The 65,969-nt window shown below is 36.1% G+C and overlaps 2 protein-coding genes across 2 annotated transcripts; one reads left to right on the top strand and one right to left on the bottom strand.

Moving 5' to 3' along the window:
• LOC107606922 (coatomer subunit gamma-like) lies at positions 19,426–20,398 on the bottom strand. Its single transcript, XM_016308925.1, has 4 exons — positions 20,274–20,398; positions 19,921–20,005; positions 19,545–19,771; positions 19,426–19,456 (listed from the first exon to the last, which is right to left on the bottom strand). Exons 1-4 carry the CDS (start codon positions 20,396–20,398, stop codon positions 19,426–19,428), a joined length of 468 nt encoding a protein of 155 aa, XP_016164411.1.
• Positions 40,377–43,296, top strand: LOC107608078 (UNC93-like protein 1). Its single transcript, XM_016309965.2, has 4 exons — positions 40,377–40,951; positions 41,512–41,735; positions 41,867–42,402; positions 42,967–43,296. Exons 1-4 carry the CDS (start codon positions 40,546–40,548, stop codon positions 43,169–43,171), a joined length of 1,371 nt encoding a protein of 456 aa, XP_016165451.1. The 5' UTR covers positions 40,377–40,545; the 3' UTR covers positions 43,172–43,296.

Raw genomic sequence — 65,969 nt, 5'->3', positions numbered from 1 at the left:
TTAAAAAAATTTAATTTTTAAAAAATACTATTTACACACTAAAATTAATCACTATATATTTTTGTGTAAATATATGTAGTTTAACTAATTTTTAATATGTATTTTATACTTTTATGTATATTCTATTTTAATGACTAATTTTAGTGGTTGATTTTAATGTAAATCTAACATTAGTTATAAATTTTTGTATTAAAAAGTTATATACACCATTTTTCTTGCATTATCGTTTGTATATTTTTTTGTTTTGATATCAAAAATAATTAATAAAAAATATATACAAAAAGATTTTGTAAATTAATCCCATTCCTAATCTATTATTGCTTGTAATTTTCAAGTCATCATCTAGTGACACTAGAAGAAGCAAACAAGACAATTACCTACAACCAAAGACCATGTACACTTTTAAACTTTGGGAATATAATGGCCGGCTAACAATTAATTAAAAAATGAAAAAATGTAATTAAAAAAATAATAAAAAATGAAAGCAGTTGAATGAATTATGGAGCAAAGCACATGACATGTGCATAACAATGATGTTTATCCCCGGTCCAGTGTTGTAATACTTTGGTTTTCCCATCTATGTATTTATATTTATTTATATGATATAAAAGGTAAAAACTGATACCAAACATATAATAAAACGAATTTATGTCATATTACTTTTTGCATTTGTATCACATTAGTAATTTGAGTCTGCCTTGTGACGCGTGTGTGTCTCCCACGCGTACACGTGGGGTCGAAGAGGAGGGTGATGTGTAAGCATCCGTTACGCGTACGCGTGACGACTTTCGTGCTCCACGCACGATATTCGTATTGTTCCATCACAACTTTTTGATTTTGGTACCATGCAGCAGCAGCATTAAGATACGACGCGTAGGCGTTACCCACGCATATGCGTAGGAAGTAGAGAGGAGAAGGTACGCGTAAGTGTCAGCCACGCGTATGCGTGGATGCTTTTCGTGCCCTTGGCACAACACCTATTTGGTTCCATTACAACTCTCAGGTTTGGAATCATGCAGCAGCAGCAGTGATGATGACCAAAAGTATGAGTTTGGATTTTCACACTAAAAATAGGATTGCCATTGCAAGTATAGTCCTAACCCAACAATTGATCATCAATCAAATGTTATCACAATACAAAACAAATATAAACCGAGAGTATTTAGCTCTCGGGTCGTCTTCCCTAGGAGTTGCAATTAGGTGTACAATTATTGGCTATGAGAGAGAGAGAGCATGGGGAATGTAAATAGCAAGAGAGAAGTAAGAAATGTAAATAGCAAGAAAGTAAATGATCATGCAAGGAATGTAAATGAAAGCAATTAAAGGACTCTTAGTAAGGATTGGAGAGTTTAGGATTCCTATCCTAGTCATGGACCACAAGCATGGCAATTGTGTGGAATCAATCCAAATCAATCAATCCTCATTGAGAATTAGTCAAAAGCATAATTGATCTCAATCCATAAGTCCTAGTCAACTCACTAATTACTTAGTGAAAGACTAGCGTCAATGGAAACCAAATCAATTAATTATTCCCACACAATGCGGAATGGACATCCACAACTCAATTCCATCCAAACATCCAATTTCTCAACCAAGAGTGTAAAAACTAAAATGCAAGAAATTAAACATCAAAGCAAATAAAAGTCAAAGCAATTAAATGCAAGTAAAGGAAACTTCAAATGCAAGAAAACCTCTTGGCAAGTAATTGAGAACTAAGGTTACCTATCCTAACCATTGACCACAAACATATGATGATTATGAAGAGTTAATCCTACTTAGTCAACCTTACATCGAAGATAAGTCAAATAGGCATAGTTAATTTCAATCCATAAGTCCTATGTCAACACTAAGGGGTCACATAGAGTCAAGAAAAACCAAATCAACTAACTCACTCTAATATATAAAACAAGAATGGACATCAATGACTCAAGGATCGCCAAAGTCAACAATTTCAAGCCAAGAGTGGAGAAAAACTAAGTGAAAACTAAGCCAAACATTTTATCAAACACTTGGTGTGTATGAGAATAAAATAATATTAAATTGTAATAAAATAAATTCTAAAACTACCAAAGCAAGAAAGTGACAATAACAACTAGAGAAAGCAATAAATGACATGGAAACATAAATTTGCATTAATTAAAATTAAAGTAACAAAGAGTATCCATAAGCATAAAAATGACAAAATAAAGGAAATAACAAGAGAAATGAAGAAGAACAAGGTAGAAGAACATGGAAACATAAATAAAACTACACTAGAATAAGAATTAAAAGGTGAAATTAAAAGGAAATTAACTACTAAAATCCTAATTCTAGAGAGACGGGGGAGCTTCTCTCTCTAGAAACTAAGAGAAAACATAATAAAAACTAAACCTAATTGCCCCCCTTCATTCCTCTTCACTTTGGCCTTAAATAGCTTCAGAAAATGAGTTGGATTGGGTTTTGGAGGCCCAGGATTCGCCCCCAGCGATTTGCATTAATGAGCTCACGTGCAAGGACCTGTGCGGACGCACAGATGCGTGCGTCCGCACATATGCTGAAAATTGACCTGTGCAAACGCACAAGTAACTGTGCGTACGCACAGGTAGACTTATGTCCACTATAGCAAATTGTATATTATTTTGAAGCCCCCGATGTTAGCTTTCCAATGCCACTAGAACCGCCTCATTTGGACCACTATAGCTCAAGTTATGACCAATTTAGTACAGAGAGGTCAGGGCTGGCAGCTTTCCAAATCCTTCATTTCTTGAATTCTTCCACTTTGTATGCTTTCCTTCCACTTTCTCAAGCCATTCTTGCCTTCAAAACCTTAAATTACTCAAAAAAATATATCAAGGCATTGAATGGGAGAAAAGTGAATTAAAATTGGCAATTTAAGTATGAAAAGCATATTTTTCACAATTAAGCACAATTAGGAAAGAATTCAGAAAAGCATGCTATTTAGGCGAATAAATGTGGGTTTATGTGATGGAATCCACTCAAATCAAAGCAAAATATATCGTAAAATATGGATTCATCAATTCCCCCACACTTAAACTAAGCATGTCATCATGCTAAACCAACCAAAGGAGATGAATGAAGGGGTAATAATTAATGCAACTACCTACGTGCATGTAACTATACTAAATGCTATCTATGTATCTATACTATGATTCCTATGGATCTTTGATTAGTTCAAGTATCCCAGCTAATCCTATATCATCCCATATACATAACAAAGCAACCTAACTACCCATTTATTCTCTTTCTCACATTCACTCATGCATACTCTTTCCAATTCAACTACATATGCATCTCTTATTTACATTCTTGTTATTATTTCTCTTTCTTTTCTTTTTTCTCTTTTTCTTTTTTTCTTTTCTTTTCTTATTATCAACAAAAAGAGATGCATATGTTTTAACCAATAGATGCATGATTAGTTACCCATTTTATCATATTTTTCTCAATGAAAACCCAAAGTAAACTAAGTACCAATATTTTCCCACAAATTCCCCCCACACTTGATTAACACACACACACTCAAATCCAACCTAATCAAAGATACAATCAATGGACATAATAGTTTTTCACTTAGGGTGAATGATGTGCTTATAATGAGAACAAAGGAGAATTAAAGGCTCAAAAAGTGGTTTACAAAGATAGATGCAAGGGTTGGTCATATGGGTTAGTGAGCTATACAAAGATGGCCTCAATCATACTAAATACAATCCAAAACAACAAATATAGGACATATAGACTAAAGTAGATCTAAGATCACAATCATAAAAGGATTTTATCACATAAGAACAAAAAATTGTGGTTGAAAATGTGCAACCACACAATTAAAGCTCAAATCTCACTTTGTATTTGTTCAAGCTCTTTTCTATGTTCCGTAAAAAGATACTTCAAGCAAGTTCAAAAACAAGTTTCAAATCTAATCAATGGAATGCCCTAAAAAGGAATTTCTTGAAAATTCTTTGTTGTTTTACCAAAACTTATTTACTATACTAACATGAAACATGCAAGTATTTACTACCATATAACTATAAGCATTAAAGAGATATATACAAATAAAACAAACAAAACAAAATGAAAACAAGAACAAAATTTGCAAAAATTGAAGAAAAAAGGACAAAAAAGAAGAATGTTGCAAAGTGTCTGAGAAAAAAAATTTTACCCCCCTTGAAGTTAGCGATCCTCCCCCACACTTAAATAATGCACGGTCCTCCGTGCATGCACATGATCCGGGGGTGAAGGACTGTGAGGCTCCACCTTCAGCTGGCGGGCTCCGGGGGCTCCGGTTGCTTTGTAAACAAATAAACAACAATTGAGGCAAAGTAAGATGTATGTGGTATGATAAAATACAATGTGTGTATTCTAAATATGCGCACAATTCAGAACACAACACATTGATCGCGTAAAATAATAACCACAAAAGCAAAAGAAATAGCATGTTCCTCAATTAAGTGGTCTAGGTTACAAGTAATAAATAAGCAAGACTTAAGGCACAAACACCCTAGGTATCCACAACTAAAGTGAATTGAGTATATAAGACATTGGTTATTGAAATTGTGCAAGTGAAAGCACAAAATTAATAGAAAATGCCACAATTAACAATAACCAATTCAATGATGAAAAGAGACTACTAATTCATCCTTAGGAATAAGGAAATAATCACATGTACAAGGTGCTTGTAACAAAAAGTGACAAGTCTTGATAAGAATCAAGTCAAGTCAATTCAAAAAAATTCAAAGCATTAACAAGGAACAAATACCTTGTTATGTGATTATATTCACTTAAGAACCATGATGACTAAGTAGCTCAACTCAATTCACTAAAGTAAAAGTGCACAATTCATAATGCCAAACAAGGATAAAGTCTAATGCACATGGTAGCTACAACATATGAATCAAACTCACAATTCAATTAGGCAATTAAACAAAGACTTGATACATAGTGCACATATTCATCAAAAACTAAACCAAAATTTAAGCAAGAAGCAACCCAATCAATATCAATTAACACTTGTAATTTATTCAATTAACAACCAAGTAAACTAAATCTAATATAATTACCAAAATAAAAGTGATGCAATGAAAACTAAGTAGAAAAGCAAGGTAAAAACAAGGGAAGAGAGGGGTGGAGGGGAAGAGAAGAGAAGAAGTAGAGAGAAGAGAAGAAAAGAAGTAAAGTGGGTGAAAACAGGAGTGTGCGTACGCACAGGTACGTGTGCATATGCACACTAGGAAGAAAAACGAAGATGTGCGCTCGCACACTCTATGCGAGCGCTCTTGGTAGAAGAGGGAGTAAGAAGTGTGCGTGCGCACGCACAGAAGAAGTTTTTTTTTTTAAAGAAAGGATCATGTGCCGCGCGCACACAGGTCCGTGCGCGCGCACAAGAGTATGAGGGGCAGGGGTTCATGCGCACACACTGTGCCAACGCTCCCACCAGAGTGGTTGCAAGTTGGCGTGCAGACGCACACGTCTGTGCGGCCGCACAGAGGGTGCGAAAAAGGGTATGTGTGCGTACGCACGAGTGGGTGCGCACGCATAGGTCGCAGAAAGCAGGGGAACGCGTGCGCACAAGGCGTGCTGGCGCTGCGACCAGAGGGAAAAATCATGCGTGTGCGTGCGCACAGGTCGGTGCGCACGCACAGGAAGCAGAAAATGAACGTTTTGTGCGCACGCACAAGTACGTGCGTCCGCACAAATGCTCTGTTTTGCAAAAAATTTTTTCTTGAAAATTCTAAGGTACCAAGTCTTAGTTCAATCAAAACCAAACACCAAAACATGCAAGAACCCATAAATTCATTATCCAAATCAAAATTAACTTACAAATCTCAAAATTAAACTAATTCTAAGCTAACCAATCAAATACTTTTATTTAATGTTTTTAAGTTAGATAATTGGGAGAGCCCTTGCTATGGTGGCTTGTGCTTGACTTCCCCACTAATGCAAGAATATCCAATGTCCTCCGGGATCCCAATCCTAACCATAAACAAAGACAACCAATAAGCAAGCTATTTACATATTAACATATTTACAATAGCCAAAAACATATACCATTGCAATTCCCCGGCAACAGCGCTAAATTTGATGACGACCAAAAGCATTGGGTTGGATTTTCACACTAAAAATAAGATTGCCATTGCAAGTATAGTCCTAACCCAACAATTGATCATCAATCAAATGTTATCACAATACAAAATAAATATAAACTGAGAGTATTTAGCTCTCGAGTCGTCTTCCCTAGGAGTTGCAATTAGGTGTACAATTATTGGCTATGAGAGAGAGAGAGCATGGGGAATGTAAATAGCAAGAGAGAAGCAAGAAATGTAAATAGCAAGAAAGTAAATGATCATGTAAAGAATGTAAATGAAAGCAATTAAAGGACTCTTGGTAAGGATTGGGGAGTTTAGGATTCCTATCCTAGTCATGGATCACAAGCATGGAAATTGTGTGGAATCAATCCAAATCAATCAATCCTCCTTAAGAATTAGTCAAAAGCATAATTGATCTCAATCCATAAGTCCTAGTCAACTCACTAATTACTTAGTGAAAGACTAGCGTCAATGGAAACCAAATCAATTAATTATTCCCACACAATGCGGAATGGACATCCACAACTCAATTCCATCCAAACATCCAATTTCTCAACCAAGAGTGTGAAAACTAAACATGCAAGAAATTAAACATCAAAGCAAATAAAAGTCAAAGCAATTAAATGCAAGTAAAGGAAACTTCAAATGCAAGAAAATCTATTGGCAAGTAATTGAGAACTATGGTTACCTATCCTAGCCATTGACCACAAACATATGATGATTATGAAGAGTTAATCCTACTTAGTCAACCTTACATCGAAGATAAGTCAAATAGGCATAGTTAATTTCAATCCCTAAGTCCTATGTCAACACTAAGGGGTCACATAGAGTCAAGGGAAACCAAATCAACTAACTCACTCTAATATATAAAACAAGAATGGACATCAATGACTCAAGGATCGCCAAAGTCAACAATTTCAAGCCAATAGTGGAGAAAAACTAAGTGAAAACTAAGCCAAGCATTTTATCAAACACTTGGTGTGCATGAGAATAAAATAATATTAAATTGCAATAAAATAAATTCTAAAACTACCAAAGCAAGAAAATGACAATAAAAACTAGAGAAAGCAATAAATGACATGGAAAGAAAAATTTGCATTAATTAAAATTAAAGAAACAAAGAGTATCCATAAGCATAAAAATGATAAAATAAAGGAAATAACAAGAGAAATGAAGAAGAAAAAGGTAGAAGAACATGGAAACATAAATAAAACTACACTAGAATAAGAATTAAAAGGTGAAATTAAAAGAAAATTAACTAATAAAACCCTAATTCTAGAAAGAAGGGGGAGCTTCTCTCTCTAGAAACTAAGAGAAAACATAATAAAAACTAAACCTAATTGCCCCCTTCATTCCTCTTCACTTTGGCCTTAAATAGCTTCAGAAAATGAGTTGGATTGTGTTTTGGAGGCCCAGAATTCGCCCCCAGCGATTTACATTAATGAGCTCACGTGCAGGGACCTGTGCGGACGCATAGATGCATGCGTCCGCACATATGCTGAAAATTGACCTATGCGGACGCACAAATACCTATGAGTACGCACAGGTAGATTTATGTCTACTATAGCAAATTGCATATCATTTTGAAGCCCCTGATATTAGCTTTCCAATGCCGCTAGAACCGCTTCATTTGGACATATGTAGCTCAAGTTATGACCAATTTAGTACAGAGAGGTCAGGGCTGGCAGCTTTCCAAATCCTTCATTTCTTGAATTCTTCCACTTTGTATGCTTTCCTTCCACTTTCTCAAGCCATTCTTGCCTTCAAAACCTTAAATCACTCAAACAAATATATCAAGGCATCGAATGGGAGAAAAGTGAATTAAAATTGGCAATTTAAGCATGAAAAGCATATTTTTCACAATTAAGCACAATTAGGAAAGAATTCAGAAAAGCATGCTATTTAGGCGAATAAATGTGGGTTTATGTGATGGAATCCACTCAAATCAAAGCAAAATATATCGTAAAATATGGATTCATCAAGCAGCATTCATGAAACTGACGTGACGCGTAAGCATCGGCCACGCTCACGCGTGGAAAGGCAAAAACCAAGGTGACGTGCACGCGTCAGCTATGCGTACGTGTCGGGTGGTTTGTGCCCTTGGCACCCCACCCGCATGGTTACATTACAACTCTTGGGTTGTGGAACCATGCAGTAGCATTACTAGAATTGAGGCGTCGACGCGTACACGTCAGTTATGCGTACGCGTGACCTGATAGGTTTTTGAGTAAGGAACCAAGCGTCGTCGTTTAATTGTGCTGCACTCTAACTAGCCCTAACCAAATTCCATCATCCAGAATATGCCTCTGCCTTAGTGCCTCTCACACACTCGGTTCAGGTTTCCTCTCATCGATCTCCTGATCATCCGTCCAGCCATCGCCTGCTACCGCTGCCGTCGGAACTTCGAACAGCCACCGCCTGTTCCGTCATTTCCCCTCCATCGCGAAGCAGCCATCGCAACCTTCCTTCCCTTCAATCGTGCAGCCACCGTGCGAACGTGGAAGCCTCCGTCGCGTAGCCACGCCACCGCCGGTGCTAGCTCTGTTCCACCGCAGCCACTATCCCGTTCGAAGGTGCGCCTTGTCTCCGTGTCTCCCTATTGCGTGCTCTGTTGAAGGCTTCTTCTAGCTTCTAGGTAATTTTTTCTTTAACTATATATTTTACTCAAAATTTTGTTAATATTTAAAATAAAATGTGAGTATCTCAATGTCGCAATTGTATCGTCAATAAGAATTAAAAAAGTTTGAAAGTAACAAATAAATAAAGAAATGCAATGTGCCGGAGGCAAAGTAAATTACAGAAATTGAAACAAATGAGAAATTAAAGAGAAGATGAAGAAAGAAATATAAACATAAAAAGATGAACAAGTAAAAGTAGAGAAATTTTTTAATAAAAACGGGAAAGAAACAAATTACAAGTGTTTGAGTTCAGAGGAATTATTTAAAAGTGATTGATGGAGTTGGGAAGTTGAATCTAAGTTGAATCTATGAAGTTGGTGCGGGATTAGTGTACGGACGTTAATCACGTTTTAGCGCCAGTTTGTTTTGTAATTTTTTACATCAAGCCTGCCTTGTAGCTTCTGTTTTGCATAAGATTTATACCCTTGTATCTTTATGCCATATGAAAATTCTAGCATTTGAAACTGTATGTATCTATGTTGCGATCTTTTTGTTTTCCTTAAATGGATTTGAAAGTAAAGTGATATGAAGTCTCTTTCGTTTTATATCAATTTTCGACGACGAAAATTTTTATAAGGTGGGTAGGATATAAGACCCAGAAATTTAAGAAAATCTTATTAAGAGCTAATTTTGATTTATTTATTCATTAAGTACTTTAACCTCAGAAATTATTTTATTAAAGATAATTAAAGCAAATTTTGATTAATTGAGTTTAAAGTAATTTAAGGTTTTATCTGATTTTATAATTATCGAATTATTTTCTATATTTAAATAATAAAGTTTAGCAAATATAAAATAATAAAAATTTTATATGGTTTGGTTTAAGTAATTGAGATTTCGGAATTTAATACTAATATTTTTATAAATAAAGAAAATTAATTATATTACCTTAGAATTTCAATTAGAGTATTTGATTTCAAATCAATTAGTATTTTGATACAATAAATATTTTATAGTAATTTTAGATATTTAATTAGATTTCAGATTAACCCAAAATCCCCAAATTTTATACACAAATCCCTAATTCCCAAATCAAAATCCTAAATTCCCAAAACACAACCCTATCCTTAATTTCTCTAACCCTAGCCACCATTCCCCTTTCCCTTCTTCCTCACAAGACACACCCACATTAACGTTTAACACACACACACACCGGAGAAAAAGAGAGAATTAGAGGAGAAGATCGCGCCGGCCAGGGGAGGGCTGGTGCCTCGCCGCCACCGTGCTCTGCCCTGTCTCGTGTCGCCACCATGGTCTTTGTCGCATACATCGCCGTTTGTGCAGTGCCACCAAGCCGTCACCATCTCTGTTGGGTCGTCGTCGCCGTCAATTCCACCGAGAGGAGAGTTCGCGCGAGAGGGAGGTGACATTAAGAGAGAGAGCTGCGCAAAGAAGGGGAGTTCTATCCGGCCGTTGCCGCCACTGCCGCAGGTTGGGGGTTGTGCCGCCGAAGCTTCGTCGCCATCCATGGAGACGCAGGTGTGCATCGTCGTCGAGAGGGAGAGTGCCACGCTGAGGGAGAACTAGCCGGAGAGAGGGAGATGCGTAGCGTCTGCTACGAGCCTGCCATCGTCACCCTCATCACGAATTGTCACCGTCGCTGTGAGCCTCTTCTCCTGCCGTTCAAGGAGCTGTGCTCCGTCACCGTTTTGCCACTGTTGGAGCCGCCATCTTCTTGGTAAGCTTTAGCCTTGTTCTGGTTTTCCTCATTGTTGGTCAAAATCCTGGTTACTATAAGAGTTGTTGCTGAGGTTGTTTATGCCAGAGATTGTTTATCGCGAGTTGCTCTGTCGTACGCCGCCGTCAGAGCCACTATCCTGCTGCTTTCGCCTTTGCTCTAAGCTGTTGTTGCAGCGAGTGTTGTTGTCGTTGTGGCTGCTCGGTTTAGTCGCTCCTCTTTGGTACGGTAAGCTATTCTTTGATTCAGTTTCGAACTCTATCATTCGTTGTTCTATTATATGTTGTTAAGATTCTTGCGATGTTAATGCTTTAGGATCTAGATCTGGTTACTGCACGTTGGTGAATTTAAATTACTGCTGGAGCTATGGTTTCAGCTGTCACCGATGTCGGGCCGAGAGGAAAAGAGATCCGTTGACGTGTTTGGTTTATAGTTTTGACTTATTGAGGTAGGGTTTTCTTTCTAAAAACTCAATTTTATATTTAGAATTGTTATAATTAGATATTGATGAGAGAATTACACTTTTTAGTGATTGTATAAGTCTTATGCATCGACTGGCTAGTTTTGGATGATAATGATTGTTTGTTTGATTGAATTATTATTGGTTTTGTTAAACAGATGGTTGTTGAATCTGTTTCTTTAAAGTTTCAAAATGAGTTTAATTGTTGAAAACAATTTGATTTTGGGTTGGTTTGATTTGGAAATGATTTGGTTGGAACCCAAAAAGGGTGGCAAAGTCCAAGTTTTAGGGGAGGTGCTGCCGAAATTTCTATAAAATCTGAAACCTTTTTGAAATACTGTTTAGAAAATTATGAATTTAAGAACCATATCATTTTACTCGAATTATTCAAGAAAATAACGCATTATGTTTTGAATTGAATTGTTGAAAAGAGAATTATGATTGAGCTTTATTTCTTTTTAAGGAAAGTATTATATTGAGTGCAAGTATTTAGAAAAGAATTATGTTTCGATTTTGATTTAAACCGAGTGATTTTGTTTTAAGTAATTTGGTTTCGAGTTTTGATTTATTAAGAAAAGTTTTATGTTTTGAGTTTGTTTACAGAACTACATTTTAAGGAATTATGATTCAGGGAATGTAATAATTTTAAAGAAAGATATTGGTTGTCGTCCTCCCTAAAGTCTCGAGACTCTGCTGTGCGGTTTAGTTAATAAACGATTATCTTAGTCTCTTGAAAGAAGTTTAAATATGAAATGGTTTTGAAGTTAATTTGGAGGAAAATCTTAGCTAAGTAAGAACTGAGTTTTGTGTGAAAGGAGAACTTGTTTTAAGTAAAGTGGTTTTGGAAAAGGTGATATGTATATGATGAATCTGGCCTTAATAAATGATTTTGAATGATTATGATTGGAGATGAATGAATGATTTATAATGAATTTGAAAATGGAATTGTTTTGAGCTTGACCTGGCAAGGTTCGTGGTGGTTTACCGCTTGCCCAGTGTCGAGACATATGCAGGGTTCGTGGTGGTGTACCGCCCACATGCTTTTAAAGAGAATGTTGTGTGGGGTTCTTGGTGGTGTAGCACCCACATGTTTTTAAAAGTGAATATTTTGTGGGGTTCATGGTGGTTTACCGCCCACATGTATGTGTTGTTTTCCAATTGAAGATCTTGCGAGATTCGTGGTGGTGTACCACTCGCAATGGTGGGGTTCGTGATGGTGTACCACCCACCGGTTTTCAAGAGAACGATATCCGGGTTAGCTACCGGATGTGTCAGGTTCTGACAAAGTAACCGACACGTGAGCTCACGGCCAGTAGGAAAGACATGCATAATATGCATTTATGTGACATTGTTTGGGTGTGCATATTGTACTTGGTTTGCTTATGTGAATAATTTTGTGTACCTGCTATTTGCTATACCTGATGTAATTGTTCTTGAATGTGTATGAACCTTATTATTTGTGTTTGTGATTGTTGGTTCGGATTTTGATGAATTGGGTGTTGATTGATTTTGTGTTGGGCTAGAGGCCGTGATGTGATTGGATGAGTCAGTGTAAGTTTGATGAAATTACTTTTTGGTACTTGTCGTAATATGTTATGAGATAATGTGTTTAATTGGAGTTTTGACAAATTCAAATATGAATTTCAGATTTTGGGTAATTAACTAAAGGTTTTTGAAAATGTTTGGATTATTAATAGTGGGTTTTTAAAAGGATTCATAAGACGAACAACGATCACTGTATTATGAAAATAGTTTTATTTTACGTATCTTATTATAGCAGTTCTCTAACCCTATAGTGAGAACCAGTGAGGACGGTGTTCTTACTCCCCTACAGGTTTTTCTTTTCAGGATATGGACGACGAAGTTCGAAAGAGCTTATTTATTTTGTTTCTGTTTAAAAGATGCGTTGTGTTGTATTAGTTTCTTTGTCCCTCGCCTTTACCTTTACAAGTTCTTATAAGAGGGATAGGAGTTTGATTATGTAATGCTTGTAAATTAATAATATATATATATACACACACACACACACACACACACACACACACATATATATATATATATATATATATATATATATATATATATATATATATATATATATATATATATATATATATATATATATATATATATATATATATATATATATATATGTATGTCTTGAAAAATTCGATTTAAGTTTTTAAATAAGCTCATATTTTAGTATTAAATATTTTAAGAGTTGTCGTAATACTCGAGCTATTAGAGTGGCGCAGCCGAAAGCGTGATATTTTGATAGTTAGGGTGTTACACTTTTCACTTTCTTTCATTAATCCTCAATTTAGGAATTTTGGAATAGGCCCTTTTTGCTTGACCGAATGCATCAGAATAGCAAAGATAAAAGATGTTCAATAGTAAACCCAGATCTGAACCCTTGAGTTAGAACTTTGTCCCCAAGAAACAAATTTGGCCTTTGATTCATAGCAGTGATTATCAGAAATCACTTTCTCCATTTGTCCCAAATTGGAGTAGGACAGAGTTTGAGAAGAAGGGAAGAAAGTAAAATGCATGCAAAGGGAAATAAATCACATTTAACTTCTGACTTAGCCTAAGATGGTTGGATTTGGGTGATTAGACTTTTGCCTTTTTTATTAAGCTTTCTCTTTCTTTTTTCTTTGATGAAATGACCAAGAGGAACGAAGCTCTCTCTCTCTCTTTTCTGAGTCTGACCGAATGAAAGGTGAACGTTGGCTTTGGAGGATCAACTTGGAGGGATCTACTTGAGTGAGAAGTTTGGGCTTGGGTTAGATTTGATTAATTTGTCCCAGCTGAATTCTTTGTTTTGTTTTCTTTGGGCTTTCTTTGTTTAGACAACCTACTAGCAATGTTTTTTGTTTTCTTGCATTTGGACTGCTGTTTCTTTTTATTTTGGCCTACATCACTAATCAAATGCAATCAGACCTAATTGGGTAGTTAACCCAATAAAATAATTTTTGTCATTATCAAATTAAGTTAGTTAAATTCTCAAGTCAACAATTTCGATTAAGCATTTTGAATGATTAGTGATTATGTTTACCATATTTTTAATTGGTATATGCTCTTCCCAAACATGACGACTAGTAAAGGTATTGTGGATCAGTCTAGTGGTCATGGTCGTGGTTGTAGTAGAGAAAGGATTTCTGCTGGTACCGCTAAGAATTTTGGATCCTCTCTCTACTCCGACTACCCCGATAATATAACAGGTTTCTGGTGCATCGGACCAGTCGTTCATCATGGTCCCGAATCCCAACTATGTGCCTGCGTCTACAGCGATAACGTCGCCTCCATCTGGTCAGCAGCCACTATCTCAGCGTTGCCACCTCCAGCAACGGATGCCACGGTGCTGGAATCCTCTCACAGAAGCAAGCCAGCTGATGCCCCTCCATTATCTCCCATCGTACGGTTAATGATTTGACCTGATGACAAAATCTTGTGAGTACTACTTTAAGTCTTTTATATGCTGAAAGTGTTTGATAACTCGTGATTAGTGATTGTTGATTATTGATTCTAGTTTTAATAGTTGTACGGTTTTATGTTTGAACTGCTGAAGTGTATGATATATTGTGATTAGTAATTCTTGATAGTTGATACTAGTTTTAGTGAATTTAAGGTTGTAGGTTAGAATTGTTGAACGTGTTTGATATATCTTGTTAATTGATTCTTGATTATTGATTATAGTTTAGTGGATTTAGTGAATTTTGCTTCTTGATTATTGATTGGTGTTCATGGATTGATAACAATTGGTGTTGTTTAAGTTAATTGATGATGGATAGAGTTTGTGGCACATTCTAGTTATAGATGAAACTCTACTAAAATTTCTAAAAAATCTCTATATATTATGGTTATTTGCTTCTGAAGTTTTAATTCATATTGTCATATTGGTTTGTTTGTAAATTGTTGATAGGTTTGCGTCAAACAACAACATATGTACTCAAGAGATGACCAACGTCATCAAGTTGATGTACGACTATCCATGACCGAGCTACAAGAAGATCTCCTCTGAGACCAGAGAGCGGTGGTTTTAGAAGTGGGAGGTAAAAATTTAATATAGTCAAACCTTCTTAACTAGTTTATATCTTCTATTTAGTTTAATACGATATATTTTGATTAACTTTAAAGTTTCTTTGTGCAGCTGAACTTTATATGGGACAAGGAGCACGATCTCATCATCTTGAAGATATATGACCATCGTATGGGTAGGCGGCTGCAACAGATGCTGGAGGATGTACGTGAGAGGCACGGCCACCTCACTTCTTGGCTCTGCCCAGAAATCAAGAAAGCTCTGTACGTTCACTGGGAGGTTGTCCAAGTATACTGGTAGCTCAGCAACCTTCATGAAGACTAAGGCCAAGCAAGTATATAGCTTTTCTAATTTTATTATTAACTTAGTTATATTCTTTGACATGTCATTAGTAGGCATCCTAACATATTATTTTAATGCAACATGTGAAGTCAAAGTCGTTAGATCGCGATGCGACATTGGCAGAGACCTTCAAGTACACCTACACTTTGAAGGAGAACAAAGAGAGATTTGTTGGTCAGCGGTATGCGGATCATTATTATTTGAGTAAACATATGATCTTGTGATATAAAATTTTTAATTAACTGTACAATTGTCATTCTAATCATAATAACATGCGTTATACAGGAGTCCTACACGTAGAGACTGGAGGCCGCAACTTAACAATCTCAGCAAAGTGGGGAGGACGCCAGTGGCTCTGCTGCTTTAGTCATCGATCCCAATACAGTTTAGCCCAAGACCGTCTCAGCGCTGTACAAGAACCGTGTATACGGGTTGGGTTGTTCTTCACCAGCAGCCTCCAAACCTCCACGTCCGCCTCTGCCACCAGTAAAGCCGTCGATCTTGAGGAAGGCATTGATTTGAGGTTGCATGTGCAGGAGCTTACCCAAAGCCTTCACGATCAGGCTCAGAAGATGAAGGAGACTCAGGAGAGGTATCAGAAGATCCTCACACGCATGACGGACAAGGATGAACTCAGGCTGGAGTGGAGGGAGCAGTTGGAGCGACTTCAGCGGATGAAATAGCAAATGGCGATGTACTAGGCTCAGATGCACGCTAGTGGCAGCGGCGCTACTGGTGGGACACAGACATCACCGCCTTCTTTGCCGCCTCAGCAAAACCACGAGAATGATGACGACGACTACCAAAATCTTTAGGGTTTAGGGCTTTGTTTTACTGTTTCATTGTATTTGATTTATTTGATTTTTAATTTATTTGAACATTTGATATTTAATAATATTACATAATTGGTTTCTATTATTTATAATTTGACCACTAATTGTGTAAAAATAAATTTAAATAAAAAAATAAAAAAATTGTCACAATATTTTAAAAATATTAACATTACCGTCGGATTTACCGAGGGCATAATCCGACATAATAGTTCAGAAAATAGTATATTGTGGCGCCAACATTATCATCGGAAAAATTTACTGGTAACAAAAAAATTTTTCGGGTAGGTAATCTGCCGCAGAATCTGACAATAATTACTGTCGGACGAAAAATTCGATGGTAACTAGTTACCAGCGAGGTATATACCGTCGTATTACTTCCAATAGTAAATTCATCGATAATTAACTTACCATTGGATTTTATTCATTTTTTCTATAGTAATTCCAATGGTACTTAGCCTTTTTTGTAGTGATTGCTACTCTTAGATGGATTGATATTTTTATAAATGTTCTATTTCTTTTTCCTAGGTTTAAGAAACATAATTATAGCATTGTTCTTGACTTCTTGTTGTAGACAAAATTAGTATGATAGTATTTTTAAATGCATATCAAAATATTAAACATTTCGCACACATTGTTGAATTGTTTTCCAAACGTATTAATTATATGCTAACTTATGCTAGTTATTTAGGTGATCATATCTTGCAAGTTAAGAGTGATTTGGATATTTATTTGTTAGACATTGAGCTTTCTTATAATGAATGCAATTAATAACTCTAAATTTATGGATAATTTTTACTAGTTTGTATTTGATGCCTTTAACTTTGAGTGATGTTACTTTAGGTGGTGAAAGTAAGACTAAAACGACTAAATTTACATTAAAAAAAAACGCTCATAACATAATTAACAAGAAGGATGTGGCCACAATTCAATGAGTAAAGAAGAACCATCAAAATATGGTCTTTGAACTAGGAGATTGGATTTGGATTCATTGGAGAAAAGAATAATTTTTTGAAAAACTATACTTGGTGCTAAAGAAGATGATACATTCTAAGTATTGGAGTATATCAACAACAATACCAACAAGATAAATTTAATGGGTGAGTACTATGCTTTAGTCATGATTGATGTATTTAATTTTTTTTCTTTTGATATATATGCTAATTCGAGAATGAATTATTTTTAAGAGGTAGAAAATGATACGTGCTCAAGAGGACATTGTCATTCTAAAGTCAAAGGACAGAGTGGTAATCTTGTCATGTTCAAAAATTTGAATATTAAAAAAATTACACTATATCGGTCTTGGACATCAAGAAGACCAAAAATTCATCTAAAAAAGAGTTGTGTTGAAAATGGCGACACTCATAAGTCCCATTGGACTAAATAAGGACAGCAAGAAACCCAAAAATTCATTTAAAGTTCATTAGAAAGAATAAAATTTGAATTTATTTTATTAGAAATAAATTTTATTTATTGTTAGAATTTGTCAAAAGATTTTAGGTACTTAAAATTTAAATCAAACTTGATATATTCTAATAAGATCAAATATAATTTAAATTGATTATCTTATTTTTAAGATTTTATATTTAACTCAAATTTAGTTAGAGTTAATTTTGAAATCATACCTTTTATTTAATTTCAGATTTTATGTGTATTCAAGTGAGGTGAGTAAATTACTTTGGTTGTTACATGAAGAAATTGAAGAATCCAACCTAAGATACGGGCCTGCTACACATCCATGTAACCAAGTTGGCCCAAACCAAAAACAAATAACGCCCTTCCAATCTCATTAAATAAACATGACTTTCACGCGCCCCATATAAACGAAACGACTCTTCATTCGCGCTTCATTATGAAAAAACGTTCCTTCTTCTACAACACACACGAAACCGCTCTGTCTCTTCAAATCTCTCTCAAAATTACTCAAACTTCATTCACGTTCTCTGCGAAAATCACTACTTAAGGAACAACCAAAAAAAGAATGAAAACAGCATCACAGACTACAAAAGGTATGAAAAAAACTACTGTTCATCTGAAATCTTGCAATATCGTGCTTCTTCTAGTTGCATTTTAGGTTTACTGAATTTATTTTCTTCATTTAGTAGATCAAACTATTGTGCATGCATTTCTACAGTATAACTAGGGTTTGGAATGAAATTTATTGTTCTTTTCATTCAGTTCAGTAGACAGTGTAACTAGCACTTTGAAATTGGTTGTTACACTGTTCAGAACTTCTTTTGCATGGAGAAATACTATTCTTGATGATTAAAAGTTGAAAACGATTTATTCTTGATATGAACATTTTTGGGTTCGGTGGCATTCTTAAAATACTGTGATTGAATTTTTACAGTAGTATAACTAGGGCTTTGGAATAAATTTTGTGGATATTTTTAAATTTGGCCAAATAAATTTTATTCGGTTCGGTGGCTTCCTTTTGCTTTGTTCGGTTGCTTTTAATTGACTTAATTAAGATATACATGCTTGTGCTTATTGGTGTATTGAGTGAAGTATTGACCAAATATTTTCCTTACAGCAAAACAGAACAATACAATGGCAACAATGAAGCCGCACTATAACGTAAGCACATTAAATATATTTATCCGCTTTCATTCGAATAATATCTATTTGTATTATAAATATATCCTCACTGTTTCAAAACTTGCAAAAAACTCATTATTGCATATGCCAAACAAAAGTAATGGCAACAGTGTATATGGATATGACTCAAGAAAAGAAAGATATAGTGAAAGAAATGGGATTTGGTGCCCTGACAAATGTCCCAGAAATGAATGTCTCTCATGCGCTATTGAGAGAATTGATTGATCACTTTGATGAATTGAAAGGATGCTTGAAAACTCTCCAGGGCAGAATATACATAACTCCTCGGAAAGTAGCAGCTACCCTGGGCATAACCAACACTTACTGCTTATTTTCAGTTCATTGGTTTACAGAAAATTAAACTGAGCTTTTTTACTGATTTGTGCTACAAAAATATTGTAGGTAATCGTTTTGATGATAAGGTTGACTACAACAACCTGAATCCAGAAGACAAGGAATGTGCTAGATAAGGTTGTCAAACTCGCGAGTCTAGGTAAACTTGTGGAGCTGACCTAGACTCGACTCGTAGACTCGTACGAGTTTACCTGTTATACATTTTTTATAAAAATATATATATCATGTATAATATATATATATATATATATATATATATATATATATATATATTTACACAAATATAAATATTCAAACTTAACAATTTCAACATCAAAACATATAAATTAACATAATACTACAATTACAAGTTACAACAAGTACTCTAGATCACACATTTAAATCCTTCACAAGTATGTATCTAGTTCAACATAAAACACACAATCACACAATCAAAGCTTCATAAGACACAACCAAAACACAAAAGAAAACAATTTTTTAAAGGGAACTTTAAGCACAATGATCTCATTGCTTCTACAACAACAATTTTGAATTCATCAGCAATATCAGACATGAAATTTGTAATTTGCTTCATAAGACCTTCTACACTTGATTCATTTCCTGTCTTTAAAAGAGTGGTAATAGAAAGTGTAGCAATGCTTCTGTTCTGGTCAGAAATTAAACTTTCCATGTCGATGTTGCAGTTAGTTACAGCCATTGGATGTGTCATTGCAACCTGCAAAGTTCATAGCAATACTCATTAGGAATCAATGCTTAGGAATAATTCTGAGGCCAATATTTGATTCAAAATAAGCAAAGGTTAAATAAGCAAATACATTTCATTATTCCTCCCTCAATCTACTTTAATTCACTATAGTTTGATACCCTCATAATAATAACAACATGAATTCTAGGACATATTTTCATTCCATAGTCGACAAACAAACTACAATCTTCACTGGAATTTGTCCTTTAAGCTAAGAAAACAGAGCACTAAAGAAAAAATAACCAAGTAAAATTCAATAACAATATCAGATCTCATATACTTGTTGTTATAAAAACAAAATGAAGCAGCATCAGTTTAATTTTTTTTCAACATATCAAATCTCATTAACCAATTATGTGTAGGATTTAAACTAAACTAAAAAATTTTAAAAAGTTAACATCAGCAATTCAGAACTAACATTGCAGAATTGATACCAAGATTGTTAATATTTGAATTTGTTTAAAAAAATTACCTTGGAGAACAGGGTAGAATTGAAGCAGATCGGCAGTGAAGAACAATGGCGACGAACAGGGGAGGGGAGGCAAACGCAGTGAAGCAGAATAGGGAGGAGTGCGACGGCCGACGATGGTAGAACATGGGCGGTAAACCTTCACTGCGTGGTGGTGGGCTCTGCGACTCTGCGTGGCCTCTGCGTGGTGGTGGGTTGGTGTCGACGAGGAAGTGAGGAACCTTCACTGCGTGGTGGTGGCTGGTGGGCTCTGACTCTGCGACTCTGCGCTTGATGAGAGATGAAGGATGAGGCGAGGCGACAGGCGAGGGATGAGGATCCGTCCGACGTTTGGCCTCTGCGTGGCGGCACAGACGACGGTGCCGGTAGATGGTGGCGATTCACCGACGTTGGAGAAGAAGAAAAGAGTGAGGGTGAGGCAGTGAGCAGTGATGGGCTGATGGCTTGGTGCTGGTGGAGTGTGAGGGTTTCAAAATTAGGGTTACACACTTACACTCTTACTGGGTTTGGGTGGGTTAGTGGTTAGCTGTAGGGTTTTTTTTCCGGGCCTAAAACGACGCCGTTTTGGCGAAAATGGGCACCGAATTCAAACTCGCTGACTCGCTAGAAAACTCGCGAGTTTGAGCGATTCTGTCCGAGTCTAGCCGAGTCTTCCCAGAAACAAGTTTGTGTCCGAGTCAACTCAATTCCACTACCTAAACTCGTAAACTCGTACGAGTTTACGAGTTAACTCGCGAGTTTGACAACCATGGTGCTAGATGTGAGCATAGAAGGGGAGGAAAACCAGAAAAAGTTCAAGAGGACTTTTGTTGTCTTCATACAAAAGTGCTTCTTGCTGCCCACAACAGTAAGTGTGCCCTCTCCAATCCATAAGCCACCAATCTTTCATGTGGACAACATTCGAGAATGGGATTGGGCAAAACATGTTCTCAACTTCTTGATGAAAGGAGTTGAAAACAAAAGAAAGGGGAAGAAATAGTCTGTTGATGGCTGTGTTTTCGTGTTGATGCTGATATACTTTCACGAAACCAAGTTCCCTCGCCCATTTGCACCTGAGGCTCCCCCAGCACCTTGGGTGGCCCATTGGACAAAGAAAATGATGCTTGAACGGATTTCTGGAGAAGCAACAGAACCAGTGGTAAATACTCTACTAAAATTCTCCCTAAAATTTGGTTTCAAATGCTTTTAAATCTCTGCTAACTAAATAAACTTCTGTTTTAGGTTATAATTAATTTATTTGTCCTACTGGCAATTGTTCACCATATAAACCTTATTCGATTCGGTGGTCTTGCTCCCTTTGCTTCACCTGATTCTTACTATGTTCAATTGAGTCATTGTGCATGCAAAAATGTTTCTTTGATCATTAAATAATCATCATGTTTTATGACTTTTTATTCAGCACATTAGTATCATTTAGTAAAGTGGTTTGCTCATGTTGATTAAATGGTTGTTAATTTGTTATTGTATTTCTCATTAAATAATTGACTCCTTGCTTCTGTTTTAGGGACTTTTGTAAAAAAAAAGAATGTAAAAACAGAAACAAAGAAGTTGGATAAAAAACAAAAGGGAAAGAAAATTAAAAAAATGTCAATCTGGATTCTTCTTCGAAAGAAGAAAGATTTTCTGAATCTGAATCTCAATCTGAATCTAACAAAACACCACCGGAAAAGAGAGCAAGACAAACAAAGGTAGTTGATGAGAAGGATTCACAATCAGCAACTGAAACTGAAAGCATTCCGACGGATTCAACAAGCAAAAGTGAATCCAAAAACCAGTAAGTTTAATGTTTATATTGATTTCATTTAACTTGTATTTGCTTAAATTCGTTCTTATACACTTGTTCTTATGTATTGTAGAGAAGAAGAAATCAAAAAAACCAAAACAAAGAAAAGAAAACAACCACCGAAGGTGGTTAAAAAAAAAACCAAAAAAAGGAAGCCTGTGCCGACAGATTCACAGAGCACAAACAAATCTGAAAGCCAGTAAGTATTGTTCAACAACTGAATTTCTTTCAATTCAGTGTTCTTCTAATTTTCAGTTCTGCCTTTTAATTGTTTTTGGTTCGATGGTGTCTGTCAGTTTAGTTGAATTAATTGTTATTTTCTTAACTTGCTTGTATTTTTCTTGGTTATAAATTCGATGTGTTTGTCTGTCTTGCAGAGAAAAAGAAATTGAGAAAACACCTATAATAAAAAGAAAACAACCGCAAAGGGTGGCAAAAAAACAAACCCAATCTAACAGGGAGTAAGTTTCTCGAATCAGATTTTCTTTTATTGATACTTTCATTTTAAGTGTATTGATACTTATTTTATGAACTTTCAGAACTGAACAAAGAAAAGACAACACTGCAGAAAGAAGAAGGCAAGCGTTGGAGACGATAAGAGAAAAAAGATAAAAAAAAATGATGGAGCTCAGTCAACACACATTACTCCAGATCAGTTTGCCTCAACAGAGGAACGAAATGAATCCTCTCAGACGTAAGATTCAATTTCTTATGCCAATTTCTTTTCGTTTCTTTGCTTACTTGTGCTAAAACCTTTTGTTATTCCTCTAGATTCAATTAATAATATTTATTTATCTTGGTTAGACTGCCAACTATAAATCTGGGAAGAGAACCACTCTTGCAGACTCAGGAAAGCTGCGCACCGTCCGTAAATGCCCAAGACAATACCAGGTTCATTGCACTCTTTACTTTCGGTTTGGTGGTTTTTAAAAATGAATTTGATATGTTTCTAAACATCTGCTTTTAATCTTGGTTTCTAATTTTAATTTGTATCTTTTTTTTTTAGGAAAAATATCCCAGAATCCACGGTAAAATATTTTAGAAAAAAAAATTCATCAAAGAAAGACTTTAAAAAATCTACCAATGTAAGTTAAAAATATTTTTGTTACTCTATCAGATTTAGGTAATTAAATTTTGTTTAATTAATCTCACGAAAAATGTGTTTAAATGTCACTAGCGCTACACCTAATTCTGAGTTACAAATCATTCCAGTTCAATAAGAAACTCATTCTGAACATTTGAAAATGTGAGCTTTTCAATGAGCAGATTCCCGTTTCTTAGAACAAATTATAATTATTCAACATTAACTTCTTCCTTGTTTACATTCATTAGAAATCCTCTTATATTGTCTCTTCCTAGTTCTCTTCAAGAAGAGTTGATTAATGATGAATTTATCTATGTCCCTCCCAAAAGTCAAACACAACAAACCTCTGATAAAGAGTAAGTTTATAAATATTTATTCACCACATGAATCTTGTTCGATTCTGTGGGCTTGGTAATTTTAAATCATTACTGAAATATTTGCTGTTTAATGTAGCAGCCCTACAGAAGCAGCAGAAGAACCTGAATTGTAAGCTTTACCATTATTCACCACATTGCTTAATTAAGGTTCAGTGGATTTGGTTATTTTAAATCACTTGATAGATATTGGGTTCAGGATTTAGGGTTATTTTAAATCACTTCAACATCTATTAATGCAGCAGCCCTCTGGAACCACAATAACAGCCCAGCAAAGAAGCAACAGTGCAGCAATCGGAAGAAGTATATGTTAATGTATAAGTTTCACTGCTTATACAAATCCCAATAATTTCACTTCACTACATGTTTTAATTGTAAGTTTTATCTCTTCTGTTTTTTACAATTGCCCTCCGGAACCTAAAAAACAGGCTGTCGAGATATCTTCACCGAGGAAAAAAGAGCTAAAACCTGCGTTGTCTCTTACGAGTTCTGTTATTGAAGAATTATTGAAAGATGACTATTTCTATGAAATTTCTGATGATGAGTAAGTTAAACATAAAGTTCTTTTTATTAATTTAAATGAGTTATTTTTGAACTGTCATCTATTTAATGGAGCAGCCCTGTCGAAGAAGAACAGCAACCTAGCCAAAGGGAAGATGATATGCCTTCCTTTAACCTTGGGATAAGTCCACCAGCATCTCAACCAATTGATCCCTCTGAGCCGCTTGTTTCACAACTTGAAGTCCTGGCAGAGGTGGTGGTAGATGCTGGAGTGACGGTAGCATTAAAGTTTGCTGAAGCAACAACTTCCGAGCCACCCTTGCCAGCTGCTGCAGTTTTAAAAGTGTTATCATTGGATGACACATGTAAAAAAGACAAAAGATAGTAGCAACGAATATGATGCAATATTCGTCTTGAAACATGAGGCGCTTTATGAGGGGTTAAGAGAATATTTTATGTCTCTAATGCCTGGAGAACAAGTGCATGCCTCGGTAAATTCTTTCCCAATTGCTTTAACAATAATAATTTTGATAAACACTCTTATACAGTATATCACATAACTTTTCTTCGTGTAGGTTGTTAGTATACATAGCATGATTCTCAACCAAATCAAAGCTCGGCGGTATCAGGAACAAATATACATTGTATCGCTGGATATTGTGGTAAGATAAATTTCTTATTCACTGTTGATTCCTGTTCGGTTCAGTCATAATGTTAATATTGGTTCACCTGATTCTTATGTAGTCTGTTGAGTTCTTTTGCATGAAGAAAACTTTTTTTGTCATGATTGAATATTTTTCACGTCATATTCAGCATATGAATTATGTTCGGTTCGGTGGAAATTAGATTTAACTGATCTTCGTTTTGCAGAATTTTATGTTGGGAACACATGGCATGGAGTACATTGATAAAACGACAAACAAAGCATACCGGTTTGATATTGAGCAGTATGCCCACCACCGCTAGTTTCTTGACAAAAGAAAACTTGCTTCACATCCATTTGTAAGTTGTAATTTCTAAAAATTCTTCAATAATTCTCTCATTTGTTATTTGTTTCCACTGAAATATTCTATCATTTACCCACAATTCAGCTATTTATGCCAATTTGCAATGGAGCACATTGGTGGTTGTGGATTACTGATGTCAAGAAAAAAAAATTCTACGTGCTTTACCCTATCAATAAGCCGAAAAAATATATACCTGAATTAAGAGTGATGCTAAACAAATTTTGATGGTAATCAGTGACTAAGAGAAGGGGGGCTGAATCTTAGCCCCTTTTTGCTGAGTAACACTTTTTGCCTTTTAAGAATGCTTTAGGAGATATTTCTGCTTTTTTGTCTCGTCACTAGTCAGGAGACATTTTCTTTTTGTCTCGTGACCGGTGAGGAGATATTTTTCAATTTTTTCTCCTACGCAACAGAAACAGAAATGGAATAGAAGAGAAAGAGAGAATCACACCAAGAAGTATCCTGGTTCAGCTGCTAGGTGCAATACAGCCTACATCCAGTCTCCATCACAATAGTGACAGAATTTCACTATAATCAACTGATTACAACACCAATTCTTCCCTAGGAACTACCTATTCCTATCCGGGACAAGTCTATAATCTATCCCCAAAACTGAACTTGACTTGGTCACCTACCAAGCTTTCAACTGCTAAGTGCTAACCCAACTTGCAAGGGGATTTCTACAGAATCCTGATACACAACATATAGATGTACAAAGGACCTCTAAGACATCTATGGCTTTTTCTTTAATTTTATACGCTCTGCCTTTTATCTCTCACTGGCTTTTTCTTACAAACCTCACAATGTTTGCCTTTTTCACCATGAGACTCAGATAGACAAAACTAAAGAAAAGAATACAAAATAAAACCCATTGAATGAGAAGAACTTCTGTTAGCTTGGGTAGCTATGAGAACTCTGTGCTTACTTTTTCTTGCTTCAACCCTTAGCCGTTCACCCTTATTATAGAAGGGGAAGCTTCCAAGATTGAAAACTGGTTCAACCAAGCCATCTTCTTCTTCTTCAATACTAAATCCGGTTCGAATAGAGAGAAGAGAGAGGGAAAACCGAAAGCAAATCAACATGCAATTACCTCTCTCTCATCCCTTCTCATCAAGCTTCATCAATCTGAGCCTTCCATCTTGACTTTGTCCCCAAGAAAGAATTTTGACCCTTGATGAACTCTTGATCCTTGACAGCTCCATCTGTTCCATTTTTGCTTCTTCCTCCACGTAGCTACCTTCTGTCTTGGATGAACAAAAGTGGAAATGAGCTTCACCTCAGGGATCTTCTTCTCTGAACGAAATGGATTGCTTCTACTTTAGGCATGGAAATCTTGAAGCTTCTTCTCCATATCTTGCCTTTAGTGGCAAAAATCTCAGCCACACCATTCCTTGGATCTTCTTTTCTCAAAGGCCATCACCCTAGCCTTTTGCTTCTTCCTAGCTCCTTTGATGATTTTCCTGATAACTTTCACCTTCTTCTTTCCTGTTGACATGACCGAAGAAGAGAGAGAAGAGAGAAAAAAAACTTTCAATGGAAGTAATGAATGAAATTAAAATGAGTTAATTTCCACTTCTATTCCCCTATGCATAGTAACGTGTGAAGCAATAAAAGCAATCAAATCAATTTGAATTTTCTCTTTTCTGTTACCAATGTATGTAATTAAACCAATTTAATTTTGAGTTCCAATCCACAAGGGAGAGTAGGTAACCGAACTCATCATGTTCCATTTCCTTTCTTTTCCTTTTTAATTTCGGATCAACAAATTGTTGGATCCAAAGGAATTTGTTTTGGGCTCTCCACATCTTTCATGGCCCATTTAACATTTTTGATACAAAGAATAATTCAGCCCCAATTCTTGAAATATTTTTGTACAACAGCTGAATAGTTCTCATCATATTAGGCTTGTGTTAATTTTTGGCCCAATAACAAAATCTGCACACAAAACAGAAATTATTAAACAAATAATTTTGAAACCAAAATCAAATTAATAATTTTTAATTAATATTTTTAACAATGTTTGATCATCACAATAATTTAAAATTTTCCAAACTCATCAAATTTGTTGTAAGTTATTTTTCTTATAAATTATTCAAATAATTTAGTACATGAAATGAGTTCGATTCACTGTTGATATTTTTTTTAATTTTTGTATCCTTTTCAGGGATTAATAATTTCTTAGATGAGGGTTTACACTGGGGCGGAACCCTTATTGGATGATGGGTTGGGAAAAAAAGCAGAGTATATCCAACTGAATGGTCAACGTACAAAGTAAGAATCTTTCTCTCCTGTAGTGCTATATTTGATGTATTTTATTTTGTATACTATTAATCGTATTATACTCAATCCTTTCTTAGCTATGATTGTGGAATATATGTCATGAAATAGCTCGAAACAATCGATCCACAAAAGATCAAGAGCGGGAAGAGATATAAATATAGAGCTTGGACACAAGTAAGTACTTTCTAAATTAATAAACTTCTTTCTTTTCTTATTTCAGTTGGGTTCATTTGTTATGTAACTAATTCCTTTCAATTGAAATGTAGGAAGAGATTGATGACTTCAGGTACCAATATGGTCCGAATCTTCTGTTGCATGATATGAACAAAATTAGAGAGCAAATGATTTGGAAATCTGAAGTAATAAGACTGCTAAAGCCATCTGCTACCCTCTCCAGCCCTTATTGTCAATTCACATCTGGGGATTTAGATAGTAAATAGGATATACTGTGATTCACTGGTTGTATTTGACAATATTTTGTATAACTTGTTTAAAAAAGAAAACAATGATTCTTTCAATGTATATATGTGAATATTCAATGTATTTAATGTATCTAATCTATGTATCTAATCTTAATATCAATACTTTTTTCAATGTATTCAATGTACTCATCTGAGATGTTAATTTATAAATCTCTTGGAACTGTCTGGCTGCTGTTTTATTCCAGGTTCTCAGTGATTGCAATTAATGTATTTACCAATACATTAGTGACACCAAAAAATACAGTGAACCGAAATTAATATACTAGCCGAACCAAAAATTTCAAACACACTGAACCCTGAACCCTAAACCCCTAAACCTCTGAACCCCTAAAACCCTAAAACCCTAAAGCCTAACACTAAACCCTAAACCCTAAAACCATAAACCATAAACCCTGATCCCTAATCCCTAAACCCTATAACCCTAAAGCCTAACACTAAATCCTAAATGCCTAAACCGTGAATCCTGAACCGTAAACCCTAAACCCTAATCCCTTAACCCTAAACCCTAAGCCATAAACCCTAAACCCTAAACATCAAACCCTAAACACTGAAACCTGAACCCTGAACACTGAACCCTAAACCCTAAAATCCTAAACCCTGAATCCTGAACCCTAAACCCTAAACCCTGAACAATGAACCCTAATTCCTGTTTCTCAAAACAAATTCTAATTATTCAACTTAGAAATTAATACACTAGACGAATCAAAAAACTGCATATATCAATATAGAATTTCACAAAAAAAGTGACAATTCATTAAACACTAACAACAGTAAAAAATTACCCCTGCTATAACCATGGTGAACTGAAATTTGCTCATGGGTGAACAAAAATTTACATTAATAAAAACTAAAACTTGTACAATCCAATCTTGCATAATTCATATCTGGTGCTTTGTAAAGAGTGGAGCTTGACTGAATTGATGATGCGGAGTCTAAAAGGTTCAACTACAAAAAGACATAATTAATTCTATATTAGCAAGATGAATAATTGAATTTTTAACTAATCAAAAACAAGTTAATTTTACCTCACTTGGAGCTGTTTTTTTCTTTTTCTTCATGGCATTTGAGATCTTTCATGCTAGGTTTGATCCAAGTCTGTTCTTGGGCCGACCTCTTGTTTTGACACGTGGTGGGATTTGAAGGTCATTCACCTTGCTTAATGTCACTTCTTCGTGCGTTAGCAAACTTTTTCCCTTGCTTCTCTCTTGATATTCTTCCATCTCTGCCATGACCTTGTCAAATGCTCAGTGTAGAATTCCGGTCAACTCTTCAGACTCAGATGCAAATTCAGATATATTGTGTGACCGAAACACCAATTCGTCAAATTTCTTACTTCTCGGCTCCAGTAGAGGTTCATCTTGGCTGCTCTTGATGTGTGTATACCTCCTCTTCATGTTCTTGCTCCAGCGTTCCAATATGTATTTCGGTGCCACATTATCCACTCACTCAAAGCTTAGGACGCTTAGGGAATGGCGGCACAATATGCCCCTAGACTCAAACAGCAAGCAATGGCACTTTACATCTCGTGATACTGCGTCGTAGGTGATGACAAACTTGTTAAATATGGAATTGGAAACATGCTTTATGACTTCATATATTGTGAAACCTAGGGTGGAATGCATTGATCTTGTGATACAGTTCACTTTTACCTCTGAATTTAGTTTGAACTTCCCTGAACTTCTCATGGTATATGCATGCTGAAACTGTGCCTCTATTCCTGATTTTGTTGCGCACGTTATCACGGTGTGAAAATCTGCAGCATCGAATTCTCTCTCCGCTTGCTCTCTGCTTGCTAGGCAATTGTCGTATTGCTTCACGAGTTGTCTCAAGAAGCTATTCTGTGTGATGAACTTGTTGAAAAATGAATGCATGCTCTTGCTCCTTTGTGTGCTTTTCATCCCGGCTCATAAGTGGTGATCCAAGTAAACTGGAATCCATATATGCCGATCCTTGTACAGCTCTGCAAAACAAACCGAACCCATAAGGTGTGGTGAACCGAAAACAGTGCATGCTTTAGGAAAAAAAGATTTGTGCATAAAAATAATTCGAATTAAAACCTCAATTACCTAAAAGCCACTTGTTGCCTTCAAGACCATACTTTGTGAGGAAATCGTTCCAGTTTCTGTCAAATGCGTCTTTTGTGTATGAGTTCTAAACAACATGGCTCATCTCTTATTCAATATCAATGTGTCCCTTGTAGCCATTTAGTTTGCTTTGGATCTTCTTCATGATGTGCCAGATACACCAGCGGTGAATTGTTGTGGCATGCATAGCTCAATTGCCCTTTGAATCGATGCGCATTGATCGGTAAGAATGCCTTTTGGTGCCTTCCCTCCCATGCAACGTAGCCAACACTCAAATAGCCATTTGAATGATTGAATTTCCTCATTTTTCATCAGCGCACATCCAAGAAGTGTCGACTAACTGTGGTGATTCACGCCAACAAAAGAACCTAAAACCAAATTGTACCTGCATAAATAAGGGCACCCAGACCGTGGTGAACCAAAAGATATACACCCAAAGAACATGAAAATATATGTAACTGATCGAAATACCTGTTTGTATTATAGGTGGTGTCAAATGAAATCACGTCTCCAAAATACTCAAATGCAGCCCTGCTTCTTGCATCGGCCCAGAATACATGTTTAATGCAGTGATCGCCTTCAAGGTTGAGCTCAAAGAAGAAATTTTAGTTCTTCTCTTTCATTCTTACTAGGTACTTCCCAAATTCTTTGGCATCGTCTTCTTCGAAAATATTCCGTACTTCCCTTATAATGTAATTCCTCACGTCTTTTTCTATAAAACCTAGTTCACGGTGGCTGCCAGCTGCTGCCACAAATGATTGGTAAGTTTTGCTCGGTCTGATTCTCGCTTCCTCGTGGGTTTCAATGGTGCGATGCACAAACATGCTAAGCTCCCTGTGTTGTTTGAGCATCTCTGCCCGTTCTGGATAGCAAGGATGTGAGTGATTCAGAACAACTTTAGAAATTGTCCAAACATTGACATCCTTCATTATATGTACATAAATCCTAGCTGGACAGTTTAACCCAGCTGAGGGGTTTTTGTTCAGAGTTGGAGATATTTTGGATTTCCACCTCCCCTCTCTGGTGTATACAATTAGTTGATTCTTAATTTTGTCTCCATCCTGAGTCGTGTTCCTTATTTTTGTAAAAAAATCGGCATGTTTGGAATAATGTTTATAGAACTTTGTAGCTTCTTCTAGTGTCTCAAAAATCATCTCCACCTTTGGGACAAATCTTTCATCCACAACACAGCTGGTCTACACGGTGAATTGAAAACATTATTAACGGTGAAACAGTTATATAATACTTACTGAATTGAAAGGTTACTAAAAGTAAACGAAAGATAATCCATTACACAAAACCAAAATCGAAACAACTCTGTCTATAATTTAGATAGTATAAATTCAATTCAATTCAGATTTAGATCACCTCTGTCCATTCAATTCAATTTAAATAAAATTAGTAATTGCATTCCATTGAATTCGATTCATAATTCAATAATCCAAACCTTATCAAATTGATGCGTTTTCGAAGAATAATCACACTCATTCAACTGATTTGAAGTTGATTCATTCATTGTTTCAATTCAAAACTCCAAATCGAAGAAAAAACAAAGAAAAAAGAAGAACGACGAAGCTAATTACGTCAAAGTCAATCCAAATCCATAATGTAGAGAACAAGGAATTTTATTAGGTTGAAGAAGCAGAAGAAGGTTTAGGTTGAGAAAGGTTTACGTTCAGAAAAGTTTATCGCGAACAAAAGGTTTACGTTATATATGTTATATGAGGCGCGTGTATAACAAACGACTGTGGAATGAGAGAACGTGTGTGTGGAGGAAGTTACTTGGATAACATCCATGTATTTTTCACATGAATGTAGAGCTTTTCCGCCTAAGATAATTCTTAGTGTTAGTTCTTTCAATTTTGTTCCTTGATTTAGGTTATCAAAGATAAATTCTTTAAAAGTCTAATAAAAAAAATCTTTTCCGAGACTTAAGTTGCTAAGAACATATTATTTAAAAGTCTAATAGAAAAACTCATTTCTATCCTTTTATTTCTATCGTGTCTTCTTTTGTTTCTCATCCTATTTCCTTATCACTTTTTTCTCAATAATCTATTCTATTATATAAAAATCGGATATCTGCACTTAATGATGGAGTTGATGTGGCATGCTTCTGAGAGTGTTTTCCAATTTATTTCTTTTAACTCATTAAATACAAGTTATTACGATAAACTAACTATATCAATTAATTTATTTGATTAGATATTTAAATATCATTTGATTTATTATAATTTATATCAATTTGATTTGATAGTATTTTTTAATTTATTTATTTTAATATTTTGTTAGTATTTTTTAATTTATTTTTTTTAATTTATTAAACCAAATTTATTTTGTGTACTAATTAATTAATTTGATTAATTTATTAGTGATTAAAATAATAAATCTATGAATAAAATAGGCAATTGAAATATTTTTAATTAATAATTGAATCAAATCAAATCATATCATATATATTGAGCTAAATTCAAATCATGTGAATTAAGAACTAAATTAAAATTAGACAATTTCTTACTTATTCAAGTTGAGTGCAATAAATACAAATTAATTTTGTTAGATAATCATAGTTGTCTGATCTACTATATATAGATGGCCACACAAATGATAAGAATCGTGATTTTTATCGCTCTTACTATTTCAACTCTTCTTTTCTTCTTCTTTTTTTTTTCTTTATGCATAATTTCTTTTATGTATAAATGTACCCAAAATGAGAAACTACGAATGAGTGTTTTATTGATTGTTTATTTGATGAATATATCTCAATTTAGGTATTCTACTACTGTAGATAGAAGTTGACCTGTAGCAATTCAAAATGGCCAATGTATTTTTTATAGTATTAGATAAAATTAAAGAATATTTGTTAAAATGAATATACCCATTGTAATGAATTTTTTTCAATTGTTATATTTTTATGTCAGTCGTGTAAATTCTTTGAAGGCACAAGATAATAAAATACGTTGACTTTAATGTCATTAGAAGCTAAATTTAATAGTTCAAATAAGCACCACTAATTATGTTAAAAAAGTAATTTTATAATAATATGATTTACATATTAATTTTTTCGAGTAAATTCAAAATTAAATGTAGAAGTTAGACTCAATTATGCTAAAATTTTAAAGGTAATATAGAATTTGACAACAAAATTAACATTCATTAAGGAAATAAATTTATTTATGGCTATTTCCTAATTATAAATAATAACAAGACTTATATGAAAAATATTAATGTCATCATTTTTATTAATTAAATCATAATATTAGATAGTTGATAGTTTCATAGGCGGAAATTATTAAGTAATTACGTAAAAATTAGCAACGAACAAGCAATGAGGATGCAGAAAAAATCGATTATATAATATCAATTTCATAATTAAAATATGTCACATATCATATTCTCATATATTCTATTTATTATCTATTCTATTATATAAAAATTAAGTTTCTACACTTAACAATGGAGTTAACATGACATACTTATGAGAATGTTTAGCGATTTGTTTCTTTTAACTCATTAAATATAATTTATTATGATAAATTAACTATATCAACTAACTTATTTGATTCGATATTTAAATATCACATAATTTATTATAATTTATATTAATTTGATTTGGTAGTATTTTTTAATTTATTTCTTTTAATATTCTGTTAGTATTTTTTAATTTATTAAACCAAATTAATTATACTAATTATCTGTATTAATTAGATAATTAGATTAATTAATTAATCATTAAAATAATAAATCTATGAATAAAATATATTCTCGAGATATTTTTTACTAATAATTAAATCAAATCAAATTATATTTATTGAGCTAAATTTAAATCATGTGGATTAAGGACTAAACTAAAATAAAAAAATTTTTTACTTATTCAAATTGAACGCAATAAATAAAATTAAATTTGTTAGATAATCATGATCTTTTGGTCTTCTATATATAGATAGCCATATAAAATTATAAAAATCATCATATTTTTTAAGTTACTACACAAATATTATATTTTAGGTAATCGTATATTTTTAATTATAAGTCTCTATAAAATAAAAAATATATAAAATAAATAACATATATATAATTTTAAAGTTATTAATCATAGATTATGGACAATTTTTTTTTTAAAAAAAATCTTATGGATCAACATGTAATTTTTTATATTTTTATTTTTTTTCTAAAATTTTTCAGACTTATCAACCTTTAAGTTGTCTCTACATCACTTCTCAAAACATTATGATTTCACAAGATATAATATGTGGGGTAAATCACCTTTATAAACCATTTGCATACCAATTTTACGTATATTCCTCAAATTAAAAAAGACTACGTGCATGTCTCAATTTACATATATATGTAAATCAAATTTATGAAGTTCGAAGTATGTGTTTTCGTAGTAAATCGAATCTATAAGATTCGAATTACTTGAATGCTATCTGTGCTACTAAATCGAACGAAGGAGATTCAATTTAAAATGAGCTGGATTGCTACTAAGTGAGTATAAATCGAACCTTAGCTCATTGCTTCGATTTAGCATGGACCACATAAATCGAAATTTATAGATTCGATTTAGCAGGGGATGACATAATTCAAATTTTTTGAATTCAATTTACTTTCGAATCACAATGTCAAGTAATTCGAATCCTAAAGATTCGATTTACTACTTATTACCCTAATTCGAATTCATTAAATTCGATTCATATAGAAATGTAAAAGGAGACAACTAGGTAACGTTTTTGGATTTGGAGAATTCAGGTAATTTTGGGGTGGCTTTAGTTTATCAACGTAAAATTAACCAAATATGTGATATTAGTTATTGTTATATATATGAAAAATATGATTTATTTATGTATTGTTTGGATTAGAAGAATTTGTAGAAAAATAAAATGCTGGAGAATAAAATGGATGAAAAAATCAAGTTTTTATCCTCTCATTTTCTTTCTTTCCATTTTCTTTCCTCTTATTTTCCATCTTATATCCAAACAATAGTTTAGTGTTTATCTATTTATCTTCTATTAATATTGTTATAACAAGGATACATGTGACTTTATAAAAATGATATAATCTAAACTCTGATTATCATAAAAACAGTCAAAATGGATATTTGCAAGGATCACTCACATTTTGGGGCTAGATGGAGACTCGTGAAATCTTCACGACCTGCCACGCGAAAAAGGATAGGGACTAGGAGTGGCAAATAGGTCGAAATCCGTCGGACTGGCCCGCATAACCCGCCAAAAAAGGTGAGTTGGGCTGGAATTTTGAGACTGCCAAATTTAAAAAACCTACCTATCCCGCACCGCTTAATCCATGGGTTTCGGCAGGCGGGGGCGGGGGCGGGGGCGGGGTGGAACAAACTTTTCTGCTGGGCCAAGCTTTTATTTTATTAGGGCCATTTTTTTACAAATTTCTATGATGTCATTGATCTATAAGAGGATGAAGTTGATAATTGAAGATGTTATAAGTTATATTTTGGATTACATTTTATGTTTGATTAATTATCAACTTGAAGATGTTTAATTATATATTTTGGATAATATTTGTTTTGGTTTGAACAATGTTGGTTTTATTATTTTGTTTCAAAAAATTTGGTTTATAATTATGTTTATTACATATTTATCATTATTAAAATTTTAATGTGTGTGAATTTAAAAATTATAATTTTTTTATATTTTTAGAAATTATAAATTATTGAAATTGTTGTGAAATTATATATATTGTTTAATATTTAATGGTTTATAAAAAAAAGGAGATCCCGCCAGCCTACCATTAGGCGGAACGGGGGAGAAATTCAAGACCGCCTTACTAGGAGGGGCGTGGCGGACCAGCCCACTAGATGAAGGACTGTTGGCGAGACAGGGCGGGTTTTTCCATTTGCCACTCCTAATGAGAACAAGGACATAAGTACCCGCTCCATTGAACCTATTAAATATACACAAATATAAAATTATTAATTTGTCCTAATTTATATATACATAAATCAATTTCTTGAATTTAGTAACCCTAATTTCTGCTTTCAATTCAATTTTTTTCTTTTTCTTCTAGACTCATTCTCAGCCTCGATCCTCTCTCTCTAACTCACTTTCTCTGCCTCTCAAGTCTGTCACTACTTCGCTCAATATCGTCTCAAAAAATTATGTTATGTTATTATGTTGGAACATGTTTTTATGTTTTCTCCTTTTAAAATATTATTTTTCATAACGAATATGTTATAAATTGTGTTGAATTATATTAAATTGATTATTTTATGATTATTATATTATGTCCTTTTGTGTTAATTTTTTTTAAAAGTTTTCAAAGAATATCTGTAGATATTCGAGAAGATCTGCGTTCCCTAAGGGATAATTAAACAGAAACTTGCAATGACGAAGAAGCTAAGGAATGCGGGCATTTTTTTTTCAAATAGGAATGAGGGATGGGAAGGGGCTTCTCACGCTCTCCTAAGTACTCATTACCATATCTAACTGGCAATGGAGATCCAATTTGAGTCGATTTAAGAGGGGATGCATGGACTTTATCTACATTGGGCCTTTAAGGTAATGAACCTAAGTTAGATTTGGGACCTTAACAATGGATTTTAGTTGATCTACCTTGCATTGATGTCTTACCTGACCCAAATATATCTTGGATTAATATTTTGAGTCATTGTTATAGCAAATACTATACTATTTAACATTATATCACTTAGTATATATAAAAGTTGGATATATTTACAAGACATTTTTTAATTCAAATTAAAAAAATTAATTATCTCTTTTTTAGCTTTAAATATTATTTTCTAATGTAACGAAAAAATAAAAATAACAATAATTACTCACATAATTAAAATAGATAATCTTAATATATACATGACACTATATATATCAAGAATTATTATATATGATATATAATTTTCTTTATATATTCACTTTTCACATATCTTCCCAACTAACATCAAATTCCTAAATAATTGCTAATTGATCTCATTTATATTTTTTTTATTTTTATTTCTTCACTATTATAAAAAAAATTTATTCAAATTTTCGTAACACTATTTTAACCTCAGTTTCCTTTCTTTCATCTATATTTATCCATCAATATTCATTTTAAAATCAACCATTTTAATAATTAGATACGCATCATCATGTGTCATATCATGATGTTTCATATTTAACCTTATATTCCTTAATTAATTTTTATTGTATATCGTTTACATTTTTAGTTCTTTCTTTTTAAAAAAAAAAGCGAATTAACTCTATTATGATTTTTCAATTAGTGTGATTGATTTTTTTTAATAGATTTATAGAAATAACTGATTTAAATATTTATACCAATATATATCACACGTTATTAAGATTTTTTTTCTCAATTTTATCTATTAAATTCTCTATTTCCAATACTAATACTTCATTATATTTTAGTTACTTCTGTAATTAATTCTTTTTATAAATAAAATCTCTAATTCATTATATATTCAATTTAATTATGGGATTGTGTTTCAATCCGGCCCAGTTGACCTAATATCCAGAGTCGAATGGTTGGCCGACCCGACGATCTCACACGACTCAAGTTGGAGGTGACCCGAATGTCACCTCCCCTCGAACGATGCACATGACAGCTGGAAAGGAAGCTTCCTGAAAAATGAGTCTGATTTTGTGGAACCTGTCCTAGTATAGGTTATATATGAGGAGGGCCCTACCCCTCCCCAGAAAACAGAAGTACGTCACCTATCCTTTATCCTAATTGTCATCTTTGTACGGACACTGATTTGAGTGTCGGAGTTTTTTTGCAGGTGGTCCCTCCACACCAAATTGCAACTCGGCAGGACCTCACTCCCCGACTTCATTCTCTTTAAGTTGGTCCGAAAGATCCTAACGTACGAAAGCGAACCGAATCCAGCATCCTCATCTCCAAACATCAAACACATCCGACCTGTTTAGGAGTTGAATTATCGAATAGATTGATTTTTTTAATAGAATAATATATTAAATATCATTATGGATAATTAATTCAATCTATGTTAAAATTATAAAAAAAAAAAAGAACATATGAGTATAATCTCTATAAAAAATGTAAGTAAAAAGAATATGATTAGATTTAAAACTAGCACCAAATTCTATCCAAAGGTCAGAGTTACCAATCTACTCAAAGACATTAAACCAGAATGAATATTTGCAAATAAGGTTAGCATTCTCATCCCTACAAACTGGTGACAGTACCTTATCTGTTCCAACTTTCTAAATACGTAATGATATGCAAACCAAAAAAAATTGTAGTTATCCAACAAACAATAATAACACTCAGTTAGCTAAGTGCTAAAATACCTCACCTAAAAAACCTAGGTGCTAAAATATCTCACGAAAGTCTCTCTTGAAAGGATTACATACAAAGGGTGTGACATACACTTTTAATTTAAGCAATAAATAAAAGATAAAAAATTAGAAAAAAGAGGAAGTAGAAGTAGAAGAGAGAAGGGAGAAAAAAAATAACCTATATTTAAGCTAACTACTGTCATTTGTAATTCGAATAAGCAATTTTTTTCCTCTTCTTAAAAATGAAACTAATTTGTATATGTATTTCTTTTAAGGAAACTGTTGTTTTATATCTCATTTGAAAAGATCAACCCTATTGGCCAATTTTCATCAATTCTTTCATTAACAATTTAATACAGTGTTTTTAATCATTTTTCACATGTCAAAATAGTTACACTTGCATAGTAGAAATAGTAACTAATTTACTCCAAATTAAATTTAAAAAAAAGTATATATAAATTAAAAAAAAAATCAACAAAGTTTTCAAGAAGGAGATGTTAACCACGCAACTATCTCTTCTCTAATGTTCGTTTTTCAAACACAACTGATACGAGTAATGTTATATATATGATCATGGTTCTTCAATTGTAAAACCTATGCTATCAACTACATGACACTATATATACGTGTAAAGTACTTCTATTAGAAAGGATACTATTTCTTTTTTTTTTTCCTATAGATTGCTGTAGAATAATTTGTTCTATTGCAATTTATAGTAGCCTAAATAAACCCTCTTGAATCCGAGTTTCAGGGATTTGTGAATGTCACCATTGTTGGATGTATACTACCAAAATCATCATCAGAATAAAGGGTCTTGATACTATTATTGTTTTTAGGCTATTCAAATTGAGAAGCTCTAGAAGAGGTAAATAATAATCTCTTTATCTCTTCACTCGTATTCATATGTATTATTATTATTATTATTATTATTATTATTATTATTATTATTATTATTATTATTATTATTACATTTTGTATATATGTAATAATAATAATAATAATAATAATAATAATAATAATAATAATGTAAACCAAAAAAACCAAAATCACAGGAAAAACGTGCCCTCAGCATTATCCGTTTTAGAAAAATAAAAACTAAAACGTCTTGCCATATTTTTTGGGTTCAAAAAATCATCTGAAAAACATGATAGAGTAATTCAAAAGCACATGAATAAAAAATTGAAATTTGAATTGCTATTTTTACATGACCTAATGAATTTTTATTTGAAACTTGAAGATCTTTTTTATTTTTTTATTTTTTTAATTTTCAACTCATTATAATATTTTACGTTGTTAAAGATCTTAACTCAAAACAATTCTACAATGATAAAATTATTAAAGATTGGTATTTTATATTTTTAATCAACAACATATAAATTGTTTTATGATTTTCAATATCTGATTGTTTAACTTTTTTTTAAAAGAAAAAAATGAATTAAATTTGATTTAACTGAGAATTTTTTTAAAAAATAAAACATTAAAAATAAATTAAAGAAAGAAGAAAAGCTTTATCCTGCCATCAAGTCACTGTTCAAACTTCCACGTAAAATCCTTGACCTGTTACTTTTTGCCATATGTAACTAACTTTGATCCCAGATGCTAGCAAAGCATTTTAATTAAGTTCCATGATTAGCTTTATGAAATTCAAACTATTAAAAGAAATTTTTTATAATCATGACACTTCCCTTGTATAGAATGCAGCATCTCCTTGACTCATTGTGGGAATGCCACCAATGACCTTCACAAAATTTCCCAATTAGTTATCAATCTACGTATACATACATGCACATAACAATTAATGCATAATAATATATATAAGAATGGTTATTATTATTGTTGTTGTTTAGTGTAACATATGTTAGGTTTTTGTGTCATATTAATAAAGAAGATTAATCACATTTTAGGAAATACAAATATAAGTATTATATGTTAATAATATATCCTTATTCTATATTCCAAACGTAAAGGAGAAAAAAAAATTTAAGAAAGTATTTAAAATTTTTAATGAAAAAATAATAAATTTGAATATGGTTTTAGAAATTCAAAATTCAAGAGATTTTAATCAGAAATTTTGGCTATTTAAAATAAGGAATTTTAATTCTCCTAAAGAGAAGGAATCTCATTTCTCCTATATCTCTCTATCTCATTTCAAATTACATTTGAATTCTTATATTCGAAATATTAAAATTTAAAAGAGTTCGATTACAATGTTCCCATAATTGCAAAACCTTATACCAAAATTAAAAAAGCAATAGCATCAAAGAATCTACACCCGTAGTAGTCTTCACACTTGCACTCTTCCTTATCTTAAATTCCCCAATCACGATCATAATCACCGTCTGATTTCTCAAAACAATTCCACAAACCGTGTTGCATAGCCTCTCATCTCAACTGCAAAATGGTTCTCAACAATGTTGATGAAGAATCAAGCAGAAAATCAAAAGCGTCATCAATGGTAAGGTACAACTCAGCATTGGGTCAGATAATGATGATTGGGGTAGTATGCTTCTGTTGCCCTGGAATGTTCAATGCACTATCAGGGATGGGTGGTGGAGGCCAAGTTGACCACACTGCCTCCAACAACTCCCAAACGGCACTCTACACCGCCTTCGCTGTCTTCGGCGTCCTCGGCGGTGGCATCTACAACATCCTTGGACCTCACCTTACGCTCTTCGCAGGTTGTTCCACCTATGTTGTTTACGCGGGTTCGTTCCTCTACTATAACCATCACAAGCACCAATCTTTTGCGGTTGTTGCTGGTGCACTCCTTGGTGTTGGTGCTGGTCTTCTTTGGGCTGCACAAGGTACACCGCCAATTTCGAACTTAAATTAAGTTGATCCCCAATCTTTTTTTTTTTATCCATTTTTAATTTTTTATTTGTTTGTTTTAGTGGAGAAAGCAGTTAATGTTGGGTGACAACTAATTGGAGATAAAAGGGTAAATACGACGTGGTTTTATTTAAAATAAGTTAATTGGTAAACGTGTTTAACATAGTCATAGAATTTCTGTTGGATAATCATTAGTTATTTTGACTAACATGACATTAGCTAGTTGAATGTACGATCGTCAAAATTAAATTCTTGTTTGGTTAGTTTCAAATAGGAAAAGTATAAAGAGCCAATGAAATATTTATACAATGTGTACAATGGAGGTTTAGGGAATATTAGAAATATAATCATTAGTGTTACTTTTTTCCATCAGCTAAAGCTTTTGGGATGAGTAGTACCATAACATAGTATTAGAGCACTAGATTCGAAAGGTCAAGAGTTCATCAAATTTGTGATTATTTGTTCATCAAATTGTGTATATCACATCATATCATATTGTATATGATAGTTATTGTGGGTGTGTGATGAAACATAGGTGCTATGATGACATCTTACCCTCCATCAAACAGAAAAGGGACTTACATATCAATTTTCTGGAGCATATTCAACATGGGGGGTGTAATTGGTGGCTTGATTCCTTTTATATTGAACTACCATCGCAGTGAAGCTGCTTCTGTCAATGATGGAACCTACATAGCCTTCATGTGCTTCATGTCATTGGGGACACTCTTGTCTTTGGCTATTTTGCCTGCAAGTAAGGTTGTACGCTTTCATCCATCCATACTTCAAAATTGCCAACACATACTCAGTGTTTTAATAGTTGAAGTAAAGATAAATTTATCAAATTATGTATTGAATCTAATACTTGTATCCATATCAATGCAATATAGGTTGTGCGCGACGATGGGACAAAGTGTAGCAGCATCATGTACTCAAATGTGTCCACTGAATGCTTTGAGATTCTCAAGTTGTTCCTCAATTGGAAGATGCTTCTAATTGTTCCTGCTGCATGGTCAAGCAATTTCTTCTACACCTACCAGTTCAACAATGTCAATGGGGCATTGTTCAATTTGAGGACTAGGGGTTTGAACAATGTGTTCTATTGGGGTGCACAAATGTTGGGGTCAGTTGGGATTGGACACATAATGGATTTCAGCTTCAAGAGTAGAAGGAAGAGGGGTATTGTGGGAATTTCATTGGTTGCTCTTCTTGGGTCTGCTATTTGGATTGGTGGACTCATCAATCAGATCAAGTACTCTTCAAATAATAATGGATTGACTGAAAAGTTGGATTTTAAGGACTCAGGGTCAAGATTTGCTGGTCCTTTTGTATTGTATTTTTGTTTTGGTTTGCTTGATGCCATCTTCCAAAGTATGGTTTATTGGGTCATTGGAGCACTTGCTGATGATTCTGAGATTCTTAGCAGGTAATTTTTGTAGAAAAGACTAAACTCTCTGATTTAGTTATTTGCTGAATTCTTTCTCTACTAGTATTTGATTCATCAATAGAAATAGGTAGTTTAATTATTAGGGGAGTATAAGTAATTTGTGATTAGCAAAAGGTTAAAATGTTTATTATTTTAGTCACTGGGACTTACTATATTTTCTCATAATACCCTAAAGAATAAAGATCACTTAATGCCAAATTAGTAGTTAAACTCAAAATACACAAACATTGTCCTTATTTTGACTATATTTAATTTCCAAGTTAATAGAAAATGGACAAATTTTGTCTCGAGATAGAGAAGTTTTGTTTATTGTTCTTATATCTTTCTTCTTTAATATCTCTTTTTTTTTTTCTAAAAATAATTACCAAACCAAATCTAGAAGATCAATAAACAAATTAATGTACAGGTCCCTGAAAAAACAATTTACTAACAAATTAGTCCTTGACATGCCACCAGTAGTAACATAATAATACCACGGCTAATTAAATATCTTTATAACAACTAAGTTGTCAGCGGTATTTTGATATTGGCGAAATTATGCAGATACACAGGGTTCTACAAAGGAATACAAAGTGCAGGAGCTGCAGTTGCTTGGCAAGTTGACACACACAAGGTGTCTCCAATGTCTCAATTGATTGTGAACTGGGTTCTCACTACAATAAGCTATCCATTACTTCTAACTGTTGTCATCTTAGCTGTGAAAGATGACAATAAGGATGAAAATAACAATGCCCGAGAATCTAGTTGAATCTGTCTTGTTCTTATGGCTATTTGATCTAGCTAGTTGATTGCTTTTATGAAATTGAAAATGTTTATCTCAGTGTATATGGAAGTGGAACTCATTTGTGTAAATGATAGAGACTAGTGAGAAAAGAAACTAGTCAGTTTGTTACAGAGTGATATAGGTTTATATACACCTAACTATAACCTGAGTTGTATTTATTAGACATCACACTTCAGCATGCACAACAAAATATAGCCTTAAACTTGGTGCTTGAGAACTTTTTCTTGGTGCATAAATAAAATATTTGTTATTGTTTTCTTTTCCTTATTTCATGAAGAAACATTGAGTCAATTTTCCGTTGTACTTGCTTTCTTTTTATTATTATCTTCTCCTATAGAAGTATGCACTTCTCAAATTTATTACTTTCAAAGTTTCAAAATAACTTCCATAGTTTTGATTTGTTTATACATTAAAAAATTAATATGTTTAGATGTAAAATAAATATAAATATATTTATTTTTAATTTATCAAAAAAAAGTTAAATCAACAATTATTTTAAAACAAAAAAATGTTAATTATCACTTTCTTAACATATTTACATGCACACAAAAATATAAATTATCAAATTAATTATTTATATAAAATATATTTTAAAACATAAAATACACACTAAAAATAAGTTGATGACTGATTTATAATATGTTAATAATATTTTTATTCTTTTTGATCAAAGATACATATTGCATTATATTCAATCAGGAAAAGAATATAATTTGTCCAAAATGCAGGACATTACAGCAAAAGAAGTGGATTTTTCCAAAAAATTTCTTCATACAAGTGAAAAAGAAGTGAACGAATAAACTAAAGAAGAAGAATTTTACCAAGATAAGTCTTGCTTGCTATTCCCCTTGCCTTCAATTAATCAATTCTTCCTATCTGATCGGTTTTAACCTAGTCGCCAATGCGGTCTTCTTTGACTTTCTTTGCAGCTACATCCTCCGTGAGAGTTTGGCAGTGTTTTGAATCATGTCCTAAACAAGCACAATAAGTACAAAACTTTCCAATGCCCTCATATTTAAGGCCAATTTCAATAGTCTTCTGATCTGGTCCTGCCAACTTAAGATTATCTTTCAGTTTTTTTTTGCCATTGGTCATCACTTTAGCCTTAATAATTCTGGTTTCCTTCCCTCTAACTTGGAAGAAACCAATATCTTCAACCTCACCTAGGCTTCTTCCCAATTTAGATCCAACCTCCAAGGTTTTGAACTGTTCTGTCATGCCCCAAAATTGAACCCAAATAGACCAACAACTTGGTCTTATCTTGGTTATTCCATTCTTTGTCCCCTTTTATAACTCAAAGTGTCCTCTATTTTGCCACTACCTCCTCTGTCTGGACCGATTTGAAAGAACGATTTGCTCAGAGTGATCTTCTCCGAATTGCTGAGTTGCAAGAAGAAATCTATGCACTTAAGCAGGGCACTCTGTCTGTCACCGAGTTCTACACATCACTGAAGTCTCTTTGGGAGGAACTCGACAGTTCTCGCCCTCTCCCGGTCTGTTCATGTCCAGCAACACTCACAGATCACAAGATTTTATAATTCGCTTTCTTAAGGGATTGGATGAACGGTTTTCGGTGGTGAGATCTCAAATACTTCTCCTAGACCAATTACCTCCAGCAACCAGAGTTTTTTGCATTGGTCATCCAACATGAACGACAGCTACAAGTTACCGCTGGGATTCTAGACGATCCACGTTCCATCACTGCCGCCGTCGATTCGCGGCACCCCTCACAAGGTCGCGGTCGCGGTCGCTTTTCCTCCGGCAAGGGTCGCGGTGGTTTTCCCTCCAACGCGGGACGTGGTGGTTCCTCTAAGTTCTGTACGCATTGCGGTCGTAATGGCCACACGATTGAAGTTTGTTATTCGAAACACGGGTTTCCATCAGGGCATCCACGTCACTCTGGTAGTCCACATCACTCCGTTGCTGTCACTGCCGCCACTCATTCAATCGCCCCTCCAGTGTATGATGAGAGGGCAGCCCTAGGTCATGTTGAAGGGCATACCCATCAGCCGAATCCAAACCCAATTTTGGACCTTTCACTAGCCCAACAACAAGCTCTCATAGCACTTCTCAAAAAGACTGAGTCTCCCTCTTCAGAATATAGAGATAATGGTTCATCAAATCAAAATGGGTTTTTGCCTAATCCGAGTACTCATTATCTTTGTTCTTCAAACACATTTTCTATTTTAAATAATTTTTCCAACAAAAATACCTTTTTAAATTTTTGGATTATTGATTCTGGTGCCACAGACCATATTGCATCAAACTTATCTTGGTTTATTTCATATTACAAAATCTCTCCCATTATCATTCACTTACCAAATAACACTAAAGTCACTACTTTCTATAAGGGTTTTGTGCAATTTTCTTCATCTTTAATCCTTCATGATGTTCTTTATCTGCCTTACTTTAATTTTAACATTATTTTCATATCCAAAATTACTTTCAATCTTCAATGTCAACTCACTTTTTCATCTTCTTCTTGCACTTTACAGACCAACACTTTGAGGACGATTGGCTTTGGTAGAATGAGAGAAGGCTTGTATGTTGTTGAAAATACTCTCACTCACACTCCATCAACTTCACATTCCATTCATACTATCAAAACAAAATCAACCATTACACCATCCAAGCTATGGCATTTTCGTTTGGGTCATCTTTCTGAACAATGACTTAATTATTTACATAAGTAATTTCCTTTTATTTCTATGCATTATGATAAAACTTGTGATATTTGTCATTTTTCTAAACAGAAGAAACTTTCATTTTCTCAAAGCTTTAATAAAGCTAATGCAATTTTTGATTTATTACATTTTGACATTTGGGGCCTGTTTCGACAAAATTCTATTCATAATCATAAATATTTCTTAACTGTCGTTGATGATTTTAGTCGCTTTACATGGGCTATTTTGTTAAAATCAAAAGGAGAAGTGCAAAATCATGTAAAGAATTTTATTACTTTAGTTGAAACACAATTCAACTCTAAAGTCAAAACTATCCGTTCCGATAATGGACCAGAATTTATTTTACATGATTTTTATGCTTCCAAGGGAATTATTCATCAACGTAGTTGTGTTGAAACCCCTCAACAAAATGGACGGGTAGAACGCAAGCATCAACATATTTTAAATATAGCTCGTGCTCTTATGTTTCAATCTAATTTACCATTATCTTTTTGGTCTTATACTGTTAAACATGCCGTTTATTTGCTTAATAGAGTTCCATCCTCTGCAATTAATTTTCAAACACCATTTGAGATTTTATTCAATCATCCACCAAATTATCATGATCTTAGAGTTTTTGGTTGTTTATGTTTTGTGTCTACCCTAATGACAAATAGATCAAAATTTGATCCAAGAGCCAAAAGGGGTGTTTTCATTGGATTTCAAAATGGTTTTAAAGGATATATCATTTATCTTTTGGATGACAAAAGGATTGAAATTTCTCGAAATGTTGTATTTGATGAATTAGTCTTTCCTTTGGTTCACACAAATGACCCAATTTCTCTCTCCAACCCAAATTCTGAACCAAACAATTTCTCTATCAACACACATAACCCAAAAAATACCAACCCTTCCAGTTGAACCCTCACCCATACCTATTGACCCAACTTGAATCCATAACAACCGAATCTCTTTTGAGGCCCACACCCTCCTCTTCTTCTGCACTAGACACTAGTCCACCATCACCTCCTCATCCCCTGTCACCTTCCTCACCACCTGAGCAACCCCATCCTCGTCATTCTGATCGACCTCACCGACCTCCAGCATATCTCTCTGATTACTTGTGCAATTCGTCTCTCACCTCTACCAATCAATCTCCCTCAAAGTGCAGGTATCCTTTATCTTCAGTCATGTCTTTTTCTTCTCTTTCATCTTCACATAAAAGGTTTCTATTATCTCTACATTCTGACGTTGAGCCAAAGTTCTTTAAAGATGCCAATCAACATCCCAATTGGCGTAGTGCTATGAAAGATGAGTTGGATGCTCTTGAGTTGAACAAAACTTGGCGTCTTGTTGATTGTCCTGCAGGTGTTAAGCCGGTTGGCTGTAAATGGGTCTATCGCATCAAACGCAAGCCTGATGGTTCAGTTGATCGATATAAGGCTCGCCTTGTGGCCAAAGGATTCACCCAGACTGAAGGTGTTGATTTCTTGGAAACCTTCTCTCCTGTTGTCAAGCCTGCCACCATTAGATTAGTTTTGGCATTGGCCTCTATGAAGCATTGGCCCATACATCAGTTAGATGTCAATAATGCTTTCTTACATGGGGATCTTTCTGAAGATGTTTACATGACTTTGCCACCCGAGTTCACATCTCCTCGCCCAAATCAATGCTGCAAGTTACTAAAGTCATTACATAGTCTACGACAATCTAGTCGTATGTGGTATGACAAACTTTCTCATCTTTTGCTATCCCATGGATATCAGCAGACTTTATCTGATTATAGTCTATTTGTTAAATTTACTGGTGCTCAAATTTGTATACTTCTAGTCTATGTTGATGACATCGTTCTCACCGGCGATTCTATTTCTGAACTTGCTTCCATTAAGTCTATTTTGCACCAGCACTTCCGAATTAAAGATTTGGGCCCTTTAAAATATTTTTTGGGTATTGAAGTAGCTCAATCAGCAAAGAGAATTTGCTTATCTCAGAGAAAATATTGTCTTGATCTTTTGGAGGATTCTGGTTTATTAGGTGCTAAACCTGCCTCTGTTCCAATGGATAGTTTCACAAGATTATATCAAGACAAAAGTCCCTTGCTATCTGACCCTTCTGTGTATCGCCGTTTGGTTGGGCGTCTTATCTACCTTACCACTACTCGACCAGACATCATGTATGCCACTCAACAATTAAGTCAATTTATGGCAACTCCTACTGAATCTCATCTTCAATCCGCCCACCAGTTTTATATTGTGATAATCAAAGTGCTCTTCATATTACTGCTAATCCAGTTTTTCATGAATGGACCAAACATTTAGAGGTCGATTGTCACTTGGTTCGACAAAAAGCTCAAGCTGGAGTGATGAAATTTCTCCCCATTCCTTCTTCTGGGCAATTAGCTGACATCTTCACAAAGCCTTTGTCTCCTCAACCCTTCCATCTTAATCTCAATAAGTTTGGAGTTCTCGATATCTTTCATCCTCCAGCTTGCGGGGGCATATTAAACCATTCTTCTACCTTAGCCCATGACAACAACAAAGAAGTCTCACAGCCCACAAATTCAGCCCAACAGAATACATAAATTCAATTATAATTTTAGTCTTTATTATCTTTATCTTATCTTTAGTTGTTCCTATCTTCTTATCTTATCTTTATTTGATTTTATCTTTTATAGGACAATGCTCTATATATATTTAGTCACTTCAGTACAATTCAATCAATCAACAATCAATAAAAGTTATTTTCTTTGCTTTTCCTACTCTTTCACAATTTTATTACTACCTCCCCTGAATTTTTAGCAGCCTTTCACCTTTGAACGTGAAGAATGTAATTCTTGAAGAGCCATAGTGACCCTCTTTCAATTCTCACCACATCAATCTCCTTATCAAAGAAAAATTGAAATTGGTTATGACTCTTAATCTCCACCCGAAACCCCTCAGGTCTATTCCATATTGCTTTAAATGCATTCTTCATAGTGCCAACCGAAAAGGATCTTGTAGCAAAAACTCTACCAATTAAGTTCATTGCTAGTATGCATAAATTGCTAAGTTTAGATATATAACATATATTTGGTAGTGATGTTCGCAATGCGATTTGGATCGGTTTTGAGTCAAAAATTTATCCGATCTGAACAGTAATTTTACTTGCGGTGTGGTTTGGATTGGATGATTTCTTTAAAAAAATTCAATCCGATCCGATCTAATTTCAAGCGGTTTGGATTGGATTGAATTTTCAGTTTTGTAAATTAAAAAAATTAAATATATATAACAAGTCCCAACATCAAATTTTAAATAACCAACAATGACATAACAAGTCTCAACAATATCTTAAAATAATATTATAGTTAATTGTGCAATTTGGATTGGATTGGATCGGTTATAAAAAGTAGATCCGAAATCCGATCCGATCCAGCTGTTTGCAAAAAATAAAATCCAATAAAATCCAAATTAGTGCGGTTTTAATCGATTTTCGGTTTGAAATGGATTAGATGAACGGTTTAATTTAGATCGGTTTAAATTTAAACACCCCTAATATTTGGTGTCTGAATGTCTAAAACAATTTTAAAAATTTTAATATCCAAATTTAAAGATCATTATTTGCAGTTGTTCTTTTCTCTTCTTTAATTTTGTAGCTGTTCTGTAAACATTCTCCTCTTCATCTTCAAAATCAAACAATTATAGCTAGTGCGAGCAACGTAGTTAGGAGCTCGAATAATCCACGCTCTAATAGAAGCGTTTCTAGGAGAACCAGCAGAAATAAAGATTCGCATTTGTCAGAATGGCGGAGGTATGGGTCGTAACCAGTTCTGGTCAATACTAACCTAGGCCTTTTTTGGTTACCCAAACTATAATGTAAGTAATAGTTCTTATTTGTTGTGTTTCTGGATATAAACTTGACTCATTCACTTTCAATTTTTATTGAATTTGTCCATAGACTGTAAGTAAGAAGTTGTATAAGTTGTTTTTGTGGGCAGATAAAATTAGATAAAATTTTGGTATTTGTATGTATGTTAGTGTTGCTGATTATTGTAGTTATTCTCTTTTTAAAATTGGATAAGTAATTTGGCCAATTGTATCTTCCACAAAACAAATGAGATGTGCATATGCATATTTTGCTCCTATACATGTTTCTATCTTAAAAAAAAATGAAAATTGACAGTTTCATATTACTATTATTTGCATATTTTAGGAAAAAAAAATATATCAATACTAATTCATTCATAAAGTTATAATTCATCTTCATAATATAAAAACACAACTAAAACAAAATTGTCAAAATAAAAGCCTTATAAAGTTGTCGAAACAAAGTTACTAAAAGGGGTAAGTATTATTTTAGTCCCTAATGTTTAGAGTCAAAATCGAAATCGTCCTCAACGTAATTTTTTATTTAGAATCGTCCTTAACGTTTTATTTCGTATTAAAATCATCCTTTTAACTTTTTACGGACAAAAATATCCTCCACCACCACCAACACCTTTACCACCACCACCACCTCCCTTACTCCACCACCACCACCTCCCTTACTTCCATCAAATACTAATAATCAGATTCAAGAACACCAATAATAACACATCATTCAAATCCAGAAACAACAATATCAAATTCAACAACTAAATCAACACACAACAACAATGAAATCAGAAAATAATAAATCAAAATCATATTAGAAGTAGAAGCAGAAGCAAAAGCAGAAGCTCAAGTAGAAGCTCAAGCAGAAGCAGAAAGCAGATGCCGAAGCAAGAAGCAGAAGCCGAAGCAAGAAACAGAAACAAAGGCTGAAGCAAGAAACCGAAGCGGGGAGGTGCAGCGGCGAGGAGCAGTGGCGAGAATGCGGTGGTGAAGAGCAATGGTGCAGAAGCAGAAGCTCTCGCCGGCGCCGTCCCTCCTCCTCCCTTCCCCTTCACCCGGATAAGGATAATTTAGTAATAAAAATTAAAATTTTTTTTTTAAAAAAGGACAATTTTAATACTAAATAAAACGTTAAGAACGATTCTAAATAAAAAATTACGTTAGGAACGGTTTCGATTCTGACCCTAAATATTAGGGACTAAAATAATACTTACCCCTTACTAAAATAATATAAAATACTAATCTATTTACCAAATATGTCAAAGTTGCTAAAATAAAGGTCTTATAAAGCCACAATAGTTGGATCTTAATTAAGAAAGCATTCAAAGTAAATAGTCCAAATAAAATAGAAAGACAAAAACACCGAATGTTTTTTATATATAATAATTTAATTCATTATTTTTTGGTTTTGGATAACTTGAATTCAAGAATAGACACAAATCTCATAAAATTTTTAAGTTTTGATACAGTCTCGTGTGTTGTACTTTACATGGGATTAAGTGGATTAGTTCTTGCTAGATTGGTGCTGGCTGGTGAGGTGATTGTAAGTGGAGTGCTTGCTAATAGAGTACTGCTTGGTGGCATGATTGTAAATGAAGTGCTTGCATTGCTAATGGAGTGTTTATAACTTTGGATAACTTTCTTTAAAAAAGAAGTTTTGTTGGCCTAACAGTAATGGAAGATACTTATGGATAAAATATGTAAAATAATTAATAAAATTGACAAGAGTGTTTATTTGATAAAAAATCATATAAATTACTTTTGTGAATCGGTTGATTGTCATTAATTTCTAACAGAATCTACTTATCTACTTAACATATTAAAATTGGGTTTTTCTCCAATTAATGAAGGTGACGTGTCGATCTCTCATGATTCTGTTTTTTCTCCAAAATGAACTTTCTTATTTTCTATTCTAAATTTATTTTATAAAAAATATATTTATTATAATTATATTATAATTAATATTTAATGAATAATACATAATTATACTAATTTAGGAACATATTTTTATTTTTAGAAAGTAAAAATTTAAACATAAATTTATAATTCTAATTGCTATAAATATGATACTAACGTTCATAGTGGTAAATTGATATTGCAATAATTAATTTCTATAATTATTTTTGTACTACTAAAGGCTATATATAGTGTTTCTTTGTGGTTAGTGAGTCCAAATCTAAGAATCAAAACAATTTTTTTCTAATCTGTTATTCTTTTTTTTATTGGGCAATTGTTTCTAAGGAGCTTTGTAGGTCAAGTTCAAGTCACATCCTCTCTACGTTTTCTACGTTTGTCCAAAAATATTCGAAGTGGAGCATATAATGAGATTGAATTTCCTCAATTTAGGTTCAATTTTGAAAAATTCGTACCAACCTTGAAGATGCAATTCAAAGATTGGTACTATATTTAAAATTTTTTCTCTTAAGCTTTTTGTATTAAAAATAATTTTATGACATATTGTATTTTTTTTCAGAAACTACCGGTCTTTTGGTGCATTAATGCAATGCCATTGAAGAGAATAAAAGTCAATTTAATTTGACAATTTTAACAAGAAGATAGTCTGAATTTGTACCGATTCTAAGTATTCGATCTTATGATGTTATTTCGGTTAGTTATTACGAGAATGACTCTAATCTATACGTATCTAAGGATTAGAATAGATTAAATATTATTTAAATAATTTAGTTCTAATATTGGTAGTTGATTAAATTAGTTTTAGAGAAATTTAAATTGTTGTCTCAATTTATATATTATGACTATTCTTTATGGATATGTTATTTTTAAACTTTTTAATATAATTTTTTTTCATGTTTATTATTTAAAAAATTTATAATTTTCACATAGTCTTTATTCTATTTTTTCCCATACCTAATGACTGTTGACTACGATCCTATTAATAGTATCACCTATAGTAGATTATACGAAGAGAGAGTATGAAAAATAAAAACAAGAATTATAAGGCTACAAAAAGTTCCATTCAAGTTTGACAAGAGTAAGACGGTTTACATAGAAATAGTTATAATAGATGATAAGATTAATTGATTCATTTACTAAATTTTTTCAAGTAATGCTAAGTTCAATTTATAAATAGAGTTTAATTTTGATGCACTGACAGTGTAAAGCGTTTTACATAGTCGTGCAATCACATCTGTTCTTTTGGATGACCATTCACGCGGTCAATGTGAAATGTATTTATTTTTATTGATGTGTCATTACATAATTGGATACACGTGTAAAACTACTTTACACTGTTAGTGTATCAAAATTAAATTCTTATAAATATTTGTAGTTTATATTTGAAGTTAATTTTATAAGTACACCATTTCACAAGTCAAAGACAATTCTTTTTAATAGCTTTGTAAATGCTAATAGCTTTTATATTTAATTTATTTTGCAATACGATAAAATTCATTGTTCAATCAAGTTAAAGGCAATTCTTTTTAATAGCTTTGTAAATGCTAATAGTTTTTATATTTAATTTGTTTTGCAATACAATAAAATTCATTGTTCACTCAAAAATTATTTGACAAAAATATTTGAGAATGAATTGGTAGAAAGGAAAGTCTATGTCTTCTCAAATTTTGAGATCGAGAAATCAAGCGGAATATATCTTCTGACTGTACACACGTGCAAAATATCTTTTAAGATGGAGTCAGGTATAATACATTTGGTCGATGATCGTAAAATTCTGGATAATCATTTTAATTTGCTTACTCATGCTGATATATTGAAACAAACAAATGAACGATTCTACTTATTTGGTATGTAACTTATTTATATTAACCCACACAAAATTATTTTTCTTTTGATTTTAGGTTTTGCTAAAAAATTGTATAATAGCATCATTTTATCGATAACAAAATATTTAACAGTTTATTTATGAAAATATTTGAAATTGTATTGTGACTTTTTTTAAAGGTATATCCTTTTATTAATATACTATTGTTAGTTTTAACGTTTAATATAAAATAAATCAGTAAATTCTTTTTATTTTATACACATTCGAAGTTATAATTTCTTATATTATTCACTCATTTGTCCTTAATTTGGTACTTTTAATTCAATTTTTTTGTTCAATTAGATGTTATTAGATTCTTGACTAGAAAAGAAAAACTCATATCATGGTCAAAAAATAGAGAGAAGTGACCAGTACATTGTGATTGATCTTCATGATTTGCAGTATGTAAAATTTTAATATGAATATTTCTTTAGGTTATAATTATGTGTTGTGGTGCAAATTTTTTTTCTTTATATATTACTACTTACTCCCTTAATTCTCACTTTCATTCAAAAATGAGAAAAAAAATAAGATGTACACTATGAGATCAATTTACAATCCAATTACTTGATCATCTATGTGATCACCAAGCAACCAAATACATAATTTATTCTCTAATTTATAAAATTTAACAAAGACATTGGTAAACATATTGGTTTCGCATTTATTTATATATTTTATTTATTTATGTTATATTTGTAATTATATTATATCTATTTTTATCAATATATTTTTAAAAAAATATCGTTAGTATTAGTACATTGTGTATTAAATAAATTAAATGATAGAAACACGTAACTATTTTCTTTTTCAGTCAAGATTAAGTAAAATACTGTAATTTAGACTTGCAATATCAACATATTAATAGTAAAATGAAGAAAAAATGTAATATTATATCAAAAAAAATTTTTAAATCATAATTGTAATTTATGATTGAAATCATAATTTAAATATTTTAAACGGGATAATTTCATTTAGAGAATTCATAATTCAAACATAATTTTTATACACTTAATAGCTACATTCGAGTTAATACATTTGATACTATATTTAAAAATGTTCGGTAGGTCGGGTACCGGACGGTTCGGGTTGATACTTCGGTTGGTGGGAGGGAGATCGCCTGGTTCTGGGCTGCTGGGATGGAGAGGGTGTGGACGATTTCCCGAGCACTTTGTGTGGAGAGGGGGGTGTCACCTGCAAGGACACTCCGACGTTCTAGTTAGTGAAATATGCAGGCGAATAAGGGTTGAGTGGTGTGTGACGTACCTTGGGGGAAGGGTAGGTCCTTCCCCATATATACCGTGTCAGAGGTGGGCCCTGCAGGGACAGACCCACCTTCTTCGAGGCCTCCCTTGCACAGCTGTGGCAAGGCTGTCAGGGATGCGTGTCAGGGACGCGTGTCCGGGTCGGAATCTGAGTGTCTCGCCCCCGACCGTTCGGGTCGGGTGCTGCTCGGGTCGGGCCGGCCCGTAAACTGCTTGGGCCAGGCCGTAACAGTACCCCCGACGCGCCAGCAACGACTGTGAGGATAGTTGGTGGCGCGTCATCTCCTTTCTCGTGTGGCGTCGTCAGGCCGGCCGTCCGTGGGGTGGACGTGCCTTTTGTGCGTGTGTCCGTTCGTTGTTGGAATGACAGTTTGTCGCCTCGTTCTTCGCGCAGGACATTTAATGCTCATAATGGGCTGGGAAACCCCGTATGCAAAGACTATTTTGCCCCCAGGTCTTTTGCGCTTCCTGGGTGGCAGTTTTAAACAGTTTTGCTTTGATCTTTTCCCTTTACACTCTTGCTCCTACTATCTCATTCTTCTTTACCCAGAAAATCCTAGACTATCCCAGAGCTTCGTTCTAGCATCTCCGTGCATCTTTCCTTCTTCCTTCTCAGTTTTCGCAACCGATTCACGTAATCTTTGATCCTCTCTCTTTTCTGCTTTATTGTCGTACGTTTACTGCTTGCATTAGCTCCATGTTATTGTTGTTTTTGTCTGATCCTTGTTGCTAGATGACTTTCTAGTGCCAAGTAAATGTGTTAGGGGAGGGGTACCATTCCAGGATAGGCTTTTAGGTGGCTTGCATGATAGGTATAGCTTTAGCCATGCTTGATCTTAACTGTTGAATAGGATGGACACAATTTCTGGGTTTTTCTTGGACTCCCGACCTCATAGACTAATGGAGTGGTACCCCCACTGTAGGTATGCCCCGTGTTGTTTCCTGGGCTTCTCCTTCCGCCGCGAACTATGACCCCTACGCTTGGGTGACCTCCGATGTGAAGCACTCGCCGAATCAGATGGATCTGGAGGAGTTGACGGAGTTCCGGCAAGCCGGGTATCTGTGCGGGGGGACAGACGAGGAGGCCAATTATGACTCCTTCGTTCCTGCCCCCCATGAGCGGCTGTATGAGATTAATTTTTGCTCCCCCCGGGATTGCCGACTGGATTTGGTTTTACAAAGCCATGTTCACCCAGGTTGGCGTCCGCATACCGTTTTCCGACTTTCAGATATCGCTTCTTAATCGCATATCCGTGTCGCCGTCGCAGCTTCATCCGAACAACCGGGCTTCTATCCGCTGTTTCGAGATGGTTTGTGAATATCTCGAGCTGCCGGTGTCGGTGGATGTCTTTCTCTTCTTCTTCAACCTTATCAACCCTTCCAAACAAGGGAAAGCGAGGAAAGGGTTCCTATCTTTTCGATTTGCCCAAGGTCGGAGGGTATTTGGCTTGTTCGAGGGCTCCTATCATGGGTTCAAAGACAAATATTTCAAAGTTCGTCCCGTCAAAAGTCGCCATCCCTTTTGGTTGTCGCTAGAGGGAGAACGCCTCATCCCGACGTATTGGAGCTTCGGGGTGGGGTCTAACACCTTCATTAAGGTGACCTACAAGGGGATGTCTCCTGTAAACAAGAGAATTGCCGACGTGTTGTTTGCGATTTTTGGAAGGAACCCTATGAACCCCCACCTCCTTATGGGTGAACGGGAGGCCGCCAGGAGTTATATTTGTGAGCTGTTTTGTCTTGTACTTTTGCATCGTTTATTTTTTAATTTGTCTTTTACCGACTTTACGACTGACGCATTTGTTTGTCTATTGTAGTGGAGATGTCTGCTTCGGTAACCGGTCTTGAGGGCCTAGTTAAGACCTTTTTGGAGAATAGTGACGAGGAAAAGGCCGACGAGAAGGTCGCCGGGAAGTCTGGGGACCTCACTGATGAAAAGAAGGCTGCTGTGACTTCTCCTCGAGACACAGAGACGTCTGACAAGAACTCTGTCGGGGCGCGAACTTCTCCCGTTCTCGATGAGACGGCCGTTGTTGGGCACTCGTCCCCTTCTCGTCAAGAGGATGATGACTTGAAGCTCATCCCCACTCCTAAGAGGCGAAGGGCATCCTCCAGCCCGGAAGGAACCCTTACCGTGATGGAAAGGAATTTTGACGCTGCCGCCTTCCTTGACTCCCAGCTGATCCCTGGCACGGAGGACCATTTCCATGGCACCGAATTGGCAGGCCAAGCGAGGTGGATGTATCGTACTCTGCTCTGTGGAGCTGTGATAGCTCGGAAAGCCGAGTTCGAGTTGTCGGGGATGCAGGCGCTTCGAAGGAAACTTGAGTCTTCTGTCAAGGCGAACAACGATTTCAAAGTTCAAGTCGAGTCGCTCCAGGGGCAGCTGTCCGAGGCAGGGGAGAAGCTCAAGGCTGCTGAGGAGAAAGCAGCCTCTACTGAGGAGAAGTTGAAAGCCTCCGATGAGACTGTGTCCCGTTTGGTCGAGCGGGAGATGACTTTTGAGAGCCAGTTGAATGCCGCGCAGGGTCGGGTGGTCGCTGTGGAGAAGGAGCGTGACGCAGTTGTCTCGTCGGCTGACGCTGCGCGAGCTGAGGCGAAAGAGCTAAAAAGGAAATATAAGGCGGTCAGAGAGCAGGGAAAGAACGCGATCTTTATGACTGAAGAGGCTCTCAAGGCCCAGGTGAAGATCGTGGTCCCAGAATTCGACACGTCGGCTATTGGAGTCTTCAAAACAATCCAGGATGGCAAGATTGTCGACATGCCCCGGAAGTGAACTCTTGTAACTTGTATTTTTGCCTGGCTTTGTAAAGTACTTTGTTGCAACCGTTAAGACCTTTGTTACTCTTTAATGGTCGCCTGGTCGGCTTCTAATTATCACCTTTATCTTGTTTGTTTAGTTGCGTTTATGTTTTGTTACCGTTTTTCTGGCGTGGGCTTATTGCTTGTGTCCGTTTTGCCGTTTACGTTGGTAACATGGTCGTTAGCCAAACAATATTCATGAACATGGTAGGCATTTGATAAAAGTAAATCATTGGAAATTAGCATTTGATAAAACTAAACATCTATCTAGCACGTCAGGCCGCTTGGCCGGTGTGCCCAAGCTATGAATAGAATCTCCTCAGGTTACCTGCATTCCATGTTCTCGGGATTTCTTTGCCGTCGAGTTTTTCCAGCTTATAAGCGCCCTTGCCAAGCACTTCTTTGATTCTGTAGGGGCCTTCCCAGTTTGCCGCCAGCTTTTCTTCTCCTGGAGTCGGTAGCCCGACGTCGTTGCGTCGCAGGACGAGGTCTCTTTCCTCAAATTCCCTTCTGAGGACCTTGGTGTTGAAGCGTAGGGCTATTCTTTGTTTCAGCACTACCTCTGACAAGTGGGCCATCTCTCTGACCTCGTCTACCAGGTCTTTGTCCACCGCTTCTTCTACTCCTGCGAGGAGTAACCGCGGGCTAGGCTCACCGATCTCTACGGATATCACCGCCTCGACCCCGTACGTTAAGCGAAAGGAGGTTTCCCCTATGGAGCTTTGCTCGGTTGTTCGGTAGGACCAGAGAATCGAGGCGAGCTCGTTAGCCCATGCACTTTTTTTGCTATCTAAACGCTTCTTGAGACCTAGTAAGATGATCTTATTTGCGGACTCCACTTGTCCGTTTGTTTGGGGGTGTTCAACCGAGGAGAACTTCTGTTTTATCCCCAAGCCGGTGAGAAACTCCGCGAACTTCTTGTCAGTGAATTGCGTCCCATTATCCGAAATGACGATCTCCAGGATTCCGAAACATATTATCACCTGCCTCCACATGAACTTCCTACAATTGGATGAGGATATGCTGGCCAGCGACTCAGCCTCTATCCATTTGGTGTAGTAGTCGATGGCAACTATGAGGTACTTAACTTGCCCCGGGCCAACTGGGAAGGATCCCAAGAGGTCGACTCCTCATTGTGTGAAAGGTCGAGTGGACGTCAGTAGGCTAAGCTCGGAAGCTGGCGCTCTGTGGAAGTTGGCGTTCTGTTGACACTTCGCGCATTTTTTTACGAACTCCTTGGAGTCATTCATCATTGTTGGCCAGTAGTATCCAGCTCGGATGAGCTTCCTAGCTAGGGCTTTGCCCCCGATATGGTGGCCGCAGCACCCCTCGTGGACTTCTCTGAGTACGTAGTCCGTCTGGTCGGGATGCAAGCACTTCAGCAAAGGTTGGCTGAGTCTCTTTTTGAATAGCTGATCCTGTATGACCGTATATTTGGCGGCCTCCCTTTTTACCGCTTTGGCTTCCTTTTCGTCCTGAGGGAGTTTGCCATTTTCCAAGAAGTCAATGATGGGGTCCATCCAAGAAGGGCTTATTTTGGTTAGGTGGAGGGCAATTGCCGGCTTTTTCGTGACGCCTTGAATGAGGGAGCGGTTGCCGATTCCAGGTTTTGTGCTTGCCAGCTTGGATAGGAGGTCTGCCCGTGTGTTCCTTTCCCTTGGGACATGTTGGACCGCAACCTCCTCAAATTGTTTGGTCAGCTCCTTGACCTTCTCTAAGTATTTCTGCAGTAGTGAGTCTCTGGCTTGATAGCTTCCATTTACTTGCGCGGTGATGACTTGCGAATCGCTGCACACTTTCAACCTTGTTGCCCCGACTTCCCGAGCTAGAACCAAGCCTCCCAGGAGGGCTTCGTATTCTGCTTGGTTGTTTGATACGGGGAACTCGAACTTAATTGACTGTTCGTAGATGACTCCGGCCGGGCTTTCTAGGATGATCCTGGCGCCTCCAGATGTCTGGTTGGAGGCTCCGTCTACATGGAGCTTCCACCAGGAAGTCTGCCATTGCTTGTACCTTGATCGCATGTCGGGGTTCGTAGCTTAAGTCGTATTGGGACAATTCGATGGCCCAGGTCATCATCCTTCCCGTCAGATCGGGTTTTTGGAGCACCTGACGAATCCCCTGATCCGTTCTCACGACTACCTGGTGACTCTGGAAGTACTGTCGCAGTCAGCGGGAGGAAACCAGGAGTGCTAATGTCAGCTTTTCCAGTTTGCTGTATCTAAGTTCTGCCCCTTGCAGTGCTCTACTCACAAAGTAGATTGGTTGTTGGGCCTTCCCTTCTTCTTGCACCAACACCGTTGCAAGCGCCCCCTCTGTTATGGCTAGGTACAGATAGAGTGGTTCTCCGACCTTCGGTTTCCCGAGGACCGGGGGTGCTGCTAGAATCTCTTTGAAGTGGTTGAAAGCTTCTTCGCACGCAGGGGTCCACTCAAATGCCATTCCCTTCTTCATCAAACCGAAAAGGGTAAGGCCCTTGCTGCCGATGCACCGAGGAAACGGGACAACGCGGTGAGCCTTCCCGTCAGCCTCTGAACGTCTTTGATGCAGCCCGGGCTCCTCATCTGGAGTATTGCTTGGCACTTTTCAGGGTTGGCCTCCACTCCCCTCTGGGTTATCATGAATCCCAGGAACTTTCCGGCCTCCATGGCAAAGGCGCACTTGAGCGGGTTGAGCCTCATGCCGTGTTGTCGGAGGGATGCGAACACGTTCTCCAGGTTGCTTATGAGATCGTCGGGCCGGGTGGTTTTTGCGAGGATATCATCCACGTAGACTTCCACCGTCTTGCCGATGAGGTCACTGAATATTTTGTTCATCAGCCTCTGGTACGTCGCCCCCGCATTTTTCAGGCTAAAGGGCATCACTTTGTAGCAGTAGGTCCCTCCTGGCGTTATGAACGCCGTTTTATCCTCGTCTGGCCGGTGCATCGGTATCTGGTTGTAGCCGGAGTAGGCGTCCATGAAGCTCAGATACCGGTACCCCGCGGCCGCGTCAACGAGTGCATCAATGTTGGGGAGGGGATAGCAGTCCTTGGGACACGCCTTGTTGAGATCAGAGTAGTCTACACACATCCTCCATCTCCCATTGTGCTTTTTCACCAGGACCACATTTGACAACCAGGTAGAATAGTCTAGTTCCCGGATAAACCCTGCTTCAAGGAGGCTGGCCGTTTATTTGGCCACTTCCTCTGTCCTTTCCTGAGACATTTTTCTTCTTCTTTGGGCCACTGGTTTGGCTTCCGGCCTAATGGCTAGGCGGTGTGACATGAGTCCGGAGCTATTCCCGGCATATCGGCAGGTGTTCAGGCGAACAAATCGCCGTTGGCTTTGATCATTTCCATCAAAGGTTCTTTCAACTCATGGGGGAGGTTCCTATTCACGAACGTGAACTTTTCCTCCGAGTTCCCGACCCTAAACTTTTCCAGGTCCCCTTCGGGTTCGGGTCTGGGTTTGTCGTCAATTCTGGCATCCAGGTCGGTGAGGAATACTCCTGATGCCTCTTTAGACTTCTTTCTTAACGAGAGACTAGCGTTGTCGCAAGCAATTGCTGTTTCCAAGTCTCCCCTCACAGACCCTACTGACCCTTCTTCAGTTATGAACTTCATTACCAACATCCTTGTGCTGATGACTCCTCCTAGGTGGTTGATTGTCTTTCTCCCCAGGATGATGTTGTAAGCGGTGGAGTCTCGTAGGATCACGAACTCGGCCATTATCGTTCTTCTCCCCTGACCTTATGAGATCGGTAGGGTGATTATGCCATCTGGCTTGATGAAATAGTCGCCGAGCCCCACAACGCCGTGCTGGTGAGTCTGTAGGTTGGCGTCCCTTAGGCCTAAGGCATCGAACACATTGCGGAACATGATGTTCGAGTATGCCCCCGTATCTACAAGGATTCGTTTGACGAGACCGGTTCCTACTCTAGCCGTTATGACCATAGGGGGCTTTCTCCGACTTCGTCAAACCACTGATCTTCCGGGACGAACAAAATGTGTGGGAGCTTCCTCGTGCCTCGCGCAGAGGACGAGGAGACTGCTAGGACTTTGGCGTCTTTCCTTTGTGCCGACCTCGACCTAGGTGCTGCATTCCTAGCTGTTACCACATTCACTATGGTGAGGCCCCAGTCGTCTTCCTCCGGTTCTTGGCGTCGCTTGGCTGCCCAAGTCCTGTCCTCGCCGTCATGGTCGCGGTTCCGTCGTCTCGGCTCTCTAATGAGGTGGGAGAATTCAGCTAGCTTCCCATCCCTGATCGCTTGTTCCAACGCGTCCTTCAGGTCGAAGCGATCCTGTGTTTTGTGCCCGTAGCCTTTGTGGTAGTCGCAGTAAAGGCTTCGATTTCCCCCTGTTCGTTCCTTCAGTGGTCGGGGTTTCGACAAGATCCCCTTTTCGGCGATTTGTTGATAAACTTCCATGATTGGTGCAGTGAGGGGAGTTTAATTGGTGAACTTCCCGACCCGAGGAAACGGCCTGGGTGCCTTGCTCGGACCGCTGTCCCTGGCGTGTTCCTTTTGACCTTCTCTGCCCCCGCGGTGCCGGTCTTGGTTATAGGAAGGCTGCCGTTTGTTGGCAGCCACGACTTGGCTCACTTCTTCGTCGTTGATGTACTCCTTGGCTACGCGTTGGATCTCCTGCATGGTCCACACCGGCTTCGTGGTGAGGTGCTTTCTGAAGTCCTCGTTCAGAAGTCCGTTTGTCAGGCACAAGCTTGCAACTGAGTCTGTCAGTCCGTCTATTTCCAGGCACTCGTCGTTGAATCTGTCAAGGTATTTTCTGGTCGGCTCGTCGGGTCGCTAAGTCACCCCGAGCCAGTTGATTGGGTGCTTCGCTTTTGCGATCCTGGTCGTGAATTGGGCTAAGAAGGCATGGCTGATGTTCGCGAAACCGGTCACCGAGCCCTGCGAAAGGTTATTGAACCACCGTATTGCAGGTCCCGCCAGGGTGACCGGGAAAGCACGGCACCTTACCTCGTCTCCCACTCCCTCCAGGTTCATCCTGGCCTCAAAGGCCGTGAGGTGCTCCAGCGGGTCTTGCGTTCCATCGTACCTCATGTCCGTTGGCTTGTCAAAGTGTTTTGGCAGCCGGACCTCGAGTATGGAACGATGAAATGGGGTCGCTCCCATTATCACGGGTCCCCGCGTTCTCGTCATTCTCCCTTCGTCGGCGTCCCGACGAGCGCCTTCGTGTCCGCGATCTGTAGTACGCCGCCCCTCGTGCCTGGCATAGATGACGGTGTCATGGCGTCTTCTCGCGCGTCCTCTTTCTCCCGCGCTCTCGGACTCAGCCTGGGGGCTGACCGTACGTCTGGAGTGGCTCCTAGAGTGAGAGCGGGAGTGGCTTTGTTCTGGGGTGTGCTGGTCGTGTTCCCTGTCTGCCAGCCAGCGTTCCAGGTCTTGCATCCTGTGGCGTAGTTCTTGCATTATTCTGGCATGGTTGTCGCCAGTTCCCCCGAAGGGACGTCTCTCGTGAGATTGTGTTGTGTGTCTTGGAGGGGATCTTGTGCGCTGCTGGGGAGCAGTCGCGGCGTGGTCCTCTTCGGGCTCGGCCTCGCGGCTTGTTCCACCTTGGACCAGTACGAAGTCCATGGACGACCTTCCCCACAGACGGCGCCAATGTTCGGTAGGTCGGGTACCGGACGGTTCGGGTTGATACTTCGGTTGGTGGGAGGGAGATCGCCTGGTTCCGGGCTGCTGGGATGGAGAGGGTGTAGACGATTTTCCGAGCACTTCGTGTGGAGAGGGGGGTGTCACCTGCAAGGACACTCTGACGCTCTAGTCAGTGAAATGTGCAGGCGAATAAGGGTTGAGTGATGTGTGACGTACCTTGGGGGAAGGGTAGGTCCTTCCCCATATATACCATTTCAGATGTGGACCCTGCAGGGACAGGCCCACCTTCTTCAAGGCCTCGCTTGCACAGCTGTGGCGAAGCTGTCAGGGACGCGTGTCTGAGTCGGAATCTGAGCGTCTCGCCCCCGACCGTTCGAGTCGGGTGCTGCTCGAGTCGGGCCGGCCCGTAAATTGCTTGGGCCAGGCCGTAACAAAAAAAACACAAATAATGCACATAATTTCAGTTTTATCATGTACGTGTTAATAACACTTGTAGATGGACTAATTTCAAGCTGGATTTTAGTTTGGAATTGTGAAACAAGTGTAGTATGAGTGTATGACCACTATTTACCACAGTAACTGAAATAAAATTGTTGGCCCGACCTTTATTACCATCAGTAACAATAACATCTGCAGCAGCTGCATGCTTCTTAATCGGCCGATATTTCTTGATTTTAACAAAATACGTTTTCTTAAAAATGGTCAGAATGAAGTTTGTTACGTTTTAAAAATTGAATATAAGTTATGGTATAAAATCATATTAAATGTTAGATAAGACATCTTCATGAATTAATAATAGATGTATTTTAGTTCATCTTTTTTTTTTTTTTTGTGCCAATTGAATCGTCAATATATATTTGGTCCTAATTATTAGAAAATTAGATTAGTCTTGTCTAACTTAGCTAAAATCTTAATGAAAAAACAAGGTTTTTTTTTCTTCCAACTCTCATGAATTAAATTCGAAGCCAATGATTTAAAGGACCGTCAATCTTAATAACTTGATCAATTTTAAATTATATAACACAAGATAGCGAGTTTATCGCATATATGAAAATATTTCAAATTTTAGATTTTTTTGAAAAAAAAAATTATTCACTTTAATGTGGCTCAGCCTCGATGACTAATTTAACCTCTGCCATGTGGCACCGAACATCGATTACATTATCCGGATGAGCACCGATATTGTTATTACTGTTGTTCGTTATAATTCCATATGTTATTATTAATATATTTTGATACGCTATTTATGCTATATTTTGGTACACTATTTATGTTGCATTTTAGTTCACCATTTTGTGATTTTTTTATATTCATTGTATTTAGTTTGGAGTTAAATTATTGAGTTCTATTTTTGGTTTAATAAGCAAACATCGTTATTTGTTGTATTTTAAACTTTAGAATTTCTGCACAACATAAATGCTTAAACATAGATAATTTAAATCGCATAAAGTTTGAGTACGACATTTCCTTATTCAAAATACAACAAAGTGAACAATAATTAAACTACACAAATACATGAACTACAAAAACAACAACCACAACAAACACAAATAAAGTAGCAACTGTAAATTAAATCTCGTCTGTCGGCTGGTTTGGACACCCTTTTTGGGTAAGACCAATTCGCCTGCAGAGACCACATCTTTTCTTTTGGCGTTCGCTTTCGTCCATTTCATTACAAAACCTGGTGGAAATAGGTCGGTCGGTAGACTTCTTGTGCATGGCAGGATTAGGACAAACCTGTGTCCCGTACCATTCCGGCCAAAGCTTCTTATTTGGTATCGGAGAAAACTCCGCCTCATACACTTTGAACATAGCCTGCTGCATGTACACCGAATGGACACACGGACCCCATTCCATACTTGCGGCAGCACAGGATGCTAGCAGATGACGATATGGGAAATGTAATGACTGGAAAATGCCACAGTCACACGTGTCCGCCGTCAAGCGAATACGAAACGACCCTTGCGACCAACCATTGAAAGGCTCTAACTTCTCAACCAGGAACGCTGAAGCTCGTCCGTCGCAATGAGTGACATGCATCTTCGAGCTTCCCTCTCTATTCTTCTTAATAGCAGCTATTAGCCATTGAAAAATTGATTACCCACCACTAGTTGTGCATGTGTCTTCCGTCCTTTCCTGATGAACAATTACTACAGCCTCTCGTAGGTACATCGCACAATGGCTAAAATTGGTAAATATCATGTATCCTTAAGCATAGCTGGTGCACGAAATTGTGATCTCAGGCAACGGCTCCGGAAACTCTGTACGCACGTCTTAATAAATCGTTTTTCATTCACAACTTCGATACAACTAACCAGCAAGTGCACTGGGTCGTCCAAGTAATAAACCTTACGTGAGTAAGGGTCGATCCCACGGAGATTGTTGGTATGAAGCAAGCTATGGTATTGGAGTTGAACGCCAGTTTGTAACGTATTTCTGGCATTCAACTTTGGCTTGTGACGTGTTTCTGGCGTTTAACTCCAGACAGCAGCGTAGAACTAGCGTTCAATGCCCTTTTACGTCATCTAAACTCGGCCAAAGTATGGACTATTATATATTTCTAGAAATCCCTGGATGTCTACTTTCCAACGCAATTGAAAGTGCACCATTTTGAGTTCTGTAGCTCCAGAAAATCCACTTTGAGTGCAGGGAGGTCAGAATCCAACAGCATCAGTAGTCCTTCTTCAACCTTTGAATCTAATTTTTGCTCAAGTCCCTCAATTTCAGCCAAAAAATACCTGAAATCACAGAAAAACACACAAACTCATAGTAAAGTCCAGACATGGTGAATTTAACATAAAAACTAAT

Source organism: Arachis ipaensis, chromosome B07 (genome assembly GCF_000816755.2).
Source record: "Arachis ipaensis cultivar K30076 chromosome B07, Araip1.1, whole genome shotgun sequence".
Lineage (NCBI taxonomy): Eukaryota > Viridiplantae > Streptophyta > Magnoliopsida > Fabales > Fabaceae > Arachis > Arachis ipaensis.
Note: the sequence above shows the minus strand (reverse complement) of the source record. Positions and strands in the feature narration are given on the sequence as shown.

Bases quoted from the DNA above. Each gene is read 5' to 3' on its own strand.
- LOC107606922 (XM_016308925.1), bottom strand. From the start codon at position 20,398: ATGTTCTACCATCGTCGGCCGTCGCACTCCTCCCTATTCTGCTTCACT. The intron at 19,772-19,920 runs GTATCAAACTAT...TGAACTTTGCAG, and splicing joins ATGTTGTTATTATTATGAGG to GTTGCAATGACACATCCAAT. The intron at 19,457-19,544 runs GTTCCCTTTAAA...ATGTTGAACTAG, and splicing joins ATGAGATCATTGTGCTTAAA to ATACATACTTGTGAAGGATT.
- LOC107608078 (XM_016309965.2), top strand. From the start codon at position 40,546: ATGGTTCTCAACAATGTTGATGAAGAATCAAGCAGAAAATCAAAAGCG. The intron at 40,952-41,511 runs GTACACCGCCAA...GATGAAACATAG, and splicing joins TCTTCTTTGGGCTGCACAAG to GTGCTATGATGACATCTTAC. The intron at 42,403-42,966 runs GTAATTTTTGTA...GAAATTATGCAG, and splicing joins GATTCTGAGATTCTTAGCAG to ATACACAGGGTTCTACAAAG.